The following is a 72,089-nucleotide window of genomic DNA, read 5'->3' as shown; positions in this document are numbered from 1 at the left end:
ACTGATTTAAACGCAGTGTGTTGGAAAAAGTCAGAAATAGCCTGAAGCAGTCTTGACAACAGATCAATGAGGCTCTTTGGTAATTTATCTAGTAGTGCACCAGTGTGGTAATACGATAGCATGCCTAGATAACTGAACAGTTAGCTTTGGACAATGAGCAATGTCTGAAGCATGTTCACCAAATAGCAATAGGCAGTAAAATGAAAGAAACGTTGCTTAGCTTCGTGAAGACGTCCAGAGATGAATTAAAGGTGAAATGGCCAGTTGTTTGTGGATGATTTTCTTGAATATCTTGCTTCTTCCAACGGGGAAGCAGATCTCGATCTCGTGTAATGTTGTTGGGTCAGTCATGTTAGTACAACTTTGGTTATGAATCGTGGGCAAAGTGTCTATATCAAGTGCTCGCTCAGATCACTTCCAGTCCATTGCTTGACAAACGCAGTGAATTTGCATAAGTTCATGACTTGAAATCTGGTGAGATACTCTGTGGGAATCCTGTCAAAAAATCCTGATTTTAGCGCTTTCTATGGAGATGGATTCACCGTCTGATTACTTCCTGAGTGAAGGATAGCTTTTGTGAGTAGCTTGAGCCTTGCGAGCCATTTGAGCATATTTACCGAGCAGTAGTGCCAGGTATATATGTCCCGTGTCTAATAGGAGAGAGGTGGTGATTGAAGCTATTGGACAGTAGACAGCATCAGCTGGTCACAGCCTATGCCTCCGTGGCCTGACTGAACTAACACTGTGATCGATTTAACTAGGTATTTATGAAATCATATAAATATAAAAAGCATACAGAAAGATTTTAGCCATCTACAATTTAGAATGACTCGAATTTTGACTTTTAATAGACTAATAAATCAATGTGCATGCACTCTGTGTGGTTGGTAATATTTGGTGGCTCATCGTTACAGCAACACTTACCATATTATAGCAGATGGTGCTGTATATTGTACACTCCTGAGGACTTGACTTGAGTGGGAAAGGAAATCATCCGTAGGTTGTGTGTGGCGCACTCTTGTGAGCAAAGGTGTGTTTTAGAAGTCTAATTTGCAAACGCCAGACCACTGATTCATCAAACCTGCTTTCCTGCAGTCTGTGTTCTTCTGACTATTTTGTAGTAAGTAACGAATATACTTAAGGGAAATGTATTGGAGTAAAAGTACACATTTTATTTAGGAAATGTTGGTGGAGTAAAACTAAAAGTTGCATGAAATATAACATTTCAAGTAAAGTACAGATACTACCAAAAAATACTTACGTACGGTAAAGAAGAATTTTTACTTTGTTACATTACACCATTGATTGCACAAAATATCTTGATGCACCAAGTTTGTTGTAGATTGGACGATAATTGGTCAATAATGAGGTGAAGAGTCATTTCTGCATCACTCGCCATCACCAAATAGAATTACAAACATAATATTGATGTGTCTAAACACACCCTCCATATAGACATCATACACTTACTTACTGCAAGCTATTCCAGAGTGTAGAATAGTGTCAGATCGTAAATGCCAGCAAAACTAATAAAAATGCCTCAAATTCAAGATATGAATTGCCCCTGTACGAGTTCTTGTTTTTCTTGTCTATAAGGTAATACAGTAAAGCAGTATCACTATTGAGTGCTATTTTCCCGAATTCTCAGCACGATTGCAAAAGTGATATTCATTTCCAGGAATATGAACAATCACATAACATCCCTCCATCGCACCACATGAGAAGTTGGCCATGGCTCCAGATGGAATAGTAGAAATTACAGCGCATCTACAGACAGAAAGAACATCCCTTATTGTTTCTGTTCATTCACAACCGTAGCCAATGATAAATGTCAAAAATATCCTCACATAGGGTTTGCTGTAAACGTCTGGGAAGTTCCCAGCACAAATCATTGCCCCATTTATTCAGGACACTACTTCAGAATAGCTCAGTCTGTTAGTAATGGTCACTCTGTTCACTCTGTATACTTTCACCAGATCCACTCTCCACCACAGGTCGGTCTTAGGGTTAGTGTGTAAAAACCTGTCACATTCACTGTCCACCGCATATTCGCTATACCAGGTCACATACTGGTATGTTGGTGATGCTAAAGAGCACATTGCTGCAGGATTGCTGGTCTTTGCAATAATGTCTGCTATGAAGTTTAGTTGATCATAAGACAGTACTTCCAGAATTTCAATGGTGAGCAATGTTATGAAGAATCACTGAGAATCGTCGGGATAGCAATAACAAAAGTGCCTTGTGTTAAACAAAATGAGCATGTCATATTTTAATTGAACAGCAGACATAATTACTGCATATGTGCCAAAAATTGATTAGCTATTAAACACTAAATAATAATTTACATAAGTATTCATCCATGCACTATACGTTTAGTAGATCTAACTATTGCAGATTTGTTTCAACTTCACGGGCAACATGTAGAACTATAATCCTATTCCATTGGCAATGGATTAAATTTACTGTACTCTGAACAAGGATTCCACAAAAAGAAACATGTTTCCTTTTCAAAAAGCTGGCAATTACAAGAGTTTTATGCTGATATTCTCTTCTCTTTATTACCAATAGGCAGAATCTGCTGTCTGAAACAATTTTTTTATGTTGGTAACAATGATTATTAATCTCTTAACCTTAAAGTTTGCTGGAAGGCCAAAAGTTAGACAGTACAGGTGCATCTCAGTGAATTAGAATGTTGTGGAAAAGTTCAATCATTTCAGTAATTCAACTCAAATTATGAAACATTTTTGGTGAATTGTTGGCCTTCTGGAAAGTGTGTTAATTTACTGGAGATGTACTCAATACTTGGTAGGGGCTCCTTTTGCTTTAAATACTGTCTCAATTCAGAGTGGCATTGAGGTGATAAGTTTGTGGCACTGCTGAGGTGGGGGGGGGGGGGTAATGAACCTGATTTTACCAAGTGAGACATGTTCCTGGGACAACATCTTTGTTGTCCCTGGGACAACATCTTTGTTGTCCCTGGAACAACATTGTGATTAACCAATCACATTTGAATAACCAGTTTATAGATTTTGTGAAGTTTGTGCCTAAAATCACTGTTTGGTGCATGTACGACAGTGTCATTCATCAATCATTTCCTCTGATTTTAGGGATTACTTATGGTTAAGGTTAGGTTTAGGTGTAGGGATATGTTCTAGAATATATTTTTTGGAGTAAAATCTTGTTTCAGGGTCTACAAATTATGTTGAACTAGGAACACATCTAACTTAGCAAAATCAGGACGTGCGGTAATGAACAGCTCTCTCTTCCACCCTCAATACCCATGGCTGAAGTTCCCTTGAGCAAGGGCACTGGATATATAGCTGGTGTGTGTTCACAGTGAGTTTACGTCTCACTGCTGTGTGTGTGTGTGCAGTTGGATGGGTTAAATGCAGAGCACCTATTCTGAGTATGGGTTCTTGGCAAATTCAGTTAGCAAAATGTTTTACAAACAAAAACATTCATTCAGTTTGGTTCCAGTGTTCACAATTACCTACTTTAATGATGTTAAACATTTAAACAAGCATGATTAAAAACAGTGGTGTATTGCATTACATTAATACATCCCTGTGCAAGAGACAAACATGCAGACTAGGTGTGTGGTTTAAGTGGATATGGAAATCTATACTTTGGTCTTTTGAATGTTATTTTCCAGGTAAAACATGTGTCAACACTGATGTGTCACTATCAAATATATGAACAGAGCAGCACATACTCATTAACAGTCTACGTGGAAAGATATGTAACCCTTGTTAAAAATTTAATAAACACATTGCAACTGTGTACCAAACAGCCCAATTTGTCAATATAAGCCAAGCCTAAGAAATGCATTAGCTTATATCTACAAAACCAAACAATTCACCCTCAGGTCATTACCAAACCTGTATGGCTTTCTTTTTCTTTTTGTGGAAGACAGAAGATATTTTGAAGAATGCTGGTAACCAAAACTTTCTGTTTACATTGACTTTAATTCTGTTATTTTGTTCATAAAATGAAAGTCAATGGATACAGAAACTGTTTGCTTACCAACAAATCCAGAATATCTCCTTTTATATTCTGCCAAAAGAAATAGAGTCATACAGGTTTGAATCAATATGAGGGTAAGTTAATGACATCAGTTTTCCTAGACCAATGTCTTTGTCATGCTATTTGAAGGAATGAAAGTAGGTTTTACAGAAATGTCAAAATAACAAATGTTTACTCTAAAGTGATTAATACATTTGTTTATAATTCATGCAAGTGTTTCTTATTAAAAGCACAACCTGGTGGTGTCAAGAGATGTGTGTGCAGATGTAAATGTCTTCCAGAAGGAGACTCAAAAGAATTGCCTTTTTAACATTATTATTTTCAGTACTCTTACTTATTTTAGCTGTTTAGGTAAATTAATGTGCAGAAATTGTTTTATTTTTTTTATTTGCACTATAATAACTAATAATTTAATTGCAATAATGCAACGTACTACTATTACTACTAATAAAAATAATAATTACATTTTTTAAAGTTAATTTTTTACTTTTTTTAAGTTTTACAACTTTGGGAGAAGCACGTGCAGATAATTAACGCGGCCAATTCATCATCAGGAATCACATCCATCTATTCAATCAGCACAAGAGAGAACCCCTATAAATAATCAAAGCAGTCCTACCTTATTTTTTTCTTGTCTTTCAGCACTCGGTTCACTCTGTTTGCCATCTTATCACGGACCCAATTTTCCATACAACGAAGAGATCTATACCGGGGATTTTTTTTATCAGATCTGCCGTGATTTGTTGGCCCAATAATCACTCCTACCACACCAAACATGGCTGCCGAGCACCAGGCGTAATCACAGCCACTGTGCTTCACGACCAGCCAGATGCCGTGGCCAATAGACCATGCAAAGCCCCGAGCTCACATCAATCGACATGACCATTGTCCCGCTCAAGACCCGGCTCTCCTCGAGAGCTGGATCGCAGCAAAAGCAGGCATTCAACGAATCAGGGCCGCACCCCAGATCTCACCGCAATAAAGCTTCACTCGCTTCCTGCCGCGACTTAGCCTTTCATTGTGCCTTTTCTGGTCGCAGCGCAGTTTGAGGCTGCCTCCACTAGCGGTGTAAACTGTGTGTTGCAAATTAATAAATTTTTCAGGTGAAGATGCTAAATGCAGGTTGCGCAGCTAAAGTTTCTTAAACAATGTTATTCTATGCCATTTTTAACCATGAAGCCAACAAGGCTTGAAATGTCTGAAGGCAATACATTTGCCTTACTGTGCATGCATAAACCTCACCAAGATGATACAGACATAAGTTTCATGCAATTCTTCTGGCAGGATCAATTTATGGAAATATTTCACCTTTTACTGTCACGCTCACTCAGAATTGATCTAAAACGCAACTGCCGCAGGACAGCAGTTGTGAGTCAATTTTCTGTTGTCTTTTTTAGGCCTGTAATATGGAAAATTGTGCAAAGTAAATGTCTTTAGAAACAGTGTGAAATGTAATAGCACATAACTGCAAATTAACATTACTGCTATAAACATGTCTATTGTTACAGTGTGTTACAAGACTAAACATGCTTCATCGTTTTCAAAAGCCTCTGTTTCCACAGTCCATACTACAACGTGAAAACAGCAATTTCAAATGTATTCGCTCTAGAGAGCATTTAAAAATGCTGGAAGGCCAAACCGAGAGGAAAAGATGCTTTTGCAACAGGAACGTATTAATGTGGACAAGGCTTGAGAAATTGTCAATCAGGCAACCAATCGCTAAGCCGACAACAGAGTAGACTACCCAGGCATTTTTAGCTTGCCCCGTCAAATGTTACTTTACCCTTCTACTTACAACACTGGCCCGCACATCTCAGTATTTCCATCCTGTTACTTCTAACCCCCTTTTTTCTTTTCAGTGTCTCCAGCTCCCGTAGCAGATGTTAGCAAAAGGCTGCCTCTGCTAGCAGTGCAGGCTACGCAGGTTCTTCAAGACATCACATACCCAACCCCCTTCCCACGCCCTAGCAAACGTGAGGCTTCCTTCATTTGTGAACATGCCCACAACTCATCCGCTCCCTCATTCTGCTAATAACCATTTCTCTGTTCAGTGGCTTCCAGCTGCCGTGGTAAATGCTAGCATGAAGCTGCCTCCGATAGCAGTGCAGGCTGCACACAGGGTCTTCAGGATTCCGTTAATGTGGCCTAAAGCATGTGAAGCAAGTTTGAAGCTGCTTCCACTTGCAACAAAGGCCCTCACATCTCAGACTTTCCTCCTGCTACTTCTTACCCCCTTTTTCCTTTTCAGTGGCCTGAAGAAACAAGTCTCTGCAGGCGGCTCCAGCTGTTATCTTTCCTCCTCCCTTTCATCCTCCCCCTTCCCTCCCTCTCTGCTCCCGCACCCCACCCATCCCTCCGAACACGCCTGGCGCAGGCCACGATATTCAAATAGGCCCATCCTCACTCCAGCATCCCATCAGTGTCCACTCCCGCAGTAATGTCTATCTGTATTTCCTCACTGCCGCAGCAGTGTCTGCTCCCGCCGGAGCCTTTTTTGCATTTCCCTACTGCCACAGCAGTTCTCGCTCCTGCAGGAGCCTCTATCTATATCTCTCCTCTGCCGCAGCAGTCTCTGCTCCCGCAGGAGAGTTTTATGTCTTTCCCTAGTGCCGCAGAAGTAGCTGCTCCTGTAGGAGCCTTTTCTATATTTCCCCACTGCCGCAGGAGCCTTTATATCCTTATCCCACTGCCGCAGCAGTGTCTGCTCCCGCAGAAGCCTCTATCCGTATTTCTCCACTGCTGCAGCAGTGAACGCTTCCACAGAAGCCAAATTCTCTTCCTAGATACTGCCGCAACAACTTTATACCAAAGGATGTCCAGCACCCCTCTAACATTAAGCCTTGCTTTTTGGGGGGCTGCAAATGCATGTATCTGGCTGCTGTCCTGTTCTAATTGCATTTTGGGGAGTGCTTGGGTCTGGGCTAAATGCGGAGCCCGGGCCGCTCTCCCCGGTCAGGGGTTAGTACCGTAAGATGATAATCAGAAGAAAATTTCTGAGTGGTGTTAAAGAGGCACTCACACCTGAAAATGGTGCTCATGCATGGCAGTTATTTTTGTCTCTGTATTAGCCTCAAACTGTTATATACACACACTTGTATGTGTCAAAATTCCCATCTTTGCAAATATCTTTGTAAACACAGTAAGACTTAAGTGACCGCAAACAGCTGAGAAAGAAAACACAATGTAACACCATGACACCAGGACGCAAGCGGCACAATGCAACAAAATTACTAAAGAACTTATTATTATCAGAGATGCTGTCAGCAACTAATCTCTGACAGTCAAATTATGTCTTTTTCTAATTATGATATACTGACAAAAAGTTCAAATGGTTTGCAACGGCTGCTTGTCATATCCAGTGTAAACAGCCTCAAACGCCTTTTAATACTGAATATGAAAATTTGACACAAATTACACTTTTGAATGTAAACAATTGATCCATATGGAAATACAGTTATTCCCACTAGAAACAGGCCATGCAATTAGATTTAAGCTTGGATCACGTGCCCGGATCAGCTGCTGTTGCACAAAATGGCAAGAGTGGTGGCGCTATTTTGAAAATCATTTTAGTTGGGGGGGGGGGGGTGAAATGCTCGTTTTCACTCAATATCCTGTTAATCTTGAGTACCTATAGAGTAGTACTGCATCCTTCATAACTCTAAAAAGTCTTTAGTTTTATTATATTCATAAGAGAAAGATCAATTTTTCCCGGAAAAACACGACCGGCTGGAGGGTGACGTGTGGGCGGAGCTAAAGAATCACGAGCGCCAGTAGGCTTTGCGTTGAGAGCATGTGGAAGCTGTGACATTACCGTGAGGACAAAACCATCATCCAAAACAAACCATGGCTAACAGCCAGATTCTGCGTATAGTTATGATCCAGAATCAGATCCAGAGGCTGAAATTTAACAAGAGCAGCGTCAGCAACAAAGTCTCTATGTGGTATGTACTGAAACTGTATATATTTGCTTAGCGGTTTTGGAAAATGACTAAGTTTCACTTTGTCGTCTTTTTTTTTTTTTTTTTTTTTTAAGCTGTACATGTGGATAGTGCAGTTTGATGACAACATCGCATGTTGTTTACTTGATGTGCTTACGCGCCGATAGCTAAGTTAACAACACAAATATTTGAAGCCGTTTTACTCACCGCCTGCGGTTCCAACACACGATCGTGACCCTTTTTCGTTGGGACTGCATTATCCTTAAGAAATAAAAGATATGCAAATCCGTCGTCAAACTGGGCCTTGTTTGTAAAACAAGCATCTTCGAAATGCAGGGAACAAACAAAAACACTTGCACAACTCCGTTGATGCTCTGTAAAAAAAAACTCCATCTACTGGTCCCTTAATGCTGTTTTTTTTTTTTTTTGGTAATCTGTGCAGGGTTGTCTTGCCCTGGCAACCAAAAACACAGTCCTTTTGTGGCATTTCACGACGCTCTCGCTCTGATCAGTAAAATGTCTGTGCTCAGCCTCGCTATACGGGAGCGAGCGCTCTTCCGGCAGAAGTGCCTCAGGACACATATAAGGAAATTCCGCTCCATCTAACGTCACACAGAGCCATACTCGAAAAAAACTTTCCGAAACTTGTGACAAACCGGAAAGAGTATTTTTGGAACAGAAATACTCCTTCAAACGTACAACTTAATTTTTGAAACTTTGTCCATGTTTTATGGGAATCCAACTCTTTAACGGTGTAAAAAAACTCAGTATGCATGAAATAGCATTTCACCCCCCCCCCCCCCCCCCCTTTAACTCTTAAGCTCAAATGCTATTTTGGGGATTTCCGTTTTCCATTTTCCTACCTAATTTAAAAAGCTTCCCATTCTTTCCTCCAATGGTGTAAACACCGAAATTTGGTATCATTTTAAAGGAAACCCTTTGAAATTACATAAAACACTGTTGAAATTGATAAAAATGACAATATATGCTGTCTGTGTTATAATAAATAGGGGAAAAAAACAAGGCGCTTTTTTATTTTATTTGTTTAAACTGAAGTTTGAAATAGTATAGCTCAGGCAATGAAGGGCATAGCAACTTCAGACCACTTTTATGTGTTTCCAGCAAATGTCAGCTAATAGAGGAAAGAGGAAAAACTTTCTATCCTAATCTATGCTAAAGTTATTCCATTCCAACTGAAGGAAGGAATAATACCATTTTTGTATACAATTTCAGTCTACATAAGTATGAAGTGTTCCTTTGCATACATGCAGATGGGAACCATCCATTATTTGTATATAATTTTACAGAAAACACTCAGAAGTTACATAAATAATACTATTTGTCACAAACAGCAGCTTTTTATGTTGTTTCACATATGATGAACCATCTCAATACAATGTGCTTTTTTTGTGTGTGTGTTTTCTGAACAGTTTTTGAAAGAGGATAAGTCAAACTGCAAACTAGCAAAATGCATCAAATTATGAAATATATATGGTCTATCACAATCTAAAATGGAATCCACAGCTTCATATCATTTCATTTATGTCTATTCTGTATGGTATAATGATTGGTGGATCTTACCTGTCTCAATCATCTATAATATTTAATCTTCTAGCATCGTGTCTGTGTGTTTTGACTCATTATCAGCGCTAAATCCACTCCCCTAAGCTTGTACACGTCAACAAACAAATGTATGTTCATCCACCCAGTACTGTACTGTTTACTGTACCTTTACTGAGATGCGTCAAGTACTGTACATTTATGTCAATAAACAGTTGAGCCTATTGTTAGCGGAGCTTCCACGCTTCAAAATAAAGAATCAAATATATAAAAGTAACAAACAAGTGTATAACTTCACCAGATGCGTGTCCTGTCCTTTCCACGGCGACGGTGGTCATCCATAACTTGTAGTATGATTATTATGCATTGATAATCCACGCGACGCGTCCGCTTGTAGTTTTCCCTCGCGTGCCTTTGTTTACAAGCAGCCGAGAACACATGATCCCATCGGCCAGCGCTTCGTCCGGTTCAACAGGAAATGGTCACTCACTGTCCACTTCCTCCCCACGCTGTTGCGCAGAGGTGTCAAACTCGGCACCTCTGAGTGGAGAACACGGCTCTGACTGACAGCTGAAGGGACAAATAGTGCTTCACAAAAGAGATCAGATAGATATAGCAGAAGAAAGCCGCTTAGGCACATCATATGAGTAGGAGAGCGGGTCTCTCTCACAGCCCTTTGTTCCTGTATGTGCACACTTGTACAAAACGCTTTATATCTCACCAATAGAAGCATGCAGAAACGTAAAAAAGGTCTTGTTTGAAAGAAGAGATTCTAATCTAAAAGATTATATCGAGTACCTAGGTATTTGTGGCAGTTTGCAGCTGACTGAAGCGGTGCTAAGATGAATAAATAATAATTTGCAATGAGGTGAGAAATTTTACATCGCGATTCTGTTGAAGATCATTCGATCTGTGATTGTCACACAATAAAATACGATTCCTGAGAATGAGAGCTTTCTTGTGATATATGACTTGACTGTTTTGTGAAAAATATTTTAAATACACATTCTTATGAAAAATTATTCGCAATCGTTAGACGGAAATTTGTGGGGGGGGATATATTTCTTAGCTTAATTTGACTACTTTTTGTATCATAAAAGCCCAATTAATGGTATTCTTTGTAAAGAATACACTCTAAGGTTTCAAATGAATCCATATATGGGCTGATACCATATAAGGAAGGCTTTCCCAAAGAAACAGGAACATTGTGCATGCTATTTTTGGACCCGGTACTGGGTCTGCAGAGTTGAAGAGGATTTAAAATCACCACTACTTTATTACAAGAGTACCTGACTGATCCAGGGACAATAGTTTAAAATAATAATAATTTAAAAATTGATTTGAAAATGATATAATAATGTTGTGTAGTCTTATAATACTATAGACACAGCCAGTTTTACTCATTGAAAGATTTATTAATGATAAAATAATTACTTTCTAATAGTATTAGAGTCTTACATACATGCCACTCATGCATTAATAATACAGAAGTGCACATACAGTTTCATCTACCTGTTCCTACTGATTTTCTGAGAGCAACTAAAATTACACAACAAATGTTATTATGAGATGATCAGTTCGTGGTTCTCCTGCAGGATGCATTAAAAGCATCACTCTTCTGATACCACATCTTGTGAAAGACATTTTCTTCAGAAAACATCATCCATGAGAGCTTAGCATCTTTTGTCAGCCCCTTCTCCTTCAGTATCTGTCCTAACTGAAGGACAGAAACAGACTTTTATTACTTAACCCCTTAACTGTCACTCATGTTTTTGAATATAGACTTGAATGTGCATGATACAAACCTACATTTGTATAATTCATGACTGAACACATTTTATAACATGATATTGATGTGCCACTGTTTGATTGCAATGTCTGATTTTAAAATGGGTTTTCAGTATATATCTAATTTCTGATAATTTCTAAAATGTGATAGAGAAAATGGCAAAAAAAAAGTCTGTTTTTAAAACAAAGGTCAAAACTCCTGTTATAATGTAGATTTTTGAGGGTACATTCTTGTCATAAATTAATCTATTACTTTTCCTACATAATTTTTAACAAAAAAACATTGGTAAAATACATATTTGGGAGTCTTAGACCTTTCCAACGATATATTGTTTGTCAAGATTCGATTCGATTCGATTGTAATATAGTGAAGAAAACGTAGGCGTCCTGTATTCGGGATGGGGTGACAGTTAAAGGGTTAATACTCTCTGTACATTTATAATTATTGTTAAACTGTATGTTCAGCTACATTAAACCCACCTTCGCCAAAGTCATATTCTTCACTGCAGGATCATTCACATTTTTACTTGATTTTACCTCCAGTCTCACTATCTGTATCTTTTTCTCTGTAAGATACACAAACAGGAATTTTCATTCCATTCAATAATCACTTGCAGCATCCTTATATAGCCTTTAAATTAATACATTCCACAATATTTGTATTTTAAATTTATGTATTAGAATTGTTTAATTTTTATAAACATAAACTAATAAACTTAATGTTATGCATATTTATCAGTCCTACAGAAATGGAACCGATCCGATTTCTGCAGCAGTGCTAATAAACTGAGTATTTTTTATCCAGTATTATGACAGTAATAAATATAACTTGTTTCAATCTCATATTTTAAGTAACTGAATATTGCTGGTTCCACTTCCAGTCATATTGTATGTATACTATTTAAATGAATACATTGTTTTTACAATAAAAAAAAACATGAACATTTTTAGTTCTTGCACCTCTACAAGTTACATGTAATAATTTACTATAAGCTTAAATTATATTTTAAGTAATATTTTCATATCCTCAAATGATCATAAGTCTGTTAATTGTGAAAATAATTAAATTTAAAAAAAGTAGTGTCTTAGAAGGCATTCCCATACAAGTGGGGAACTTCACTTTAAAACTCCTTGTTTTGTAAGATCTATCTTTTAGATGCGTGAATAAACTTCACTCTACATTCCCTTACAGAAATTAACCATGTTTTTAATTAAACCTCTGTTGGTATTATAAACTATGACATCCTCTATATTACTTATCAATTAGAGCGCGATTGAGACGCAGAGAATATTAATGAAGTGGATCACGCAGAACCTGTGCAAGCACGGCTCTTAATGGAATGTTTGTTTGTTGTTTTCTCATACTTTTAGAAACACTTTTGTTTGTAAATGCTACTGCTTCTGTTAGCTTTTGAAATACGTTCTTATTCTGATTAAAGCTTTAAAATAGAGCAGCAACCGTAAACATGTCCATGTATATCGCTTCTCATTGCTTTGTGAAAATAAGTTTATAAATGGCACAGTTTGTTGGAGCTGATCTGAAGATCTGAATGTGAGAGATAGAGATAGAGAGAATCTGACATAATATTAAAAGATATCCATTTGCATTGAACTTTCAGCACTGCAACCTTGCAGATATTGTTTGTGCTTAAACAGCAACATTACATACTAATGTTGAAAAATGTGAAATCGCAAACAATCACCCCTTTAAACCATGTTAACCACAGATTGACCATGTTTTGAATACACTAACCATGGTTTTATCCATGATATTTTTAGTAAAACTGCAGTTAAAAAAATAGTAATCAATACAAATAAAGATGACTCTTAACATTTTTACTACAATAAAACCATGGTTAATTTTGCAAAGGATTATGTAGACATCCAGTTATCACAAGCTTTGTGTTTTGACAGTCGGTCAGTGCCATGAAATTATGTTGTTTAAAAAGCTTGCAGACAGCCTGTTTCTTAGCATTAAGTCCGCCCTGCAGATAAATTAAACTGAAACTATAAAGTGAAATGGTTTGACGTAGTGTACTGTTACCTGCTGCTAACAACTCACCAGTGTAGCACATAAATGGTAATGTATCAGGACACTCCCAATCGTTCCAGTATCCAGTAGTACTTGTGTACACACAGTACTGGATGCCAGCAGCATTGTTTGGTTGTGAAGATTGCCACTGTCTGAACAGTGATTTACTCCTATCAGACCAGACCCAGGGAGCATAGCGGTCCGTCCGATAAAGTCCAATCCAAAAATCATCTCTGAAACCACTAGGTAAAGATTTTAACAGCTCAGTGAGGTCCGTCTGGTCATTAACAGTGGTGAGATCAGTGTGATGCTGTCTGCAATACGTCTGAGCATCTGTCCAGTTCATTTTCTTAGATACCAAGTAAAACACATAAGAGTTCACACTGGCACTCAGAGCTGTGGGAGACAAGTTAAACTGTTTATGACATGCAAGTTGTAATATTTAAATAAAGAAATTCAGAATACACTGGCTTAAAATATAAAAGTTGCCAAATTCCTTTGGAACTTTAAGCAATCAAATCTAAAACATCCCATTCAGGTTTTCCAAATGGAGGCTCAGAGGGAAATTATTTCCAGAATAAAAAATAAAAAGGTAGATTAATTGCACAACTTATCTCACAATTCAGATTTTTCTGTCTCACAGTTTACAGAATTAAAGCAGTTTTCAGGCAGAATAAAATATTGAGGGTTTGACATCAAACATTTGAAAGTAAAGAATTTAAGAATTTTCTTTTGTGTTTTGGGGGGTTTTGTCATGTAATAATTTACTTGTTTATTTACACGCAATGTAACCATTAATCATTTAGCGTTCATTTATTGAAATATTATCCTAAAATTTAAGGGGAACTTAAAATATTTTGCATCTTATGGATTTGGCTGATTAAAAGTTTGATAACCGCTGGTGTAACCCATTTATAAATATCTTAAACATCATAGTTATACATATAAGATAAATGTTCAGTGTTTTAGAGAAAGGAACATTTCCAAGAGCACTGAAACTCACCTGATAACAGCACAAAAATCAAATCAATCTTCATGATGACAACGCAAACAAATAATCATACAGAAGAACAATTATTCCAACTGCTCTTTTTCAGAGACAAGAAAGTTTGTGTGGGATCTTTACACTGCTGCTCCATCTATTCTCCATGCTTGTTGACGTGCATATTTTACATTGAAAATAACATTCAAAGAGAGTCAGCAAAGATTTCCATGATACCTTGTTTTTCAAGTAAACAGATAAGCTTATGCCTTCACTCTGCCTCTGCACGAGCAAAACCCTTCAGCCACCAAACACACATGTAGACAACTGCATAAACCTTATAAACCAGAGTTAACAGCCACGGTAACTACTGTATAACTGTTTATAACAGCATTTATAAAACTTAACTTACCGAAAGTACATGTGACGCTACAGAGGGTACTTCCAGCTTGTAAAACCTGGCGAATGTGGTGTTAGAAGACCAGCGAGCAGCAAAACATAAATACTGGATAGACATACCTCTAGACCAGGCCCATGAGGAATCATTTCTATTGCCCTCGCAGAATGAGCTCTGATGTTGAGGGGACAATCCTTCCCCTGGAATTTGTTAGCCAATGCGATAGGGTCCACAATCCAGTAAGAAAGTCTCTGTTTTGAAAGAGCACGTCCCTTATTACATCCACCAAGCACACAAACAGCTGGTCTGACTAAAAAAAGACGGTAGAGCAATCCACATACATCCGTAAAAACACTAACTGCTCAGCACATAAGGCGGGCAGGGAAACAAACTGTGATCTAAGCGGTGTATTGAGAGACTTCGGTATGTAACCCGGTCCCAGCCAGAGATGGACATTACAGTCACCAGGTCCAAAATGGATGCAATATCACCAAAACTCAAGTAAGTCTCCAATACGCTTCGCCGAGGAGAGGACAAGAAGCAAGGCAGTCTTCAGGTAAACCTCCTTAACTGCAATCGAAGCTAAGGGCTTGAACGGTGGTAGAAATAGAGCCCTCAAAACTAGAGCTAGATCCCACAGCAGCCCGGAGGGAACACAATTTCTTTGATACTCTGAGAAAACTGATTACCAAAGCGTGCTTAACGATCGATTGTCCGTCAACCGGCAATAGCGGTCACATATACCTTCAGCGTGGATGGCAAACTCCCACAATCCATACTGTGCTGTAGAAAGCACAAAACATCCAACACGGAACGTGTCCCCGGGTCAATATTAATGTCCTGGCACCATTTTGTGAAAACAGCACCCGCTAGAAGATACACGCGCCTCTGTGAGTGTGCTCAGCATTCATGAGTGCAGAGCGTCCCGCTCATTAGGGTCAACGCAGCAACCATACATGAAGGTTACGCAGCTCGGGGGTGGCAGAATCTTAACCGGAGGGAACGCATGAAGCCTGGCTTACGGCCAACATGATTTCAGAGCATCTCCCTGTAGTGGGGAGTGAGATGGCGCAGTTGCCGCGAAGATCCCTGATGGCATCAGCGCTTTCTGCCTGGAACACCTGGAGTATTGCCATGGCATGAAGAGCAGCAGCTGCCTTCCCTCAGAAGAATAGGCTTTGTCTGCCTGTGGGTTGTGAACCTGCACAGCTTGGAAGGCAGGCTGTGGTCCAAACCCAATGCAGAGGGAGATGGGCACAGGTGCGCAGTAACAGTCTCCTCGACGGGGGGGCATGCGCACATACCCGTGGGCTTCCGTCCCGTCCATGTGCGCTAATATGGCCTGCATGGCAGAGTGGGTGTGCACCGATTGGGCTGCAGCCCATGATTTCACCACGTGCTCATGCATGCCTCAATGCGGTCTGGCAGCAACTCGACTGGAGGAGCCATGAGTCTAGCTGCTTCTCACAGGCTCGTCAGGTGCATTGCAAGCGAGACCCAGCTCTGTGACGGACTTTCCCAAGACCCTGGTGCTTTGACCTGGTGTTTGTGGTTTTGTTGTTTACTTATTGGTATGTTAATTTGAAATTTGAGTGTACATCTACTCCCATTTAATAAGACCGTGTAACATCATAGCAGGGGTCTTGATTTTCTTTTGTTTTTTTTATATCAAGGTCTTCAGGATTACTAAACAGGTCAGTAGTTTTGCCTCTCTGACCAACTCCAAAATCTAGTCACTTGCATTGATTCCTCTGATCAAAACCTTTTGGTGGAGACACGGAACACGCGAGCAAGCCAAATCGCCTTGCCAGTAAAAACTAACCGATCCATGATTTATTAGAGATTTTTTTATCGAATGGTAATCCACCTAATGCAAATTTAAACAAAAGTAACAAGCCTGGTTTGTAAATGTTAGTAGAAAGTAAAGATAATTATGTAAAAATGTAAGGAGTAAAAGTAAAAAGTTGTCAGTATATAAAGTTAAGTTCTGAAACCAGAAGAATCTACTTAAGAATAGAAACAAAGTATTTGTACTTCATTACTTCCATCTCTGAACACAACACACTACTATGTTGATCTGGGTTCAATAAAATTTAATCTCAAGTGGACAGCATTTTTGCCTTATACACAAACATATTTTAACTCGCAGCATTTGCATTTGCAGTGCTGTGCTTTAAATGGAAACCAATATAGCTGTTATTCTTGGTTACTGCACACCTTTAAACCAAATGAAAATGCACTGATTTTACTCAATCATTTATTTTCAGATTCACTTGCTTTCTCTGAGCTAAGCAATTGGAGTATTCCTGCTCTGATGTTACGTTAAACTTGTTTGCATTATGCAAGGTACTTTGACTTTGAATTACAAATGAGATGACTGACTAGTCAAAGCAAGCAGTGAAGCAGATGAAGCAGGTATTTTGAAAACGAAAAAGACTAATACAAGTTCGTCTCCATATCCACTTACCAGCTTCGGGATAAAGACTGAAAATAATGGTCCAAATTCCCTGCAATTTACAGTATTTTTCTGTTTTTTTTTTTTTTTATTTTATTTTTTTGCCAAAAAATATATATATTTATAAATGTGTGTGTGTATGTGTAGAGAGAGGCCTTCAATAGTGTATGTAAACAGAATCACTTCTGAATGGAACACATTCATATAGATTATGAGTACTTATTCGGCTCCCGAGACTGAAGCCTCGAGACGTCCTTTTTGGCAAGAGAATAAATGCATATAAGCTCAATCATAAAATGGCCAGTGGGGAGAAAATAAGTTACATACATTTTGTTGTGCTTATAGAATTTCTCTCTCTCATGCATGCTCCACTTCTTCAGTCCTCATATAGATGGTTTCATCTGATGCATGCGTCTGGCCCAAAGTTAACTTCCAGTCTATGTTAATTTATCAATCTGGCTATGGCGCCATTTGTAAACGCAGTTTATGAGGTTGGGCTCAGGTGGTTGTGCTGTGGGATGTGTTTCCCATACATTTATTTGTGGTGCTCACAATATCAAAACTGACCAATTTTCCAAAAGGCATCATTGAATAAACATTAACAGATACTACATGTTAAAAAATCTAAACAAGGCGTAGGTGTTTTTATATCACTGTATTTATGGGAAGTTGTGGCCTAATGGTTAGAGGGTTGGACTCCCAGTTGAAGGGTTGTGAGTTCTAGTCTCGGGCCGGCAGGAATTGTGGGTGGGGGGAGTGCATGAACAGCTCTCTCTCCACCTTCAATATCACGACTTAGGTGCCCTTGAGCAAGGCATCGAACCCCCAACTGCTCCCCGGGCGCCGCAGCATAAATGGCTGCCCACTGCTCCGGGTGTGTGCTCACAGTGTGTGTGTGTGTGTTCACTGCTCTGTGTGTGTGCATTTCGGATGGGTTAAATGCAGAGCACAAATTCTGAGTATGGGTCACCATACTTGGCTGAATGTCACTTCACATTCACATGAAGGAAGACTATCTATAATTAGTTATTAAATTTTTGATGTTATTATTTAATCTTGCATGTTATATGCCTGATAAAGTAGTGTTTGTGAGCTCAGCACTGCTTTACAAGCAGTTACTGGAAACCTCTGTTTCTCACACTTTTAAGCACCTCCTGCTGGCAGACTATGAATTAGCAATTTAAGTAGGTCTGATTTATGCAGAAAACTTTTTTTACTTGAGATAAAAAATATTCTACTCTAGAGGAACTACTTAGCTGTTGTTACTGATTCTATTTGGAAGTCTACCGGAAGTTAGCGCCACAAAAGCTCAGTAACGTTTTTTTGTGTTGTTGCAGTTGGAACCATCTATACAGCTCTCAGACAACAAATGCAATGAGTTTGCTTCCTTCTTTTCTGAGAAGATCATCAATATCAGGAAGGCGATTGACACATCCTCAAGTAATGCACAGTTCAGACAGATTTGGCCAGTTGTTAAGCCCCTCCTGAAAAAGAGCAATCTTGATAACACCATTTTGAGCAATTTTAGACCAATATCTCATCTTCCTTTTATAGGAAAAATTATAGAAAAGGTAGTTTTTAATCAGCTGAACAAATACTTAAACTCAAATGGATACCTGGACAATTTTTCAATCTGGTTTCCGACCACATCACAGCACAGAGACAGCAGTCATTAAGATAATAAATGATATTCGCTTAAATTCTGACTCTGGCAAAATATCAGTGCTGGTATTGCTAGATCTCAGTGCTGCGTTTGACACTGTCGTCATAACATACTACTTGAGAGACTGGAAAACTGGGTTTGGCTTTCTGGGATGGTACTCATATGGTTCAGGTCATACTTAGAAGGAGAGGATATTATATGAGTCTAGGAGAGCATAAGTCTAAGTGGATGCCCATGACATGCGGAGTCCCACAAGGCTCAATTATTGCACCGCTCTTGTTTAGCCTGAATATGCTCCCACTAAGTCAAATAATGAGAAAGAACCAACTTGCCTATCACAGCTATGCTGATGATACCCAGATTTACCTAGACTTATCTCCAAATGACTACAGCCCCATTGACTCCCTCTGCCAATATATTGGTGAAATTAATAGTTGGATGTGCCAGAACTTTCTTCAGTTAAACAAGGAAAAAGCTGAAGTTATTGCATTTGGAAAAAAATATGAAGTTTTCAAGGTGAATGCATACCTTGACTCTAGGGGTCAAACAACTAAAAATCAATTCAGGAATCTTGGTGTGATTCTGGAGACAGACCTTAGTTTCAGTAGTCATGTCAAAGCAGTAACTAAATCAGCATACTATCATTTAAAAAACATCGCAAGAATTAGATGTTTTGTTTCCAGCCAAGACTTGAAGTAACTTGTTTATGCCTTTATCTCCAGCAGGGTGGACTATTGTAATGGGCTCCTCACTGGCCTTCCCAAAAAGACCATTAGACAGCTGCAGCTCATCCAGAACGCTGCTGCCAGGATTCTGACTAGAACCAGAAAATCTGAGCATATCACACCAGTCCTCAGGTCCTTACACTGGCTTCCAGTTACATTTAGGATTGATTTTAAAATACTTTTACTCGTCTATAAGTCACTCAATGACCTAGGACCGAAATATATTGCAGATATTATCACTGAATATAAACCTAAAAGATCACTCAGATCATTAGGATCGAGTCAGTTAGAAATACCAAGGGTTCACACAAAACAAGGGGAGTCCTCCTTTAGTTACTATGCTGCCCGCAGTTGGAATCAGCTTCCAGAAGAGATCAGATGTGCTAAAACACTAGTCACATTTAAATCTAGACTCAAAACCCATCTGTTTAGCTGTGCATTTATTGAATGAGCACTGTGCAATGTCCGAACTAATTGCACTGTATTTTACGTATTCATTGTATTTTACGTAAAATCATTTTCTATTTTTAACTGTTTTAAATTAATTTTAAATAAGTCAATTTTTAAATAATTTCCAAAGTTTTAAAATTGCTTGTTTTTATTTTGTATAATTTTTCTTCATGACTATTTTACTTTCTTTTATGTTAAGCACTTTGAATTATCATTGTGTACGAAATGTGTTATATAAATAAACTTGCCTTTCCTTGTCTAGTCACTCTGTGGCGGCCATAGTGAGACTACGTGAACGCGCCTTATCCGATTACAGTTCAATGAAAGGGATGCACGTTTTGAAGGCCAGGACAGTAGTCTATAGCAGCAGTTCCAAATTCCAGTTCTCGCGACCCTCAGCTCTGTACATTTTGTATGTCTATCTGTTAACTCTTTCAATCATAATACTGAGACTGCTCTCCTTAGAGTTACAAATGACCTGCTCTTTTCATCTAATCGTGGTTGTATCTCTCTATTAGTGCTATTGGATCTTAGGGCTGCGTTCGACACTATTGACAACAAAATTCTTTTAAATAGACTAGAACACTTTTTTGGCATTAATGGAAGTGCATTAGCATGGTTTAAACCGTACTTATGACTGCCATAAATTCGTAGCAGTGAATGAAGAGGTATCACATTGATCAAAAGTGCAGTATGAAGTACCTCAAGGCTCAGTACTAGGGCAGTTACTCTTCATGCTTTATATGTTACCCTTGGAAGATATCATCAGTAAACACTGTGTTAGCTTTCACTGTTATGCTGATGATACTCAGCTCTATATTTATTTACGGCCCGGCGAAACATAGCAATTTAAAAATAAATATCAGAATGCATAGTCGATTTAAAAAATAAAAAAAAAACTGGATGACGAGTAATTTCTTACTGCTAAAAAAAAAAAAAAAAAAAAAAACAGAGGTGTAATTATAAGACCTAAACTCTGCATGTAATAACCTAGAACACTGTCTAAGACTTGATGGCTGCTCTGTCAATTCTTCGTCATCAGTTAGGGACCTAGGTGTGCTACTTGATCACAATCTTTCCTTAGAAAGCCACGTTTCTAGCATTTGTAAAACTGTTTTCCATCTCAAAAAAAGATCTAAATTACCAGATGTTAATCATGCAGATCGAGGCACATTCAACAAAACACACTCACAAATATATGAAAACTGTTGAAAAATAAAACGATTAAAGAAAAAAAGGTGATCGCTAAGTTCTGCCTCCATTAGATGACAGGTGCGTAAGAGCGTGTGTCGTGGGAGAGCGCCTTTTTTACTTTTTCTTTGGTGGGTCATCTCATTCTGTCTGTGACACTGTACATAACAAAACCATGCCATTTTTTAATACCAAGATGTAGTTTGAATGGACACAAACAGTTCTGTCCCTGAGGAACTGAAACGTAAACAAAGGAACTATCATTCATATTACAAATTGCTTCGTTGGACTTAAAGTGCTCCACGAGATTTTGTTCAGTGGACACTTACCTTTCTAACTAAACCGGGATTTACAGCTGTGGATGTGTTTATGACTCGTTATTACGACAAATCTGGTATGTACTGTGTTTTTATTCTTAAAGTTTTGATGTGTACTGCTTACACAAGTCTAACAAATACATTCTTTATAAGCCTTCTATTGAAAAACAGCGATCTGTTGTCGATGCTTGAGGCTTCTTTGTAAGGATAAGAGTTTGAGTTCAGTGCTCTCATTAATGTTGACATGATAAAAGGAGCTGATCTGACCAGACAAAAACTCCATTATCTGTAGTCAGACAAAGTCCAAACCAAAACTTTCCCATTCCTGACGTTTTCACCACTGAAAATTACTGGTTCATCATACGAGTGACTGTAGGACAGACCTGTTGCAGCAGGACAGGATGAGTCAAATACTCAGTTTTCATGTTACCCAAAATAAGGGTTTCCTATGGAAGCCCGTTTCAGCCACAGCTGAGAAAAACATGATTATGTAATAATGACTTAATCCACAAAATAAAGAAGAAGAAAAAAAAAAAAGACTTACTCGACACATGTACAACACAAGAGTGATGGCACGCTAGCGTCATCAGATGGTCAAAGCCATGCAAGAACAAACTGCAAACATTACTTTTTCTGTAATCTAAAGGGTATAATGCTATAATCTGTCATTATTGTCATTACCTGGATGTAGTCTTTTGTTAACTTGTAGCACTTACAAACAAGTTACTCTGCCAGCATGATAGTTCATGGTGAAGAATATATTCCAACTAAAATCAAAAAAATATGTTATGAAGACACATATCTATGCTTCAGCGTCCCACACCGATTCTTGCAGGACATGTGAGTGTGAAAAAATGCTTAAAGTGCAATGACGAATTCAGGATACAATATTACTGATCATGCATAAAAGCAAGCATAAGAGCCCAGAACAAAAGATTACATGCAGATAATTGATCTGAAATCGTTATTTGATAACATTATATCATTATATACTTTAGATTACAGAACAAACAATATTTGCTGTGATTAATTCATTATTAAGAGAAAGTTTCTCATTATTACAAGAAACTAATTCAAAATTACAAAAAAAATCTCATTATGACTAACAGAATCATATTTTTCCTCAATTTTGACGCGAACAGGCGTCCATAGTTTCCTCTGCTGCCCTGGAATGTTTTCACCTGTAAGTCTGTAACTTTACTAGGGTTCCCTCTGGTGGCAAATGTACGAATAGCTGCTTGTAAATTGAATGTGAAATGATACTCACAGCAGCTCCGGTGTCAATTTCTATCAATAAACCCTGCTGAAGCACAGTAAAATCCGTCTGTTTCTCAGTATCACTTAACAAAGAGAACATTTCCAATTCTGCCTCTTCAGCGTACATACAGGCCATAACTTTATGCTTATTCTGTAGCTCAGCAGACTTATTCATATTTGCCTTCCCTTTTACTCTACATGCCTTTTTAATATGGCCCGTCATTCCACAATAATGGCATTTAGTACGGGTTCAAGTCAATTCATATATTTACACATGAGCTAATAAAATGACCACAGCTGATCACAGTTGGAATTCATGTTTAGGAGGGGGATCCTCTTTACAGCTCAGTGATTCAGAAATTTATTTTTATTATTGTTATTTTTGTTGGTGTTATATCGTTCCCTTTTTTTTTTTTTTTTTTTTTTTTTTTTTTTTTTTTTTGTAGTTTGTGTCCCACTGGGATGTGCTTGGAAAATCAGTACTGTCCATCAGATGGCGTCACAGGACTATCCTCTAATTCAGCATGGCCTGAAATTGTTAAAGGGATAGTTCACCCAAAAATAAAAGTCCTGTCATAAACCTGTTTAATCCCACTGATCATAATGGGGACCGTCAAGAAGGTTTTCGTTTATAAAGCTCTAAAAACCTTAATGACTGATGTTTTAGAGCATGTCCTACAAATATTTATAATAAAAAAAATTATAAAGAATCATAAGTAAATACGTGCAGTTTCACATGGTAAATACAAATTGTCACATGACCAGAGCAGTTGAATTTCTGTTCATCTGTTAACTCCCATTTACAGTAATAGTTTATACAGTTTAGTTTTTACAAAGTTTGCATTCAGTAATAACAGGTGTTGCCTTGTGATAAATTATCCTGTTTACTTTAGATAAAAGCACCTGCATGTGCATGTAAATCAGCTAAAAAAAAGGCAATTATTTAATTAATTATTTAAATATATATAATTAATTGTATTATATTTTAACTACTAAACTGCTAGTTAAGTTATGTCTTAATTTTTTTAAAGGGAAGTCTGTTCAGTGCTCTGTCTTTTGGAAAATATTCCCATCCGATCAGTTTCTATATGATATAGATCATATGATATATGATATCTATATTTAACATCTTCTGTGAAGCTATTCTCCTTCAGCATCTGTTCAGTCTGAAGAACAGAAACAGGAAAGATCTTTACTATTATTCAGTAGCCTTCTCAGAAAATGTTTGGACACTTCAGCCATTCTTAACACATTTTGTTCTCTGATGCATTAACTGTATGTGTCCATATGGGGTCACTATTTTTCCTTTAATACTCACCTTTGCTAAAATCATATTCTTCACTTCAGGATCATTGTCATTTTGAATTGATTTTACCTTCAGCCTCACTGCTGTCTCTTCCTGTCAAAGCTAATAAAGAATAACTACCGCATTTTCTTGTCTGACTTGTTTGAATTTTAACCTGTTTCTTCACTTTTGTTGTTTACATTTTAAATTACTTTCTGCAAGAAAGGGTGACATTGAATTTCCCGTCAGCTGTAGCAAATGTGGAGGCGCACGCTTCATATCACTTCACACTTATATCAAGTCAATGATATCGCTGTAGATGAAGTGACCCTAACTAAGCAAGCCAGAGGCGACAGCGGCAAGGAACCGAAACTCCATCGGTGACAGAATGGAGAAAAAAACCTTGGGAGAAACCAGGCTCAGTTGGGGGTCAGTTCTTGTCTGTCCAGACAAAACCAGTAGTTCAATTTCAGGCTGCAGCAAAGTCAGATTGTGCAGAAGAATCATCTGTTTCCTGTGGTCTTGTCCTGGTGCTCCTCTGACACAAGGTCTTTACAGGGGATCTGTATCTGGGGCTCTATTACAAGCAGAGTTTTTAGGCCCTATGATTAACACCTCTGTTTTTTCAGAATTAAGCAGTAAGAAATTACTCGTCATCAAGAAATTACAGTTTTTTTATATCCACTATGCATTCCATTAGTTTTTCAAATTGGTGTGTTTCACCATTAAATTATAATTTTTATAATTAACTAGTTCTTTGGGGTCAAGTTGTGTTTTCTGATGAGTGGCTTAATAACAGCCAGTTTGAAGGTTTTGGGGACATATCCTAATGACGATGAGGAATTAATAATAGTCAGAAGAGGATCTATGACTTCTGGAAGCACCTCTTTTAGGAGCTTAGATGGTATAGGGTCTAACATACATGTTGTTGGTTTAGATGATTTAACAAGTTTATACAATTCTTCCTCTCCTATAGTAGAGAATGAGTGGAACTGTTCCTCAGGGGGTCTATAGTGCACTGTCTGATGTGATACTGTAGCTGACGGCTGAATGGTTGCAATTGTATCTCTAATAGTATCGATTTTAGAAGTAAAGTAGTTCATAAAGTCATTACTGCTGTGGTGTTGGGAAATGTCAACAATTGTTGAGGATTTATTTTTCATTAATTTAGCCACTGTATTGAGTAAATACCTGGGGTTATGTTTGTTTTCATCTAAAAGAGAAGAAAAGTAATCAGATCTAGCAGTTTTTAATGCTTTTCTGTAGGATAGGTTACTTTCCCACCAAGCAATACGAAATACCTCTAGTTTTTTTTTCCTCCAGCTACGCTCCATTTTTCGGGCTGCTCTGTTTAGGGTGCGAGTATGCTCATTATACCATGGTGTCAAACTGTTTTCCTTAACCTTCCTTAAGCGTAAAGGAGCAACTGTATTTAAAGTGCTAGAAAAGAGAGAGTCCATAGTTTCTGTTACATCATCAAGTTGTTCTGAGGTTTTGGATATGCTAAGGAATTTGGATACATGAGGAAGATAACTTAAAAAGCAGTCTTTTGTGGTAGAAGTGATGGTTCTTCGACAAAACTTCTTGTAACAAAAAGTAGAATTTACAATTTTGGCTATATGAAGTTTACACAGAACTAAATAATGATCTGAGATATCATCACTTGGCTGCATAATTTCAACACTATCAACATCAATTCCATGTGACAGTATTAAATCTACAGTTTAATTTGGACAATGAGTAGGTCCTGAAACGTGTTGTCTAACCCAATATAGTTCAGAATGTCTATATATGCTGATCCCAATGCATCTTTTTCATTATAAACATGGATATTAAAATCACCAATTATTAAAACTATATCTACAGCACTAACTCGGATGTAAAATCACCAAACTCTATTTCCATTGAAATAACTTTTTTTTTTTTTTCCTTCAGCTTTTTCTTATCAGTTATGTACATCAGAGTTTTCCATTACAACTTATGTTGTTAAATGTTTATAGCATTATTTCAGTGCCAGTTTTTTATGATGCTTTGCACCAGTGCTGAGGTTAATGCATTACATGTAACGTGAGTTGCGTAATCAGATTTTTTTTTTTTTTTTCATAACAAACTAGGTAAGTAACGCATTACTTTTTGAGTTACTTTAAAAATAAGTATCTCCAGTTACTTTGTTTCTCATGAATTGAGTGACAGCTCTGGTCTTGCAATGTTGACAGAAATCATGAGTGTTGTGTGTTAACATGATCTCACTGTAGTTTAAGACTAAACATCCATCATCTCCTGCACCAAAACTGTTTCAGTGTTCCTCAAAATCAGTCAAAGAGCAGGGTGCCCCAGGACTGGAATTGAGAAGAACCACTGTTTTAGCGAATAACGCAATATTGTAATGCATTACTTTTAAAATGAACACTGTTCAGAGTAGCAGTGTTAATACTAGCAGAGTAGTAGTTCAGCGCAGAGCTGATCTGATGTTGATCTGAGATTGTTCAGCTGTCCATCAGCACATGATCTGAACATGGATTGGCTCTGATCGGTCCAGGAAACAGTCCCACTCGTCCTATAGAGTCCTGTCCAGTTCAATTTTCCTTCACAAGCTGCGTTCACAGTTTTTAGCAGCTCTTCATAGTACTTCTGGTCACCGATGGGGGTGAGACCAGTTTAATGCTGTTTGATCATCTCCACAGACACAAAATAAAACACAAGAGTCTGAGAAGACACTGCAATCATAGCAGAAGAAGAAAACTTATTATTATTATTATTTTTTTTTTTTTTTGTGCATGATTCGTTGAAAACGTTTGGATCTTTTCTGAAATAAACAGTTCCTCAAGTCATAAACATTACACTGTAAAAAAAAAAAAAAAGTTTCGTCAACTAAAAAAAAAACAAAGGAAAATTATTGCAAGCGCTTTTTTGAGTAAACTTAACAAATGGGGACTAAAGTCCACCCAACTTAAAATAATAACTTAATATCACAAGTTGTCACAAAATAAATAGTCATGTTAACCTAAAAAATATCAGAACAACATATTTTTTGTTTATTGAACACAAGGCCTATTATCTATAAGCATACACAATTTTAAAATGAAAAAAGTGAGAAGTGACATTCAGCCAAGTATGGTGACTTATACTCAGAATTCATGCTCTACATTTAACCCATCCAAAGTGCAAACACACAGAGCAGTGAATACACACACAGTGAAAACACACCCGGAGCAGTGTTTATCATTTATGCTGCGGAGCCCGGGGAGCAGTTGGGGGTTCGGTGTCTTGCTCAAGGGCACCTAAATCGTGGTATTGCCAGCCCGAGTATCGAACCCACAACCCTGGGGTTAGGAGTCAAACTCTCTAACCACTAGGCCACAACTTTATATTATTCAAATAATCAAAATAAATAAAAGACCATAACACGGGTCAAATTACTTTTTTATTATTGAAAGTTTGTGTCCAAAGCACAAGGACATACCAAGTCTTGTATATTAACTTCTTTACTGAATGCATTTTACACTGAACTCAACACATGGTACATAATGCATGTTAAATAAATCCAAAGTTACAAAGTTATGTGAAATGGATGTCTTTTTATGTCTTTACAGACATTGAAAAGACATCCACTGAGGAGACACATCTGTTATAGACGTTCACATATCCTCCTTACAAGGTTCTGTGACTTTATTTCTGTCAGACATCTAAAGAAGCTTTAAATGTTGATATTTGATTCGTTTGAAGTCACCATCGTGGTGATCAGTGTTTGGTTTAGTTGGGATCTTGGTCCAGATACTTATTGTGTTAGCTTGTCTCTTGTTGCTATAATGGTATTTTAAAACAATGTTTTCGTGGCGAAGAAAGACAAAATTAAGAGAGCTCAGGTGTTATCAGCTCTTTGTTGGTGATGAGAAAGTCATCACATAATAAGTATTTGAGATCATAAAATAAGTTTTATTTGATATTTTTAACAGGCACCAAGAGCAAAATACTTATTTTGAAGATGTACAAAATGAATGCGTGTGAAATAATTTGAGTAAAAGAATCAAGTACTCACACACACAGACTTCTAGATTTAGCATATGCATCATGACAATGGTGACAAAGAAAAGAGCTCCATAGCACAAACTCAAAAAAAAAATCCTTAATATCCAGCCTTTTTTGTTCTGATTGTCACCATTGGTGTGATGCATATCCGAAATCTTGATGTCTGTTTGTGACGACATGATCAGTTTTCTAAAAGTAAGTACATTATTTTTTCTACAAGGTTTCTATCCATGAAAAAATAAATCCATAGTCACAACAATACATTAACATCTTATTTTGCTATAATTTGTCACCATTACAAGCAAGATGTGAAGTGTACGCTTGATATCATCTCTCTCTGCCGCAATAAGAGTGTTTTATAACACACAGTTTCAACAGCAAGAGACAAGCTAACACAAGAAGTATCTGGACCAAGATCCCAACTAAACCAAACACTGATCACCACAATGGTGACTTCAAATGAATTGAATATCAACATTTAAACCTCTGTTAATTCTCAATGTCTGACAGAAATAAAGCCACACAACCTTGTAAGGAGGATCTGGGAACGTCTATATCAGATGTACAGAAGACATAAAAAACATTTTTAAAAAATACATCATAAAAACATTCTGTCTCCTCAGTGGACGTCTTTTCAACGTCTGCAAAGACATAAAAAGACGTCCACCGGACGTAACTTTGCCCAGTGGATTAGGTTGATGTTAAAATATGCAATATAGTAATTTTCACGTAATAGTTCCTTTAAAAACAAACAAAAATGTTAAATACATGTGACTTCATGCCACAAGACTGCTAACGTATAAAGGTATAATTAACACTGGATTTATTTAACATGCATTATGTACCATGTGTTGAGTTCAGTGTAAAATGCATTGAGTAAAGAAGTTAATATACAAGACTTGGTATGTCCTTTTGCTTTGGACACAAGCGTTCAATGATAAAAAAAAAAAAAAAAAAAAAAAAAAAAAAAAAGTCATTTGATCCGTGTTATGTTCTTTTATTTATTTAGAGTCTTTGAATAATATAAATTTGTGGGCTAGTGGTTAAAGATTTTGACTCCTAACCATAGGGTTGTGGGTTCGATACTCGGGCTGGCAATACCACGACTTAGGTGCCCTTGACCAAGACACTGAACCCCCAACTGCTCCCTGGGCGCCGCAGCATAAATGATGAACACTGCTCTATGTGTTTGCACTTTGGATAGGTTAAATGTGGAGCTTGAATTCTGAGAATAAGTCACCATACTTGGCTGAATGTCACGTCACTTTAAAATTTTGTATGCTCATAGATAATAGGCCTTGTGTTCAGTAAACAAAAAATATTTTGTTCTGATATTTTTTTAGGTTAACATGACTATTTATGTTGTGACAACTTGGGATATTAAGTTATTTTAAGTTGGGTGGACTTGTTAAGTTTGTTTAGTTTACTCAAAAAAAGCGCTTGCAATTTTGTAAAGTTGAAGCAACTTCTTTTTTTTTTTTTTTTTTTTTTTTTTTTTTTTTTTTTTTTTTACAGTGTAGATTTTTATTTTAATATAGTTGTATTGCATGTGTTTATATATACATCACATTTGATCCATTAGGCTTATGGCTCTAAATCGAGTTTTATACATCAAAGCTGAATAACTAATGTTTCCATTGATTTGTGGTTTGTTAAGAGGACAATACTGGGCTGAGATAGAAAATCATCTGTGAACTTGTTCAAATTAAGTTCTTAGCAATACATATAACTAATAAAAAATTATGTTTTGATACATTTACAGTAGGATATTTACAAAATATCTTAATGGATCTTTACTTAATATCCTAATGATTTTTGGCATAAAATAAAAATATATAATTTTGAACAATACAATGTATTGTTGCCTATTGATACAAATATACCCGAGACTCAAAACTGCTTCTGTGCTCCAGAGACACATTTACAGTGAGAACATCGAGGACAAACAGCTCAATTTTATTCAGTCTCAAACTGCACAAAAATATGCAATTAGGTGCATCATGTATGTATCTTGTGATGTAAATCAATGAGATCTTGTTAATAAAACTTCAACAGTTGATGATTCTTTTGAAATATGATGAACTAAAATAAATTCAGAAGATGTGAGATGTTCTGGAGGCTTGTGAAGATCATTCCTCCGCTGAGGAACAGTGAAAGTAAAGCTTCTGGAAGCAAATGCTCCTCAAAAGATCCTGAGGATCAGATTTGAGACTCTAAAACATGATTGATGGAGAATCGAGTAAAGCTGAGCTGCTTCAGTCCAGTAAGAGTTCATCTGGAGATATCACTAACCTTATTCTGACCTTTACTGGATCACAATCAGGAAAGATCTGATAGCAGAAATACACAAGAAGTGTTTGTACAATTACAGTAGAAGAGCTTTTAATGAATAAAACACTCTAAACTATCAATCAGAGACAGAAGACAGAAGACTGTGAAACAGGTTTAAAGCACAGTTTTGATCATTTAGAGGCCTTTGAAATAAGAAACAGTAGATAGATCTTTATAGGGTAAAAATTATAAAAAAAATATTTAAAAAAGGAAGAAAACACACCACTTTCCTTCCAAAAGAACCAGTCTTCATCATGAACAACCGCTCTTAATCGTCAATCTGCTGAAGAAAACACTTTCTTATTCCTCTCTTCTGTATCTGAATCACATTTTACATGCTTTACAAAAGCTACTGAAATTCAATCCATGACAGCAGAGATTTACATGACAAGCATTTATATAAACTCAAAGCAAATTTCTAGTCTACATATACGAAGCATAAAGCCAAAACATTAAGCTTTAAACATAATTGGCTAAAATGGGTAATCGTGTCAAATCAACGATGCAGTTCTTACTATACTATTGTTTAATAGTGGATCAATAAAACGTCTTTCTTCCGTCTGTTTTACAAGGTTCAGTCTGTTGAGTGGCATCAATCTTCTGGAAGACATTTGCATCTGGCTGAATCTTCCATGAGAGCTTTGCATAATCTTTTAATCCATTCTCCTTCAATCTCTTTCCTATCTGTAGAACACAACCAGATTTCTTAATACTCTTGTTTCTCCGTTATCATTATGCTTTCCGTATACTGTACGTGTTCTTCTATGAACCCACCTGCAGCAGAATCTCCGAATTCACAGCAGGATCATTCACATTTTGATTTGATTTGATTTCCAGTCTCACCGTCTGTTTGAGTCTCTCTTTGCAACACAAGAATACACGCAGTGATCAAACTATGATGGAATAATATATTTTGTAGTAGTATTTATTTTTAAACAAAGCATTTAAGAAACTTAATTAACAGCCAATCATGCTATTATCCAATTTATTTATACACTGAAATAACATTTAATACATAAAGCAATGAAAACAATTGAATCAATCATGGATTAAATCAAAGTGGTGAAATGTGTGTAAATACTCACCAGTATAGCAAACAGAAGGAAAGGTTCCTTCACAATTCAGATCATTAAGCCCCGCCCCCGGAGTCACTACCACGCAGTACTGACTGCCTCCCCAGTTGTTTGGCTGAGTGGGAGCCCATGGCATGAACGTGGATGGGCTCTGATCGGACCAGACCCAGGGAGCACTCTTGTCTGTCCGACTGAGTCCAGTCCACACGTCCCCATTATGAAACTGCAGTATGACTCTCATCATCTCATCCCTATCAGTTTGGTCATCGATGGTGGCCAGATCAATGTAATTCCGTCTGCAGTGTATCTGCGCATCTGACCATCTCATCAATTTCGGCACAAAGTAAAACATACGAGTCTGTGGGAATGTCACAGGCATCAGAGCTGAAGATAAAATAAACTGAATTAGTTAAACTGCACTGTATTTTATGAATTGCACTGTGTCTTGTGCAACCAGAAATTATTGCATTGCACTGCCTACAATTGATTTTAAATCAACTTTTAAATCATTTTCAAATGTTTTAAATTCCTTGCTTTATTTTTATTTATGATTATTTTACTTTCTTTTATGGTAAGCACTTTGAATTAACATTGTGATATATAAATAAACTTGCCTTGAATTAAATGGGTATTGAAATGGGTTGAAATGAACTAAAACTTTAAAATCAATGTTTGACAGGTTACATTAACCTTTTTTTAAAATGTAGAAATAATGAAAAATGAACTAACCTCCAAGAAAAACCAAGAGCAAAACCCTCTTCATCATGAATCACCTACAAGAAAATTAAACTAAGCCATTAAAAAAATAATAATAATTCTGGTTTATCCTTTAAACTAACCAAGGTACTAAAACATTAATGCATTAAAAATGCTTCCTTTACCAATAAATGAGTAGTTGATATGATATATATATATATATATATATATATATATATATATATATATATATATATATATATATATATATATATATAAAACAGTTCTCAAAGTAATGAGTGGATAAATGGCAAAGAGATAAATCAATGCAATTACTGCAAACTCAACCCTTATTAGTCTAGTTAAATTAGAGTTATTAAAGGTCAATACACATTACTTATCAAAGACTGCTTCACTTTAGGCCTTTGAAAGTCATAAACTCTTCTGGAAGTTCAAATAATGACTTCTTACCAGTGGTGTGCCTCAGGGTTCGGTGCGCAGCCCAGTTCTCTTCTGAATTTACACCACCTTACTGCGAGACAGAGGACATGCAGCTTTATCTGTCTCCTCATTCTCAAAACCACACCTCTCAGCTCATATCTCAGCCTGTCCTTTTGACCTATCAACCTGGATTAACACAAACTCCCAATCATCACACTCAGTCCATCAGTTAACGGCGTAACTAATACCAAACAGACATAAATTAATAATAAATGAAACAGTTTAAATCTAATAAAAAAAATAAAATAAAAAAAAGTCACTGGACCTGAGCCCAACTGAGATGATTTAGGGGTGAGCTGGACCGCAGACAGAAGGCAAAAGGGCCAACAAGTGCTAAGCATCTCTTGGGGAACTCCTTCAAGACTGTTGGAAGACCATTTCAGGTGACTACCTCTTGAAGCTCATCAAGCGAATGCCAAGAGTGTGCAAAGCAGTAATCAAAGCAAAAGGTGGCTACTTCGAAGAACCTAGAATATGACTTGATTATGATTTTCTTGAATAAGATTTTCAGTTGTTTCACACTTTTTTGGTATGTATATAATTCCATATATAATTCCACATGTGTTAATTTATAGTTTTGATGCCTTCAGTGTGAATCTACAATTTTCATAGTCATGAAAATAAACAAAACTCTTTGAATGAGAAGGTGTGTCCAAACTTTTGGTCTGTACTGTATATATATTTAAAATATAACAGATTACAAATAGCCATTCACATCACTAATGTCAGTAGCTGATAAAAATTATAAAAATATAATACATAAAAAGATGTAAAGATACAATAAATAAAATGCTAAAACTCTAAACCAATAAACAAACTACATTTAACAAGAAAATATAAATCAATACATATATATATATATAAAAAATACATGCAACTCAACCTACTAACTCCTTTTGTTAATATTGTTATGTAATTACACTTATTTGGTGTTGTCCTGGTCTAAAAGTGTTTTCTTCATTTGTAAGTTGCTTTGGATAAACCATATGGATAAACGAACAGATGTAAATGTAGTGAAACCATCAGGCGCATTAGAGTCTGGAAGTCTGTTCTTACTGATTACTGACCACTAATCCAGTTCATTTGCATCAAAGCCCTGTAGTACTTATTTAATAAAATGTTGGAGCTGGTACTCAGCTTGTCTTAGAGTAGACATTAGTGCACAATATTTCTATCTGGTTTTCCAATTAAAATGTAGAAACTTGCTCCACCGTGTGCTAATTAGACTTTACTTGTACAGTCTATGGTCATGAACTCATTTCACATGTTTTTAAGTGTAACTGATGGAGGTCAAGCTCTGATTTATTGTGCTCAAGGCTGTGGTTATACTGCACAGTCATGCAAACAGAGCTGGTTTGAATGAAGATTTGAATGTTGAGATGGCGTGAGACAACCTGCGTCTAAAAAAAAAAAATTAAACATTATTTACAGTCATGTACACAAACATAAGCACAGAAATCACTGGACTGAGAGGGAGGAAAATGTATACATTTCACCATTCTCCATTCCATTTCTCGATTCTGTCATCGATGGGGTTTCGATTCCCTGCCGCTGTCGCCTCTGGAAAAAAAAAAAAAAGTAGTACATTTGTTGCTCCACAAAAAAAAAATATATATTTAAAAAATAATTTAAAAAAAGAAAGAAATCAAAGTATATCAAGAAAAATATTTCCACTGCTTATATTGTTTCTCCCGAAACTATCTTCTCACCAGCATTATCAACATATATAAACTGTGTCTGTGTATATATAGATCTATGTATATATATATATATATATATATATATATATATATATATATAAGATATTGCTTTAAACTAAAAACACATTAACTTAAATGGACAAACTTTATTATTACAGTAATATTTCAGCTAGTTTCCCTTCTCATCATTTAAAAGATAAAATAATTAAAAAAAAAAAAAATAAAGATGCATATTGTGTAAAAATAAAAATATTGTGACATAAAAACCCTAATAAAAATAATGAAAACAAATCTAAAACATATAATTCAATATATATATATATATATATATATATATATATATATATATATATATAGTAATACATTTATGATTAATTGATACTTAACCCCTGTGCATTGTTCAAGTTTACTACCCTTTCGTTATGCTCGGTACGAAAACCTTTTTGATCTCTCTCGGCAGGTGAGTGTATGCTGGCACTCTTGCTGCCACTATTCATCAGTAACTTGTAACGTTCTATGAGTTCCCTTTGCCTGTATATGGTCCCCAATTTTTATAGAAATTGTAATCAGTGTAAATCGAGATTTTGCTATCTTTTTCTGCCTTTGAGAAAATGGAAGCTCAAACGGTCTGATCTTGAATCTCCTCCTTGTGACGTTTTAAGGAGAAATGTTACCTCCCCTTTCTCTGCTTTGCCCGCCCAGAGAAATATTTCCCGCCCATGAGAAAATAAGCTAAGCAAGTAGGATCGCGCACGCGATTTTAGTTTTTCCACGAGACGAGAGATATCATGGCTTTGGAGCGAGTGTCACAGGTCGGAGCGGACCACAGATGTCGTGAGTCTCGCCCCTCCCTAGTTTCCACCTCGAGGAGGTCCCAAGAACACCCCAATGACCAGACACACGAGAGAGAGGGAGTATGATTAAAACAACTTTATTTAAAATGTGTGAAGGGAAGGGAAGGGAAAAGGGAATCTAAAATCCACTCTCGGGGCCAGAGAGTATAGGTCCGAGTCGCTTCTGACTCTGTCACGGGGACTCTCAGGTAAGCCTGTAGGTACTTTGTGTCCTTTCCTTCACGTGACTCAACATGGTTTTTCTCAGTAGTGCCTTCGTGTTTCTCCTGCAGGAGAACCATCGGTGGGGTCCTTCCAATCCCTGCAAGCAGAGTAAAGAAGGTAAGTAATTCTGATGAATTGGGTGGGGTGCGTACCTGACACCGTTCGCCACGAGATTCTGGGTCCGCGGTTGGAAACACCTAAAAAGTCCACAGGTAAGTATGCAGGTGAATATATTGGGGTCTTGGCCCTCGGTGTATAGTTAAATATGCAAGAAAGATACACAATCCTTAACTTCGATTTTTGTCCAGGTAAACCCTACGGATGGAGTTTGCAGGTGAGTATGCAAGGGTGATGCACTGGTATTTCACTCGGGGCGTACAGGTAAGTATGCAGAAGGACAACTGGGTCTTTACTTTGGACGTACAGGTGAGTATACAAGGGCAACTAGAGCCTGACTCTGGGCATACAAGGGCACACGCTGGCTCTTAGCTTGAGGCGTACAGATGGGCTTACAGGGGCAACTGGAGCTTTGCTCTGGGCATGCAGGTGGGTATACAATGACAATACTGAATGGATACAACTCACAGACCCTCGAAAAGATGGACGTGAGGCTTTAGCCCTTTTCAGCTCGGGAGTCTAGAGAAGGTGTATATGTCACGACAACTGTGGTCTTCTTCACCGGGGCAGACTTCCCAGACCAACACTCAACACGGTCACCTCCAACCGTGGAAACTCTCCCACGACGACTCAGAGCCTCAAGATCAGACCTGTAGGACTGGTAACAGACAGACAGAGTTCCTTCACAAATTTACTTAGCTTCAGTGAATATATGGAGAAAGACGCACCACCTCTCGAATTTGACCAAGAGTGGATAGGAGTACAGATTGAAGTTGCTGCACGTTGGGCCTTCCACGGCCTCAGCTGGTGCCACCACGCTGGGGGACTTCAGGTAGGTTTGTGCCACCGGGTATGTACCTCAGGAATGACTCAAACGCTTCCCTCTCCTCTCTTCCAGACAACGGACCAGAGATCTAGACAGGGGCGAACCTCTGAAAGCACTCCACAAACAGGTATTCATACACAAGGGCTACACAGCTGGATGTTCATATAGCAGCCAACACTTCTCTCAGTCGTCGTCCCCCACAATATGCACACTGTTCCTTACTTGCTATTGTTGACACGTCACCACTCGGCGGAGTAGGGGTCCAAAGCCACGATCGGGCATGTATATAAAAGGTCGTCTCGCAACACCGGTGCACGTTCTTCTCCACAGGGTTTTCTCTCCCAGCCTAGAGGGTGATTACTGACGACATGACACAGCACGACACTGCAGACTTCAAGTGTACACACAGCAAAGAAAAGGACTCACCCACTGCACTCCACACACTCTTGTTGATCTTTCCACTTCTCTTCCAGATAACCGACATCCGACACAACTGGCAGCACGATCTCCTTCCTGCAATCCTAGCAGATATTCAATGGGTGTTAACTTCACATCACACAATGCATCTGAACACAATGCTCCAATAAAGATATTCGTATACTCAGCCCTGTGTGTGTATCTCTCTTTGCCCAAGCTCCACAGTACTCCATACACTCTCTCTTCAACTCTCCCCTCTGCTCCGTTGCACCCACAATAACTACTGGGAATCACCAACCATTTCCTGTGTTTCTGATGCCCTATTTATGTGTCTCCTCTTCACCAAATTGCCCAATCAGTGATCGCCACGCTCAACAAGACACCTGTTCTCAATAACACGCCAAATTTGGGTTCGCCGGCGTTCCCGGAAGCGGCGTTCCCAGAAGCGGCGTTCCCAGAAGCGGCGTTGTTTGCGATATATGGTCCGGGCAGAACTAATCTTCCTCATTTGTGGTTCCGCCCCGTCACAGTCACTCCGTGACACGAGCAAAGTATAATAATTGCTCAATAATTGGAGGTAGAAATGAACGCTGCAGCCTTTTTTTTAGTTCCTTCATCCAAGCCCCAGAAGAACCAGTGGATTAATTTCATTTTCTTTGGAAATGTGCCAACACAAACACAAAAGCCAATCTAGCTAGATCAGCTATTACTACTCGTGCACACAACTCCAGCTCTGTCAAATTCGGTCTACTTAACATCCGCTAACTTACGAGCAAGGGTCATCTCATCCAGGATCTCCTTAACGACCAACAAGTTTGACTTTCTGTGTTTAACTGAAACTTGGCAACAGCCCTGCGACTTTTCACAACTTAACGATTCTACTCCACCTGGGTTTGTTTATATCTGCCAACCCCGTTGATCTGGTTGTGGTGGAGTTCTTGCAATAATTTTCAGCGAGAAGTGGAAAGTCATCCCAGTGTCTGTGCCTACTTCCAGCTCATTTGAGATTACAGTTTGTAAACTGCATGGACCTATTCCCACAATCATTGCTTCTGTTTACCATACCCTTAAACCTAACAATGATTTTCTCAACAACTTTGTTATTAAAAGACATACTTTGGACTTAATCTATTGTTCTGGTCTTAACCCCGCCACCTGCATTGCTGATGAACTTTCTCTATCAGATAATCATCTCCTTTCATTCACTGCCACACTCTGTCTTTCTATAATCAAGTCACTCCATCTCATCTCATTTTGGAATAGTAAAGACATTAACATTGATACTCTCATTTCCTATACTGTTAAAATTATGTAACTGCACTGTTCTATTTGTATTGTTGTATAGGGTCTTTTTAATATTTCTCACTTGTAAAGTGACCTTGAGTTTTGTGAAAGGCGCTTAAAAAAAACATTATTAGTATGAAAACCTCCACTAAACTAAACTGCTGTAAAAATGCATCAGATAAATATATATTTTATTTTTTGCATACATTTATCAAACTCTGTCCTGATCAAAACTACCAAATGTTTAAAAATAATCCAATATTTTAACTCCTTAATTGCCAAGTTCATAAATGAGGTCACTGATTTGGGAGAAAAAAAAACATACAAAAAGACTTAATTTTAATGTCTTATTGTTTAATGATTTATTGTTTAATGATTTATTGTTTAATGATTTATTGTTTGTGGCTGTTTTTGCCCCATTGACTTACATTATAACAACATTTTTTGGTTGCGAAGCCTTGACACCATAGAATCATGCATTCTTGGTGGTTTTCCCTGTTGGCAAGAGGTAAAATGCTTTTTATGGTTGATCACTAGGTGGGACCATTAACCCTTTAGATAGGCCAGTCCCAAAAAATAAATAAATTAATTAATTAAAAAAAGCTTTGTTTCTGGCTTTTATATGGCGCTATATGAAGCATAACAGCATATATATATTAAAAATAAATTATTTTGCAAATTTTTTTTTTCTTACATTTGGTAGTTTTGATCCAGATTGAGGATGATTAAAAGAATTAAGCAAAAGTAAAAAAATAAAAAAAGGAACTTTTTGACTTTGTTTTTGATATGACGTGTTCCTTTGATGAGATACCCAGATACACAGCGTCGCCGACTTTGTACTGTGTGTGACAAGCGTTTTTGTTATATTGTCTTTTTGCACGTGTGACCGACTCACCAAGGGCTTTTTGGGTGATGTTGTGGGCCAGTTCCAACCGCTCACGCATTTGTTGCACATACTCGGGTTCTGAAGGTGCATGGTCAGAGTCCGCGGGCAAACCAGCCACAAGGTCCACTGGCTCACTTATTTCACGGCCGAACATCATGAAGTTTGGGGTGAAACCAGTAACGCTTTGCTTGGTCGCTCTGTAGGCCATAACTGCATATGGGATCATCAGGTTCCAATCCCAGTGACAGTGTTCTGCAGTAGAGGCCAGGATCTTTTGGAGTGTGGCGTTGAAACGTTCAACTTGGCCATCGGACTGTGGTCTGAATGGTGTAGTGTGGTTTTTGTCGATGCCAAACAAACTGCAAATTTCTTGGAACACCTCTGATTCAAAATTGCATCCTTGATCGCTGTGCAGAGAGTGAGGCATTCCAAAGTGACACACCCATTCAGTTGCAACAACGTTTGCCACTGTCACAGCCTTTTCGTCAGGGATTGCGAATGCTTCAGTCCATTTTGTGAAATACTCCGGTATTACGAGTATATAACTGTTTTTAAGTTCTTTCTTATTGAATGGGCCCATAATGTCCAGTGCAATGTGCTCCATGGGGGCTCCAACTCTGACAGTTCCCATGGGTGCTTGTGGAGTCTTGTGGGGTCTGGCTCTGCATGCGCAGTTTGTACAAGTCCGGCACCAGAGGGCCACATCTTCTATCATGTGGTACCAGTAGTATCTGGTTTGAAGTCTGGCCACATTCCTTTCAATACCAAAATGTCCACCTACTGGCCCTTCATGCATTTGGAGCATCACATCGGGTTGCATTTTGTGGGGAAGAACAATTTGAGGATAGAATTGTGTGTCGTCTAAACAGTAAAATCCTGCTTCCGGCTTTGCTACCGTTCGGATGTTCTAGCTTAATGCTCTGCGCTTTGCTTCTTATTTCTGTACTTTTCTCAGATTTTTCTCAGATTTTTACTTCAGCAGATCAGCACAGTGCTCAAACAACAGATTTTTGGCGCAAACGCTAAAACTAAAAACACTGGGACTGGAATAATACTACAAAAAGAAGACTTCGTCTCCCACTGCGAACAGTTTACATTCCGGAGACGGGAAAACAACTGCCTACCAAACAGAAGAGAGAGAAAATGCCTCCTGTTGGATCTACTTGTTGCATGAACTGCTGCAAACTTCTACAAAGGATTGTGATTCTTGAAACAAAGTTACTTTCTGGATTACCAAAACAGACGGAACACTTAGCAGACCGTCGTCATGGACCCCCTCAGCAAACAGCCGGTGAGTCCCATGAATCTTCTGAATCTCAACAGTTTATACCAAGTGTAGAGGAACAAGCCAAAACTGATCACCACACTAATCGTTGGCACAAACAGGGAGCAAGACCCAAAGGAACACGAGACATCAGATTGTCACGAGTTTCTCGTATTGCTGCCATAGCTTCCTCTACCCCAGATTCGACTATGACGAGGCTTGTAAATACTGGTATTCTACCACCCCCTATACATCTGGAGAACAGATTTCAAGCATTAATAAATGTGGGTGAGGAATCCCCAAATGTATTTAAATATGGATCTGATCAGCCAGCAGCAAACACCACTACTAACAGGCGCTCAAGGACGAGCAGACAGTGGCTTTTTAGCTCAGAGCGCAGCCGAGCCAAGGACTCTGATAGTTGGTGACTCTGTTATCAGAAACATCCATAGCAGGACTACAACAACATGCTGCCTTCCTTAAGCAACGGTCTCTGATGTGAACAAGGAACTTCAGAACATTCTGATGAAGCACAAGACTGCAAATCGAATCATCATCCATGTGGGGAAGAATGATATTCGGAAAGAGCAGTCAGAACTCCTTAAGAAGGACTTCATTGAACTCTTTGAAACACTTCAAAGACTCAAAGTTCAGTCGTTCATCAGTGGACCACTCCCAGCAAGGGGAACAAATATGTTTTCACGGTTGCTTGGGCTGAACACATGGCTACAAAGATCTTGTAATATAAAAGGAGTAAATTTAATCGACAACTTCAATCTTTTCTGGGGCCATAGACAATTGTTTAAACTGGATGGCCTCCACCCAAACAAACTTGGTGCAAGAGTGTTTAAGGACAATATTTTCTTCTCCCTTCGTCATCCTTCAGCAGAGTGTGTCAATCCATTCAGCACACACACACCGGGTCCGAGTCATCATGTGGTTGACATATCCCACAAGGACACTGATAACACCACGCAGCCAAAACAAGCACTGCTGATAGACACTATCCCTGCTGAGCCCTGCCAACAGAGCTCCTCACAGACAGACTGTGATGTATCAAAACAGCTACAAGATTCACCACCCAAGTACGACTTTCTGGAAAACAGCCAGGGAAGCCAGGACAACACATCACAGCCACCGGAAACACCAGAGACACAGCCCATCTCACCAGACACATTATCCCTCTCTCCAGCATCTCCACTTCTGTGCTTCTCACAGAAAATGGAGGAATTGGTGTATGTTGGGACTAAACTCTCCCACTCATTCGCTGCTAGCCCGCAGATATCAACTAAAAAATGGAGGGCCCCCCAACCACCAAAGCCTGTGGGCCCTGTTCCTATGAGAGCTCCCCGACCGCTGCCACAACGCCAGGGCCCAAACCCTCTATCTGCTGAAGGTGAACCAAAAACAACTGATAGCAGCTCTCAGAGATATGTTTCGGGTCCCCGCTATAATAGCAGCAACATTGACAAATACCTACTGAACAAGCGGGAACCCAGTGTGCCTGTAGCTTTCTCTATTTCAGTTGTATCACGTGATAGCAAGTCTAAGGCCTTCTCAAGCCGAAGGGCAAACTCATCTAATCTGCGGCCTATTATGCATCAAACTAAGATTGATGTAAAGACACAAAGCACTGCCATCAAGCTAGACTTTTAAACATTCGCTCACTAAAAAATAAATAATTTCTAATCAATGACTTTATAACCACAAACAATCTGGATTTTATGTTTCTAAATGAAACATGGCTAGAAGACAGCTGCAGTGCAACAATCCTAAATGAAGCAGCCCCTCCTAACTTCACTTACATGAGTGTTTGCAGGACTGTTAGGAGAGGGGTGTAGCTGCTATATTTAAAGATGTCTATCAATGCAAGCAAGTGTCATTTGGTCAGTACTTGTCTTTCGAATATCTAGGGATTGTGCTGAAAGGTGCTCCACGCATTCTGTTTATTATTATTTACAGGCCTCCAAAATACTCTCCAGCCTTTGTTGAAGAGGTCACATAAATGTTATCAATAATTTCCTCAGAGTTTGACTGTTTTGTAATTGCAGGGGATTTTAATATTCACATAGATAATGCAGAAAACAAAACTACAAAAGAAATGATAACTGTTCTAAACACCTTTGACCTGATTCAGCATGTGCATGGACCCACACACAAAGGTGGACACACTCTGGATCTAATCATCAGTAGGGGTCTAAACATTTCATCCATTGTTATTAAGGACATAGCACTATCTGATCACTTCTGTATTTTCTTTGATATATTGATTTCTGCTACCACTGAATCTAGATCTGTCTCTGTTAGAAGGAGATGCATAAATGAGAGCACAAGTGTACTATTTATGGAGGCTATATCTTTAACACCAAGCATTTCTGCAGACTCTGTTGATATTCTCCTTGATTCCTTCAACTCAAAAGTTGAGAAAGTTATTGATGATATTGCACCAATAATAGTCAGTAAGAAAACAAAGTTTGGAGAAGATCAACAGCAGTTCAGACTATGAAAAGACAATGCAGAAAAGCCGAGCGGATGTGGAGGAAGACGAAACTTGAAATTCACTATAGCATCTATAAAGACATCCTTCATGCTTTTAATGTGAAACTAGCCACAGCTAGAGAGAACTTCTTCTCAAACCTTATAAACAGTAACTTAAATAACACTCCTACTCTTTTTGCCACTGTTGAGAGTCTGACAAACCCCGCAAGTTGGATTCCCAGTGAAATGCTCTCAGACAGCAAATGCAATGAGTTTGCTTCTTTCTTTTCTGAGAAGATCATAAATATCAGGAAGGCGATTAGCACATCCTCAAGTGATGCAGAGGTCAGACAGATTCTGCCAAAATATCAAAAAGATACTATGTCTATTTTTGAAAAAATTGATTGCAAAATTCTGGAAGACATAGTGCAGCAACTAAAATCATCAACCTGTTGTCTTGACACACTTCCCACATCTTTTTTCAAAAGTGTGCTTGACTGCTTAAAAGCAGATCTCTTAGAAGTGGTGAATGCCTCACTTCTTTCTGGGACATTTCCAAACTCCCTAAAAACTGCATCTTGATAACACTATTTTGAGCAATTTTAGACCAATATCTAATTTTCCTTTTATAGGCAAAATTACAGAAAATTTAGTTTTTAATCAGCTGAACAAATACTTAAACTCAAATGGATACCTAGACAATTTTCAATCTGGTTTCCGACCACATCACAGCACAGAGACAGCACTCATTAAGATAATAAATGATATTCGCTTAAATTGTGACTCTGGCAAAATATCGGTGCTGGTATTGCTAGATCTCAGTGCTGCGTTTGACACTGTCGATCATAACATACTACTAGAGAGACTGGAAAACTGGGTCGGGCTTTCTGGGATGGTACTCAAATGGTTCAGATCATACTTAGAAGGGAGAGGCTATTATGTGAGTCTAAGAGAGCATAAGTCTAAGTGGACGTCCATGACATGCGGAGTCCCACAAGGGTAAGTTCTTGCACCGCTCTTGTTTAGCCTGTATATGCTTCCACTAAGTCAAATAATGAGAAAGAACCAAATTGCCTATCACAGCTATGCTGATGATACCCAGATTTACCTAGCCTTATCTCCAAATGACTACAGCCCCATTGACTCCCTCTGCCAATGCATTGATGAAATTAATAGTTGGATGTGCCAGAACTTTCTTCAGTTAAACAAGGAAAAAAATGAAGTCATTGCATTTGGAAACAAAGATGAAGTGTTCAAGGTGAATGCATACCTTGACTCTAGGGGTCAAACAACTAAAAATCAAGTCAGGAATCTTGGTGTGATTCTGGAGACAGACCTTAGTTTCAGTAGTCATGTCAAAGCAGTAACTAAATCAGCATACTATCATTTAAAAAACATCGCAAGAATTAGATGTTTTGTTACCAGTCAAGACTTGGAGAAACTTGTTTATGCCTTTATCACCAGCAGGGTGGACTATTTTAATGGGCTCCTCACTGGCCTTCCCAAAAAGACCATTAGACAGCTGCAGCTCATCCAGAACGCTGCTGCCAGGGTCTGACTAGAACCAGAAAATCTGAGCATATCACACCAGTCCTCAGGTCCTTACACTGGCTTCCAGTTACATTTAGGATTGATTTTAAAGTACTTTTACTCGTATATAAGTCACTAAATGACCTAGGACCGAAATTTATTGCAGATATGTTCACTTAACAGAGCACTCGGATCATTAGGATCAAGTCAGTTAGAAATACCAAGGGTTCACACAAAACAAGGGGAGTCTGCCTTTAGTTACTATGCTGCCCGCAGTTGGAATCAGCTTCCAGAAGAGATCAGATGTGCTAAAACACTAGTAACATTTAAATCTAGACTCAAAACGCATCTTTTTAGCTGTGCATTTTTTGAATGAGCACTCTGCAATGTCCGAACTGATTGCACTATATTTTCACTGTTTTATGTTTTATTATTGTTTTATTATTATTATTTTTATGGAAAATCATTTTCTAACTGTTTTTAAATGTTTTAATCATTTTAAAAGTTTTAAAATTACTTGTTTTATTTTTGTTATTATTTTTCTTTATGATTATTTTACTTTCTTTTATGTAAAGCACTTTGAATTACCATTGTGTACGAAATGTGCTATATAAATAAACTTGCCTTGCCTTGCCTTAAAAGCGGCGGACCAGTACTCCATCTCTGAAGTACAGTCTTCTCCATTGACTCCAGTACGTTTTGGTGGCTGGGCTGCATGGGGAGACTGTGACCCACGGGGGCCGCTCACTACTGACCTCTAACCAAGTAACCTGAAGCAAAATCCAAAGTGCTGAACCATTTGGCGGTGGCGAGAGTGTCCAGCGTGTCTTGGATGCGGGGAAGCGGGTATGCGTCAGTGATGGTGTGGTTGTTGAGCGCCCTGTAGTCTATACAAAGGCGATAAGTCCCATCCTTTTTACGCACCATAACGATCGGTGAGGCCTAACTGCTGTGGCTGCGTGTGGCGATGCCGCTCTGGAGGCCCTCACTAATCTGCCGTTCTGCGCTTCGCTGCTTCTCCCCAGCCATATGAATAGGAGGCTGCTTCACTGGAGGTCCTTGCCGGGTTATGATGTCATGCTGCACAAGACTGGTCCGGCCCAGATCACCAGGCCCCCTGGAAAAGACACTTTCAGAGGCACACAACAGGTTAGATAGTTCAAGTTTTTCATTGTCATTAAAGTCAGTGGAACTCTGGGCGTAGTGCTCCTGGAGGTGCTCTGGAACTGCAGAGGGGCTGGCTGGAAAGTCTGCTGCTGTGGAGACACTGGAAGAGGGCAGAGCTTCAGTGGGCTGGAGGAGGCCTGCAATGGCACCTTCTTTAATAGTCACAGCCTTGTTGCCAGGGTTAAAGAGGCATAATATAACGATGTTGGTGGGCTGTGCGTTGACTAGGGCTCTGGCAATGAGTACTTTGTGCTTTTCAAAGAAGCCTTTTGTGTGGCTAAGCATCATGTCTCCCTGAGCTTTCCTGCAAAAGTGCACATTGCCCTTGACTAGGTACTCCTGTCCTGCTTCAACCACAACAGTTCTGGCTACTCTTACAGCGTGTGACTTTGGAACAGTTTCTGGGTGAAAGTAGGGCACTTCTTCACCAAACAGAATTATGCGGTGCATACCGAAATCAAGACGGGCCTCAGCTTGGGTTAGGAAAGGATGGCCAAGCAGCACCTCATTGCCCTCTATATCCGCTACAAGGAAGTCCACTTCAACTTGACAGTTGTTGATACTGACCGGTATACTGGCCTCACCGAGCACTGGCACGTCTCCTGGTCCCACCCCGAGCAAAGTCTCTACGGTGGATGACTGAAGCAGTGGTCTCACATCTTGGTGCATGGCGTTGTATTGGTGAAGGGGCAGCACGCTCCTCCGCACTCCGCTGTCCAGGATTGCACATACCTCCAGCTCAGATATGCGCATGTGAATGTTCATTTCACGATTCTGGCTTTTAAGGTTGAACCCAGTGGCCGGCGGGCTTTCTTTGGCAGTGCTTGCAAGGAAAGTCTTTGTATTTCTTTGAGGGGATGAGCACTGGCTCTGTTTGTGACCCCAACCATTACAGTTATAGCAGCGAATGTCACCCCTTTTAAAGTTCTTGTGCTGCTTTATTGTTTTAGAGGATGTGCGTGGGACAAAGTGATTGGGTGATGGGCTAACTGCAGAGGTAGTGGGAGTCATAGTCTCATTTTTGTCTCTTTCTCTGACAACAGCGGCCCGGGGCCTGCGTTCAGTGAGGTTGCGGGCCCCTGGCTGCATGATGCTGGTGACATAGGAAGCAGCTCTCTTGGTAGTGTCATGACGGTGGGCTATCTCGTAAGCTTTAGCTAGTGTAGCTGGACGTTTCTCTTACAGTCTTTGAACTAGCGCTGCATCACCCAGGCCGTTTGTGAAATCTTCAACAGCTATGGCATCTTGCTCAGCCTCTGACCAATCACCATAAGCTAAAGCTACTTTTCCATAAATGTCATCTCTAAACACATGAAGCACCTCACCACATTTACGCACTCTTTGCCTCAGCTCTACTGCTACAGCCGCTGCATGATCTGAAGAAGGGCCATAAGCAGTCTCGAGTTCCTCCAGCAGGCGGCGGTAGTTCCATTTGGATGAACGAGGGTTTCTGTGGACAATGGCGCCTGCAGCTCAGGTGAGGCAGAATTTCAGCTGAATGGCCATTGTATTGACTGACCAGTGATTTGCTTCTGCGCAGCTCTCAAACCTTGTCATAAACTCTCTCCATGGTGTGCTGCCATCGTACTGGCCGGGACGTAGAGTGGGGACTCTCTCTTTGGGGTTATAGTCCTCATCACTGTCCGACAGAGGAGGCTGACGGGACGAAGAGAGGCTCTTACGTGTTGGAGATGAGGGACAGGTCTGACGCAATGGGAATTGTCCATTTTTTACAGTCATATCAGGATTAATAAAAGAACAGGGCATGAGAAGTGCACTGGCTTCAGGTTTGGATATAGCTGGTGTGCTTTGTACAAAACTTCCAATGTGAGCATTGGCAAAGGGATTTGTGACTTCATAGTTCCCCTTAAATGGCGTGTCTGGAGCGGGATATGTGAAAATGTGACTGTCTGGCCTTCCCACAGAGCCATGGCTTTGACTGTTGCCTCTGCTAAAGGGATTTGTGGGTGAAAAATGGGCGGGGCTGTCAAACGGCTCGAACAGATCTTCTCCATTAGCAAGTGTGTTAGTGCAACTTTCATCACACAGGAATGGGTTAAAATGTTTGTGTTTTCTCTCCGCCTTGCATTCATACGCTTTCACAGTACCTTGACTGTGGTCCTCTACATTGGTTAGCGACATGAACGGGTTTGAGTAGTTTGTTTCCCGTCCGTAAACATCGGAGGGATAACGACCGGCCGCCATGTTGTTTTATCTTAGCCGTGCAGCTATTACTTGTATTACAGTTACTCGGCTATACTTTTTATTGCCCTTTTATTTTCAATGCTCACCAGTCTTTTAACAACGTGAATGTCCCTTCGTGGTCACCAGTGTTAACCTTTCCTGTTTCTGTTTCCTAACCTTGGTTGGGAGACACAGGGGAGATCTGTCTTCTCCAGGGCAGGAAGTTCTCCTCCCGGGGTTAACTCCATAAACTTCACGCTGCTTAGTGCGATGGTAGCATATACAAACAAAGAGGCCGTCTTGCTGAAGAGTTTAGGTGCTTTATTTTGCTGGCTGCAACTACCTGCACCGGTCACCGTATCACTCTCACACACACTCATCCGCTGCTTGGCGGGGATCAGACAGGAGGTAGGGGCGCACCTCGGACACGCGCACTCACTTTCATTCACACAAACACACTGAGCTGTCCTAAAATAAACACATTGAAGACATCCCACAACAGTTTACTTGCTACATAAAGCAAATATGAAAAAAGGGATCTCAGGTAAATATGTGTAGTGTCACGTGGTAAATGAAAATTGTCACATGACCAGAGCAGTTGAATTTCTGTTAGAATTTTATTTTCGTTGTAGCATTAAGCCACATGCAAAAGAATAATCCAGGGCTCTGTACTTCTGTAATATGGTGACAAACAGACAAATGATGATTAGAAACTAAGGCATTTGCATTTATGCATTTAGCAGACACTTTTATCCAAAGCGACTTACAATGCATTTAGGCTATACATTTTTTTTTTTACCAGTATTGTTTTACTATAACTCCCATTTACTTATTTTTTGGTTTACCAGTTTAGTTTTTACAAAGCTTGTATTGTGTAATAATAGGTGTTATCTTGTGATACATTGTCCCGTTCCTCATGTGTAAGTCACTTGGGATAAAAGCACCTGCATGTACATGTAAATCAGCTTAAAAAAAAAAAAAGCAATAACTTATTTGGTTAAGATAATAAAGTTCTATTATATTTTTACTACTGAACAGCTTCACTTTTCAAAGGAAAGTCTGTTCAGTGCTGTCTTTTGGAAAAAATTCCCATCCGATTGGTTTCTATATGACAGTTTAACATCTTCTGTGAAGCCATTCTCCTTCAGCATCTGGTCAGTCTGAAGAACAGAAACAGGAAAGGACCTTTCCTATTATTCAGTACTAAGAAAGTGTTTGGACACTTCAGCCATTCTTAACACATTTTGTTCTCCGAGGCATTACTTGCATGTGTCCATATGGGGTCACTATTGTTCCTTTAATACTCACCTTTGCTAAAATTATATTCTTACTTCAGGATCATTGCCATTTTGACTTGATTTTTAACTTCAGTCTCACCGTTGTCTCTTCGTTTCTGTGTGACACGCATAAAAAAACACCCGAAAGTGCTCAATAAAGAATGACCACCGCATTTTCTTGCCTGAATTTTAACCTGTTTCTTCACTTTTGTTGGTTACATTTTAAGTACTATATGCAACAATGGGTGAAATTGAATTCCCTGTCAGCTTTTCAGTGGCATGTCTTCTGACTTGTTGAAAAAAAAAAAAAAGTTACCTACATATAATCTTAAGGAAATTTTCAGTTTTGACAATAATGTTCAAAAGCAAATTGTGGTCAGATGATAACGCGATTTGATGCCAATGAAATTACAGACCTGCAGTAACTTTAGCAATTTCATGAGTTGGCAAAGTTACTGCAGGTCCGTAATTTCACTGGCATCAAATCACGTTATGTTCTGATGAATATAATACAACTGTAACAATCTTGGGTAGGCCGAGAGACCTATTTATTTAATATCTTTGGGAAATCGTATCGAGGTCATTGCAAGTTGGTAATGTAACTAATTTTGCCACCGCTAGGGGCCACTGGTAATGCGGACTAACACCTATTCTGCCACCACCTTTAATTTCAACCTGGTCTGTCCGGGAGGAACACTCAAAACACTTAAGACCAAGAATTATCAAAGAATACACTTTTTATTAACAATAGCAGCAATTTGGCCTTGTCTCACTTAAATGTCCTGATCACATACACTGGTCATTCATTATTTCATTAAACCGTGACACACATTTAAAAGAGAACCCAAGTACTCATTCCAAATTCACAGCAAACAATAAATTAGGTGAAATCTCATACACAGCACACTTAATTAGAAACTCCAAACCTAAATCACATGCCCTACGTGTAATAACCAGCACAGGCGATCAGCATAATTCAGGAGGACAGTAATCACAAATGACAACAACAACCCACACAACTCTGTAATAATAAAATAACTTCGGACTTCCCTGTCCACGTCCGACGACACCCGGCCATCACTGTGAGGACTCAACCTTCCCCTCCGTGGAAATGCCGAGAAGGTTTCTTTCAAACAGCCTGCCAAGTCCACCTACACTCGCTTCCCTATCTATCTAAGTCCCCCCCCCTCCCCCCTCTGTCTACCTCTGGGCCAATAAGTGGGACCACGGTTTTCTTCACGCTGGTGGTGCTAGCCAACCACGATCGCAATGGATCCCTTGCTTTTGTAAACCCGGCAGGCTTAACAAACACAGCGTCTCAGTCTCTTTCACAGTTCATTATTAGGCATCAGTGTGTCCTCACCTTTCCCCGCCCCCGTATTTAAAAGCCTCCCAAAATTGTTCATTGTCCACAGGTGTACTCACAGACATCGTTCCTTCAGTGTTTGTCCAACACAGTCTCACCCCTATTTGTCCTTAGCAGTGATGTCACACCATCAATAGAATCGTAATCATTACACTACTTCCCCTCTTGAAAAAATAGGACTCGTCCTCAAGTCCTTAAACGGATCCATCGTAATCCTTGAACCACACAGGAGGGTTACGTGTTCGTAGGGGACGGCCCCGCTCTGTAGCAGATATAGCTGACGTAGGCAAATCACTCTTGCCAGCCCCCTCAGTAAATGTATATCCAGCAGTTAAGGGAGGTTCTCTCACTATGACCGGAGACACCAGGGGGCAACCACTGTCCACAACTGGAACTTCCACTGAATCCAAAGACACCTCAGCCTCAACAGAAAGCTGCGATGTTTGAGAGTCGCTGGTAGCAGTCGGCAGCTAATGTGAAACCGGTATTCCAGCAGCAGGTGGCCTAAGCGACTGAAACCCCTCGGTGACACTGGTAGAAGCTGATGAATGGACACCCCCCACCAGCAACAGGCAAATCAAGTGGCCTTGATCGTCCAAACACCCAGCTAGACCCTAAGCTTGGACCCCTTTCTTTCTTCCCCCTAATTGGGGCAGATGTAGTCTTATGGTCAGCTTTGGCTGTTGTATGGCCACCCGTAGACTCTGCAACCATAGAAGAGACATAAGGTTTCAGTTGATTAAAATGCACCACCTGATCTATACCTCCAGCCTCTGGCTGTATCTGATACAACACTTCAGAAACCCTTTCCAAAACCCTATATTGGCCCTTAAACAGTTTCTGCAAGTTTGGACTCACTCCTTTCTTCCTGGCCTTATTCTTTAACCATACCAATTCCCCCACTGAATAATACTGAAACTTACAGTCAAAATACCACTTTTGATGTTCTGAGGCTCTACCTGATGACTTTTCACTGCCCCCACTACTGTGGCAAGACTTTCATCTACCCCCTTCACATAATCATTCAGAGTTGCAAATCGCTCTTGTCCATCTACATCCATCATGATGTCAATCGGTAAAACCATCTCCTGACCAAACAAAACTTTATATGGGGTAAAGCCAGTACTGGAATGAAGGCTACTTCTATATGCCATCATCAAATAAGGCAAAAGGACATCCCAATTCTGTTGTCATCAATATAAAAAGACAACATAGACAAAAATGTTCAATTAAACATCTCAATCATTCCATCTGACTGAGGTTGATATGGAGTTGTCCTGGTCTTATTAATGTCTAGCAACCGACACAATTCACCAAACAAATTTGATTCAAAGTTTCGACCTTGGTCGGAATGCAGGCTTCTAGGGGTTCCATAACGACACACCCACTCTTCTACCAGAACTCTAGCTACGGTCTTTGCCTCTTGATTTGGGAGGGGGTACGCTTCTTTCCATTTTGAAAAATAGTCCCCCACCACCAATACATATTTATTTCTGAGGAGGGTCTCAGGAAGAGGCCCTAATATGTCGAGTGCCACTCGTTCATAAGGACGAGATGTTACAGAAGGAATAAGTTGGGCCCGAGGAACCGGACCGATTTCCTTCTGAACCGTGCATCCAGGACATTCCTGACACCATTGTTTCACATCCTTATACCATCCCGGCCAATAAAAACGATCCCTCACCTTTTCTTGTAGCTTTTGCACTCCCAAATGGGCTCCAGTTGTAATATTATGCAATAACCTCCCACATTTCTGGTACCATAAACCGTGGAACAATAACTTGAGTCTTTGCACTCAATTTTTGGAGGCAAAACCCTCACCAACCTCTGCCCCTGAACCTCTATCTGCTCCCAGACCAAGGCATACTTCTTAAGGGATGGGTAGGCATTCACTATCTCCTGTCTATTGCCTTTCTTGCTCTTCAATTTTAGTATCAAACTCAACTCTGGGTCACAGTGCTGGGCTCTGGTCAACTTATTCGGTCCTCCTTCCACCTCCCCTATTTCATAATTCAATATCTCTCCCTGTTCCATAACACCACCCTGAGGTGCATGTTCTACTTCTACATAGCTAACAGAGCTAGCCACAACCTCCCCAGAATAAACAGGTATTCTTGATAGCGCATCAGCATTAATGTGCTCTTTACCTGGTCGGTAAACAATTTTATATTGGAAAACAGCTAGATGTTCCAACCACCGGGCCAACTGGCCTTCCAGGCCCTGGAAATTATGCAACCAACGAAAAGAATTATGGTCCGTTCGCAGCAAAAACTCTTTCCCTAGCAGGAAATGTTTGAAATACTTGGTAAAAGTAACCAGACTAAGAAGTTCTTTCTTAGTGGTGTATTTACATTCTTGTTTACTCAGGGTTCTAATTGCATATGCCACCACTTGTTCTAAACCATCAACTCCCTGTGACAAAACAGCCCTAATCCCCACGTCACTGGCATCTGTATCCAGAATAAATTGAACGCTGCGGGTCTGGATAGGCTAAAACTGGAGCAGTAGTAAGACATGCTTTCAACTTCTCAAAAGCAACCTGGCAACCATCATCCCACTGAAATCGCCTCCCGTTTTCTGTAAACCGATGCAATGGTCTAGCCAACTCAGCAAAACCCCTTACAAATTGCCTATAATATGAGGCTAAGCCCAAAAAGCTTTGGACCTCAGTCTGATTTTAAGGGATTGGCCATGATTGTACACTTTACTGGGATCGGCCATAACCCCCTCAGCTGAAATAACATGACCAAGGTATTGCACTTTGGTAGCAAACAGATTGCACTTAGATGGTTTCACTTTAAGATTGGCAGCCTGCAATTTGGACAATACTTGACCTAACCGCTGAAGATGTTCCCTAAAATCTTTCCCGAAAACTATAATGTCATCCAGGTAGACTAAACACGTGGGCCACTGCAAATCTGCCAAAATCAAGTCCATAGGTCTTTGGAATGTACTTGGACTATTGGACAGTCCAAAAGGAAGAACATTAAATTCAAAAAGCCCAGTCTTGTTATAAAGGCTGTTTTATGGCGATCTATAGGGTCCACTTCGACCTGCCAGTAGCCACTAGCTAAATCTAAAGTAGAAAACCACTGTGCATGAGTTAGGCTATCTAATGCATCGTCAATACCTGGGAGAGGATATGAATCCTTTCTAATAACATCATTTAACTTCCGATAATCCTCATTTAAAAACAGTAATTAGGTAGTTATGAACAGAGTATGAAAGAACCAAAAAGCTACCAATAAATGATAACTGGAATGTGATAGTATCTTAGCTGAGTTACAGTGATGATCAGCGCATCAGAACAAAAGAAACATACAGTCTGAAACATAACCTTTGCATCAAATGACAATTTTCATTTTTCTAAAATAAATGTTAAATGTTTATATAGACATTATATTTGATTGATCCGGTTTATGGCTCATACAATCTGATAAGGTAAAATTGAGATTTATACATCAAAGCTCAATAACTAATGTTTACATTGATGTATGGTTTGTTAGGAGGACAATATTGGGCTGAGATACGATTTAAAAATCTAAATATTGAGAAAAACATCTTTAGAGTTCTTAGCAATGCAAATTACTAATCAAAAAATTAAGTTTTGATACATTCACAGGATATTTACAAAATATGTTCATGGAACATGTGTCAGGGTTTGGTAGGGAGGAACTCAAGTGCAGACAGGGAATCACAAAACAAGGGGTTTATTCACAAAAAAGGGGAAAACAAAAACCCACGAGGGGGAAAACAAGGGCTAGGGTAAACACTAAATAATTCTACAAAACACAATAAACAAGGTAAACAAAGACTGAACACTAACTACTAACAAACACTCACTGCAGGACAAAAGACTTCGAGGAGTTTCAAGGACAAGGTATGATGATACGAATGATGAACACATATGAGGTACACAAATCACAATGAACCGACGCAAGACAGAGCACACTAGGAGATCTAAATAGGGGGAACAATCAAGACACGACAGGTGGCACAGATGGGACAATCAAGACACGACTAGGTTAACAAGGGGGGCGGGGCAAGGGAACAAGACAACACAAGCACATGGCCCAAAGACAAGGCCATGTGCTTGTACACAAAACACGGGTCTGCCATGATCCTGCCTCAAGACTAGGAAAAATCAAGGACACGAGGGCAGAATCATGACAACATGATCTTTACATAACATCCTAATAATTTTTGTCATAAAAGAGAAATGTATAATTGTGATCCATACAATGTATCATTGTCTATTTATACAGATAAACCTGTGATACTGATGACTGCTTCTGTGCTGCAGGGTTATATTTACAGTGAGAACATCGAGGACAAACAGCTCAATTTTATTCAGCCTCAAACTGCACAAAAATATGCAATTAGGTGCATCATGTATGTATCTTGTGATGTAAATCAATGAAATCTTGTTAATAAAACTTCAACAGTTGATGATTCTTTTGAAATATGATGAACAAAAATAAATTCAGAAGATGTGAGATGTTCTGGAGGCTTGTGAAGATCTTTCCTCCGCTGAGGAACAGTGAAAGTAAAGCTTCTGGAAGCAAACGCGCCTCAAAAGATCCTGAGGATCAGATTTGAGACTCTAAAACATGATTGATGGAGAATCAAGTAAAGCTGAGCTGCTTCAGTCCAGTAAGAGTTCATCTGGAGATATTACTGACATTATTCTGACCTTTACTGGATCACAATCAGGAAAGATCTGACAGCAGAAATACACAAGAAGTGTTTGTACTGTTACACTAGAAGAGCTTTTAATGAATAAAACACTCTAAACTATCAATCAGAGACAGAAGACAGAAGACTGTGAAACAGGTTTAAAGCACAGTTTTGATATCATTTAGAGGCCTTTGAAATAAGAAACAGTAGATAGATCTTTATAGAGTAAAAATGATAAAAATTAATTAAAAAAGGAAGAAAACACACCACTTTCCTTCCAAAAGAACCAGTCTTCATCATGAACAACTGCTCTTAATCGTCAATCTGCTGCAGAAAACACTTTCTTATTCCATCTCTGACAGTCTGTGTAATGAGTTTCCTGTCCTCTCTTCTGTATCTGAATGACTTTTTACATACTTTACAAAAAAGCTACTGAAATTCAATCCATGACAGCAGAGATTTACATGACAAGCATTTATATAAACCCAAAGCTAATTTCTAGTCTACAACCTGCTGAACATATACAAAGCATAAAGCCAAAACATTAAGATTGCATATGAAGCATAAATATTGTTCTCATTACAGTACCTTTGATGCATAATCTGTGTAAAAATAAATAAATAAAACGATTTTTTTTTTTCCTTTGATTGACATTCAGTTTTAGTACAAAAGTCGATCTGTGACATAAATGAAGCAGATGCAAATTCAGCATCACTGGCTGCTTTAATATGATTGTGTCTGCTGGCTGTTAGTTCTCTAACATCGACAATACATTCGATCAGAGGGAAGAATGTTCACTTCAGTAGAAATGCTATACAACTTAACGGTTTTTTTTTTTTTATGTTCAAATAAATAATATATAAACTATCAAAAACAGTATTTATCTCTAAAATGAAATGGCCACATAAACTGGAAACTCCTTATTTTTGTCCCCCCATAGAAATGAATAAACAATTAAAATAATTAGGTTTTGTTTCACCAACATAAAGAGCTAGTTTTATACATAATCGGCTAAAATGGGTAATTATGTGTCAAATCAAAGATGCAGTTCTCACTATACTATTGTTTAATAGTGGATCAATAAAACGTCTTTCTTCCGTCTGTTTTACAAGGTTCAGTCTGTTGAGTGGCATCAGTCTTCTGGAAGACATTTGCATCTGGCTGAATCTTCCATGAGAGCTTTGCATAATCTTTTAATCCATTCTCCTTCAATCTCTTCCCTATCTGTAGAACACAACCAGATTTCTTAATACTCTTGTTTCTCCGTTATCATTATGCTTTCCGTATACTGTACGTGTTCTTCTATGAACCCACCTGCAGCAGAATCTCCGAATTCACAGCAGGATCATTCACATTTTGATTTGATTTGATTTCCAGTCTCACCGTCTGTTTGAGTCTCTCTTTGCAACACAAGAATACACGCAGTGATCAAACTATGATGGAATAATATATTTTTCAGTAGTATTTAGTTTTAAACAAAGCATTTAAGAAACTTAATTAACAACCAATCATGCTATTATCCAATTTTAATTATTCACTGAAAAAACATTTGAAAAATACATAAAGCAATGAAATCAATTGAATCGGTCATGGATTAAATCAAAGTGGTGAAATGTGTGCAAATACTCACCAGTATAGCAAACAGAAGGAAGGGTTCCTTCACAATTCAGATCATTAAGCTCCGCCCCCTGAGTCATTGCCACACAGTACTGATTGCCATGACAGTTGTTTGGCTGAGTGGGAGCCCATGGCATGAACGTGGATGGGCTCTGATCGGACCAGACCCAGGGAGTGCTCTTGTCTGTCCGACTGAGTCCAGTCCACACGTCCCCATTATGAAACTGCCGTATGACTCTTATCATCTCATCCCTATCAGTCTGGTCATCGATGGTGGCCAGATCAATGTAATTCCGTCTGCAGTGTATCTGCGCATCTGACCATCTCATCAATTTCGGCACAAAGTAAAACATACGAGTCTGTGGGAATGTCACAGGCATCAGAGCTGAAGATAAAATAAACTGAATTAGTTAAATTGCACTGTATTTTATGAATTGCACTTGTGTCTTGTGCAACCAGAAATTATTGCATTGCACTGCCTACAATTCATTTTAAATCAACTTTTAAATCATTTTCAAAGGTTTTAAATTCCTTGTTTTATTTTTATTTATGATTATTTTACTTTATTTTATGGTAAGCACTTTGAATTACCAATGTGATATATAAATAAACTTGCCTTGCCTTAAATGGGTATGAACTACAGCTATGTTGTTGGCATTTTGAAATGGGTTTAAATGAACTAAAACTTTAAAATCAATGTTTGACAGGTGACACTATCCTTGTTTAAAAATGCAGAAATAATGAAAAATGAACTAACCTCCAAGAAAAACCAAGAGCAAAACCCTCTTCATCATGAATCACCTACAAAAAAAATGAAACGAAGCCATTACAAAAAAAATACAATTCTGGTTTATCCTTCAAATTAACCAAGGTACTAAAACATAAACACATTATCAAAATACTTCCTTTACCAATAAACGAGTAGTTATATATATATATATATAGTAATGAGTGAATGAAAGGCAAAGAGATAAATCACTGCGATTAATGCTAACTCAACCCTTCCAAGTCTAGTTAAATTAGAGCGAATAAAGGTCAATACACATTACTTATCAAAGACTGCTTCACATTAGGCATTTGAAAGTCATAAACTCTTCTGGAAGTTCAAATAATGACTTCTTACCAGTGGTGTGCCTCAGGGTTCGGTGCGCAGCCCGCTGCTCTTCTGGATTTACACCACCTTACTGCAAGACAGAGGTCATGCAGCTCTATCTATCTCTTCATTCTCAAAACCACACCTCCTCTCAGATCATATCTCAGCCTATCCTTCTTACTTATCAACCTGGATTAACAAACACCACCTGAAATCTGTGAGGACACAAACTCTCGATCATCACACTCAGTCCATCTGTTAACCAAGTAACTTATACCAAACAGATGTAAATTAATAATAAATGAAACAATTTAAATATAATTTTGAATAAACAAAAATGTTATACATATATATATATATATATATATATATATATATATATATATATATATATATATATATATATATATATATATATATAATAGTCATTCACATCACTAATGTCAGTGGCTGATAAAAATTATAAAAATATAATACATAAAAAGATGTAAAGATACAATAAATAAAATGCAAAAACTCTAAACCAATAAACAAACTACATTTAACAAGTAAATATAAATCAATACACACACACACACACACACACACACACATATATATATATATATATATATATATGTGTTAACCAACCTACTAACTCCTTTTCTTGATGTTGTGTAATTACACTTATTTGGTGTTGTCCTGGTCTAAAAGTGTTTTCTTAATTTGTAAGTTGCTTTGGATAAACCATATGGTAAATTAACAGATGTAAATATAGTGAAACCATCAGGCGCATCAGAGTATGGAAGTCTTCTTACTGATCACTGACCACTAATCCAGTTCATTTGCATCAAAGCCCTGCAGTACTTATTTAATAAAATGATGGAGTTGGTACTCAGCTTGTCTAAGAGTAGACATTAGTGCACAATATTTCAATTATAAACCCTAGAGGTAAACAGGTGGACTGGTGAACAGAGATGTTTTGCTTTGGAAACTGTAAAAAAAAGTGGTTTATAAAAGCAGCAACAAAAGCATCCACTCTGTCTTCATTACAAACAGCCATCATATGATCAGTCTTGAGAAAAAGTATGGCCAGCAAGCAGTTAGCCTCTCTTTCAGTTCTCAAATTAGACCGAATTAATCAGTGCTCATTCAAAAAAATAAATAAAAATAAATAATGGATAACTTAATACTAGTTTAAGCAATTCATGCAACTAGTGCCTGTTATTTTTGTTTATTTATTTTTTTTAAATGCAAGAGAAAAATGACAGTGTATTTCGATTTGGTTTTTAAATTAAAATGTAGAAACTTGCTCATTAGATCCACCATGTGCTAATTAGACTTTGCTTGAACAGTCTTGGTCTTTAAATGGTCTTAAACTCATTTCATGTGTTTTTAAGTGTAACTGACGGAGGTCAATCTCTGATTTATTGTGCTCAAGGCTGTGGTTATACTGCACAGTCATGCAAACAGAGCTGGTTTGAATGAAGATTTGAATGTTGAGATGGCTTGAGACGACCTGCGTCTAAAACAAAATGCAGCACTTACAGTCATGTGCACAAACTGAGACGGCGGATAATTTACACAGTTGACCACCTCCTTAACTGCAATCCAATGACATTCCTAAAACTTCAGTGAGAAAGCAGTTTATGGATTCAAAGGAACCATATTTTGCATCTGGGTGCTGTGATCATCTTACCTGGGTTACACTGATGAAACAGAAGACAGTTTATTCACCTAAAAATGAATATTGTTATCATTTACTCTCCCTAAAGCTTATAAACAAGTGTGTATAAATCAACTTAAGCCCATTTTATACATCTTAATCATATTGGTCTAAAAGTACCAAAAAAAAAAAAAAAAAAAAAAAAAAGTCAATCTGGTGCTCCACAAAAAATAAAATAATAATAACAAAAAAATATATACATATATATCAGGAAAAATATTTCCGCTGCTAATATGGTTTGCCCCAAAACTATCTTCTCAACAGGATTATCAACTTAAATGTAAAATAATAATAATAATACAAAAATTAATAAATAAAATAAAAAGAACAGACGTTAAAAAACCCTACTAAAAGAAATAACGAAAACAAATATAAAACATTTAATTTAAAAAGCCTGTAATCCATTAATGATTAAACAATACTTAAAGGGGGGTGAAATGCTATTTCATGCATACTGAGTTTTTTACACTGTTAAAGAGTTGGATTCCCATGCTAAACATGGACAAAGTTTCAAAAATTAAGTTGTACGTTTGAAGGAGTATTTCTGTTCCAAAAATACTCTTTCCGGTTTGTCACAAGTTTCAGAAAGTTTTTTTCGAGTATGGCTCTGTGTGACGTTAGATGGAGCGGAATTTCCTTATATGGGTCCTGAGGCACTTCTGCTGGAAGAGCGCGCTCCCGTATAGCAGAGCACTGAGAGCACAACAGACTTCACTGATCAGAGCGAGAGCGTCGCCAAATGTCACAAAAGGAGTGAGTTTTTGCACATCATTTATTTATTAAGTATAATGCAGTCCCAACGAAAAAGGGGCACGATCGTGTGTTGGAACCGCAGGCGGTGGGTAAAACTGCTTAAAATATCTCTGCCTCCTTGTTAGTGAGTCCCCTCCCATGCCGGAGACCCGGGTTCGAGCCCCACTTGGTGTGAGTCGTTGCTGCTGCCGCTCTCGTTCAGTTTCAGCTTCGGGATCTGATTCTGAATCATAAATAAACGTCTGAATCTGACTGTTAGCCATGGTTTATTTTGGATGATGGTTTTCCCCTCACGGTAATGTCACAGCTTCCAAACGCTCTCAAAGCAAAAGCCTACTGACGCTCGTGATTCTTTAGCTCCGCCCACACGTCACGCCTCTAGGCGCTCGTGTTTTTCCGGGAAAAATCGGTACAGACTATCTTTCTCTTATGAAAATAATAAAACTAAAGACTTTTTGGATTCATGAAGGATGCAGTACTACTCTATATGTGCTCAAGATTAACAGGATATTGAGTGAAAACGAGCATTTCACCCCCCCTTTAAAAGAACAACAGTGTCCAGGTTTGGAAACATATGGACAGAAGAAAACAGATTAATCTTGATCAAATCTCCAAGAGAATAGAAAGATGAAGTTCTACTGGGCTCATTACAGTTAGAGCAGCAAACGTCACACACCTCCACTGACGTCCAGTTTCACAATGAACAACACCACACCCCTTGACCCCAAAAACAAGGCTTGAATAAGAAACACATTTTTAAATTTCACTTAACTTTTATTAAAAAAAGAAAAAAAAATTTTTTTTTTTGAATGAACAATACAAGACTACCAATCCAGAATGAGCAAAAAACACTAAATGGAGAAAAGAAAATGGTTTACAATGTGTGTTTGTCCCCTCGCATTAGAAAAAAAACAACCAAAAGCACAAAGTGAATCATTATGTACTAACGTAAAAAGCAGATCGCAGTGAAACGCTGCATGTCTATTCATAAACGAACAGATGCAGCACGTGAGAGAGAGAGAGAGAGAGATGAGCCGGAAGAGTGTCATGTTACGCTCATAAAACACCAACACTACATCACAGCTGCTGCTTCACACACACACACACACCTGAGAGAAGCCTTTCAAATGAACGGAGGAAAATCCAAAGGAAATGCAGATGAGTCAGGGTCCATCCATCCGCTGATATGAAAACCACTATTCTACACACACACCAGCGCTGGCCGACCCCATTTACACCAAACACAGTGTGTGTGTGTGTGTGTGTGTGTGTGTGTGTGTGTGTGGGGGGCAGTCATTGAGGACTGTGGGAGACTGATTTGGCAGTGTGTAAGTGTGTGTTATCTAATGTCTTCTCTTCTTCTTGCTGCTGGGGGGCGGAGCTGATGAACGGCCTTTCCTCTTCCTGTTTGAGGTCTCCTCTGTATCCTCATACTGACTCTCACGATCAGCTGATGAGGAAATAAAAGACCATTACTAACAGACCAATCACTGCACTGTGTAGTACACACACACACTTTCAGAACACACACACACACACACACACACACATAGACTGAAGTTATAATACACTATTGGAGTGTGTACATCTCAATGGATCTTTAAATGCAGTTTTCTCAATTAATTTTGTTCTTACTTCAGCAGGACTTTAGACACCAAAGCTAGCAGCTTTATCTTCTGAAGGTTTTTACTGAGGGGGTTGTTCATATATAATACACTGTATCTTGGCGTCTGTAGATTTCAGTTACAGATCGATGTGTGTTTGTCTCTCACCTTTCCTGGCTTCCTCCTCCAGTTCATCCCAGTCTTTACCGCTCTCCTCCTCGCTGCCCAGAGAGGCGCTGTAATCTGTGATCAAGAAGCAGACATCAGGTGATCTAGTACACACACACACAGCTAAACAAGAACCCAATCAAAGAGGCTGAGGAGCTCAACGAACGAAGCAAACCAACAATCATTTCACAAAGTGGATGCACTATAGTAATATGCGAGCACCAAAGTTACCCGAGTCCTCTGTCTCTGAGGAGTAATCTTCATCGCTGTCCTCCTCTTCCGCCTCCTCTTCATCAGCCGAGGGGTTAAACGTCTCGTCCTCCATCTCAGACCCAGAGTCGTCCTCTGCGCCGCTTCCCTGAGACGCAGAAACACTCCCAACCTTAGCGTCCAAATCATTCGCTGCTCAGGTGAATGTGTTCAAGTAAAAACAAACCTCTTACCTCACTCTCCGGATCGAGGAAGGACCAGCCGCCCTGCTCGAAAAAGCCCTCGGGATCGTCCACAATAGTCTTCATGATCTTGGTCCAGTTCAGAGACTGGACGCCCTCCGTGTATTTGATATCACAGGAGCTGCACAGAGACAACACGTTCACACACACTGCACACGAGAGCGACACGGGCGACACACGAGAGCCTTACTTCAGCCACTCTTTGATGGGGTCCAGAGAGTTGACGGGCACAGCGTTGATCATCGTCACCTTCTTGTTGTAGTCTTTATAAACGATGACCACGTCGAAGTTCTTCAGGTGGAACTGGACTCGCTCGAAATGAACCAGCTCCACCTCGTCGAGCGTCACCACGAACGGAGGCTGAGGAGAGACGGGTCATTAGGACTAGAGTCAGGAATCAAAACCAACTCCAGAACCAGATACTGAAGGTGAGGAACCAGATGTGTGTTTCAAGTAGGGCTGTCGCGGTTAAGAAATTCCCCTGCGGTTATTATGGATGGCTTAATAGCGCGGTATTACCGCAGTTTTTTTTTTTTTACATACCTAATTTATCCTGATTTTGCTGCATACAAAGCTCTATCGTTGTGTTATGTAGCATATATTGTTGCAGATGAGCCCTGAATATGAATGAAGTCGTTTAATAACCCGTTAAAGCCTTATGGTAGTGGTTTTCAACCTGTGGTCCGCGGTGGTATTGCAGGTGGGCCGCCAATTATTTTCTGTTCATTTCCAGTCCATTCTAGGGCTGTGCGATTAAAATAAATCATCATAAAATCACGATTTCTAAAAATCGATTTTCCGCGGCCCTGACCTCCCGTAGTATGCTCTCCTATCCAATCAGAATGCAGCGCCTCAAGCTCGAGAACAGAACACACTGGGCATACGCCTAACTCCAGGTAAACACCGTCTGTGATGCGCCTTTTTCTGAGCCCATGTTAACAGATCAGAGTGTTCACACTGCATGCGGTAAAAGGCTAGAAATAAAAACGTGCGAAAAGAATTAAATCTCTTACGCATGAGCATATAGAAAATTATGAGTGCACAGGACGCAGTTTAAGTGAGAGGAGACACGTTTTAACTTTATTAATATGATGTTTAGTGAGTTTGGTCTGTTAATATCACTGTATTAGTACATTAAACCACGTTACATGTCCCGATGACCTCAAATTAGATTTATTGCCGCGTCACAGGAACCTTTTTGCAGCACATTTTACATATCGGCTCATCTATATTCACCGGCTCGCCCTCTTCATTGGTTTGAAAGCTACAATGTTCCCAATCTAGCGATGTGACATTAGGTTTTGGGACGAGATCGAGCGCCTCACATTGTTTCAGCAGGCTTATTCAAAACAAACGAAGCACCATAAAGCTAATAAAATAGTCGTAACCATATTTTATCATTAATTTAACATTGAATGCAGAGTGACAAATAAATAAAAATAAAAAAAACAAGGTCACAGTCTCATAAAAGAAAAAAAAAAAAACCTGAATACTGCGGTTGCTATCTTTCTTCTGCGGTTTGCTTGTCAATAGCGCGGTATTACAATATTGCGGTTATCGCGACAGCCCTAGTTTCAAGATTAAAGGCTGAATTCTCCACATCAAATCCCATCTTGTTTTTTTTTTTGTTTTTTTTAAGGTGGTGAAAAAAGGGCTGTTAAAATATATACTTTGTCTTTGAATCATTCAAGTGATTCATTCAGAAACACTGATTCATCCAGTAATGAATCTTGAGTGAGTCACAGATTCAGAAATTCCTGGAGATTGTTTAGTTGCCTAATTTAATTGTTTTTACTTCAGAATTGTGAGAACTAAAACCTCTTACAAAAATGATAAAATGCGATTTATTTCATTAAGAATCGTGCAGCTCAATCTTGCACACAAACAGCTACTAATCGAGTCCAGTTTTTTATGTAGCAGGGCCATTTTTTTTCATGGTATTCAGCAGCAATGAATGGTTTTCCAGAAAGAGATTTGATCTGCAGACACTCACCCACTCGGTGACGTTACAGAGGGAGCTGGAGGTGGGCTGCAGCAGACAGGTGCTCCTGTAGGGGGCGCCCTGGAACCTGAAACACAAACACCATCACACCGTGATTACACTATTACTCACAGAGCGTTTGGGGTAAAGCCACCGGGGCTCACTAGTGGTGAATTACAGTTTCAGTACTTCTCACGAAAACGTTCTGGTTAACTCACCACGACATGACTTTATTCCTAATCTGGCCCCAATATTAATGTATGTAAAGTAAAAAGTTCCTGTGCGGTTATTGTACGAGCCTCACGACACTCACCCGAGATCTCTGAAAGGAACCTCAAACTCCAGCTCCTCCTTGGTGAGCGACTCCACCTTCTCGATGAAGTTCTTGAAGGCAGATTTGAGTTTGTGTCGCATCTCTCGCTCCATCTGTTCGGCGTAGAGGTCGTCTCGGTCGTGCATGTGCTGGTGTTTGCCCAGGTCTGTGGTGATCTCGCCCACCTCTGTGTAGAACTGCACGTCTGTGTGACGCTTCTTACCGAACATGATGGCGTTCTGCCACAGACACACAGAGAACATGGTTAGATTCGGTCAGCGAGACACAGGACACGCGTGTGTAGTTTGTGGCACACCTTCAGATGGAAGTGCAGCACGATGATCATCTCTCCGTCGCACGGCTGGAATACGGCGTGTTTGATGTTGTTGTACAGGATGTCGACTTTATCGCCGCGCACCGACGTGAAACGGAAACCTGGAGATACCAAGAGAGTCAGTTGTGATCTGGGAGAGATGCGTCATCTCTAAATAGATATCGGAGTTAGGGAACGAAGCTGTGCAAACGCTTTAAGACACTCTAGAAGGGTTAATGGCTTTATGATTTTGTTAGGAGGCAGTAATAATTGACATATCCTCTGGACTGGTCATCTAATGTCTCTCACCGTTGGTGTGTGCCTCCAGCGAGCCCTGCATCCTCTTCTGAGCGATGTTGGGCCGGATGTAAAGGTCTTTGAGTTTGGGGTTGCTGCGGTTGAGGTTGATGACGAGCGAGTCCTGCTTCACGATGCCCTCCTTCTCCTTCTCCTCCGCCTCGCGGGTCTTGTAGCGCTTCTGCACCTCCTTGATGATGCGGAAGGCGTTCTGCAGGTTTGTGGAGGGAACGGAGTGATCGCCGGGAGACTTCAGGTTCGACGCTCGGTACGTGCTGAGAGAGAGAGAGAGGCTTAGAGTGACTGTTTGTGTAGTTTGTGTGATGCACTAATCAAAGAGTGTCTCTCCGAGCCCAGTAACAGATCTGGAGATCATAAAGGCTTACATCTCTTTGACAAACGTGGCCTCGGGGTTTGGGAAGATGTTTCCGTCGTGGCGTCCCAGCGAGCTGCCCGGCACGAAGAAGTTTATTCTCAGATAGGTGTAGTCTCCTTCCACAGACATACTGATGTTCTGCAAACACAGGTCAGAGTCTCAGAGCGAGGAGTGGAGCGCGCTCAGTGTGAGGGATGTGTGGTGCTTTACCTTGATGGTGGCGATGTGGAACGGCGTGGCGATGCCGAACACAGGCATGACCACCGTCTCGTACTTCTTATCGATGAAGATCTTCATGTCTCGGATGTCCTTCTCGCGGGGCATCTGGGAGATGTTCTTATACGACACGTTCGACTTCCTGGCTCTGAGCGGGAAACACGACAAGAGAAGAAGAGCGTGGGTCAGACTAGAGATGAAATGTGACCCTGTACCATTGAGAACGAAATAAAGAGATTATAGATCTGAAAGTGTGTCTGGTTTGTTAGGATGACAATATCTGTCTGAGATACAACTATTTGGTGTAAAAGTGTTGGTCCTCGTACTTCTGTATCTGCGTTCCTCCCTTCTGCTCCGTCAGACGCCGCTTGGCCTCCTCGTTCACCTGATTGGCCAGTTCCTTCTGATGGGCCCGCCTCTTCTCCTCGGCCGTCATCTCGTTCTGACCAATCAGACGAGAGAATGAGAAGCGGTGGATGAGACGTGTGAGTGATGAGGATCAGTGAACAGGAAGGAGGCACATACCCTGGTTCTGTCGGCCAGCAGGGCGGCGCTGCGAGCTCCTTTCCCCAGCAGCTCCTCCGCGTTATCATCGTCCTCCTCCTCGTCCTCTTCATCGTCGTTCTGGAACACACAGTAAAACAACCTTCTTCCATCATTTATAGATACATTTATAAACCTCTACAGATATACAGGTGCTTCTCAATGAATTGAAAGTTCCTGTAATTCTGCAGCTCTACTCGAGACAGAGTGTGATTACCTTGAGGAAAATGCCAACGTTTTTGATCTTCTTCTTGACGGGTGTGAGGACGGTGGCTGGATCCTCCTGCGATCACAAACACGAGCAGAGGATTACTGAAGAGTGTTTCAGAGAGAGAGCGTTCCCAGCCCACGGGGCGTTACGCACCTCATTGATCTGTATGGTGTCTCCGATGAAGAGCGCGTACTTCTTCTGCTCGTCTTTCTTGGCCTCGGTGTTGATCATGTCAGCCAACCCCAGACTGATGCTGAACACCATCCCTGCACAAACACAGCAGCACAGTCATCACAAGTGTTGCATGCTCAGACTTTACACACAACACACTTTTCAAACAGGATCACGAATCTTCATTTTAAAAGGTAAACAGTTTAAACACAGGAACAACATACTGTTCAACAAACCCTGTTTTATATGCACACGCTCACCTCTCTTGAGCTTGAACTGGTTTTTGGCGTTCAGTACGAGTGATCCTTCCCTGAACTCAATGCCCATAGCAAACCTAAAACACACACACACACACACACACACACACACGTAGATGTCACGCACGGCTCATTTTACACACTTCACATATCTGGAGAACGAAACGCTTCAGACACAAACCCGAGGTTTTTCGTCAGTTTGCTGACCAGATCTGGTTTCTCTTTCTTCACGAACTCCAAGACGGTGTTATAAACATCACATAGCTTCACTCCTGTACAACACACACACACACACTAATTATTAAACTATTCCACAACACACACACAAAAACAAACAGAAAATACACACACACACACTCTCCCTCTCACTCACACACTCTCTCTCACTCACACATACACACACACACACACACAGTCTCTGTGGGCTCACCGTGCTTCATCTCCTTCAGCAGCTCGTCCTCCACCTGCAGCAGGAAGTTGTAGTTGTCCTGCATGTCCTGTGGGGGATCCACCATGAGCGTGCGCACCAGGTTGGAGCAGTAGGACTTGTAGCGAATGCCCATGGCGCAGGTAATGGCTCCGAAGTGCATGTGGTTCTTATCGCTGGAGAGAGAGGGGACAGGTTTAGTGTCTGAGCATCTGCTACAGAGGAAGTGTGTGTTTCTGCTCTCACCTGACCACGCTGAACTTCAGGCTGTAGCTGCCGCCGCTCTGAATGATGGGAGGGTAGCACATCTCCACCGTCGACGGGTCCACGCCGCCCAGGAACTTCCTGTCCTCGATGGCCTTCTCCACAGACTCGGCCAGACGACTGTGCTTCACTTTCTGAGGAGCAGACGTCAGCAGACGCTCACATTAGCCACAGAATCTCCAATGCAGTAAATAATAACAGGAATATGAAATTAATTATGCATTTAAGATCATTTAACACATTCAACGGCAAGTTTAAAATGCTCAAAACATGCTTTACTCAATATCTTCACGAGTAACAAGTTAATTTAGAAATATGAGTGATTGGAAGTGATTCAGTATAAGAGAAAAGACCGAATAAACTAATGAACAATTATGTGATGTTATTAAATAGAGGCACACACTAATACAGCAAACATGTCTGCAGCGAGGAAGCATTTAAAACGGAGAAAGACACAAATCATGAGAGACTGTTTAGTGATGTCTCCGATGAGGAGAGGGTGCTGCTGGTTACTGTGTGAAGACTGAGATCACACGATGCCTCAAACAATGAAGAAATGAACTGCAGAAGGTTTTGTAATTCACACACAAACTGCATGTGTTCAGACAGCGCTGCATGAACTCATTAGCCAGCGTTCAGAGTGCAAAACGGCAGGAAAACCTGCGCTAAAAGTTTCATTCGTCAGTTGTTTGGTAACATTTTTATAAAAAAAATAAATAAATGTAATGTGATGCGTGCAAAAAACAAAATTTATAAATCTGCTCGTCAACAAAAAGCAGCACTAAGGTCTGGGTTTCTGCCAATATAAAAGCGGAGAAAGACTCCATCAACATTGATAAATGATATTATTGTAATTTTTTGATCTGTCAAATAAAATAGACAATAATAATGATAATAATTACAGCAGCTCTGTTAATACATTACATCCACACAGTGTTCAGATCGGGATCTCTAATATTCTAAATCAAGTCTTTCTGCTCAGCAAGGCTGCATTTATTAATACAGCAAAGAAATACAAGAAGCGGGTCTCAAATGGCCCAAAAATATTTTATTTTACTAACTTATTTAAATTATTACATTGTGCTACGTTGATATAAAGTCTGCTAGAATGTTGTTTTTTTTATGTTCATTTAATAATTGTTTGAAGAAAAAAAAAAAAAAAAAAAAAAAACAGTAAAATTACAGCCATTTATTTTATGCAATGGTGTAAAAAAAAAAAAAAAAAAAAAAAAGACCTGTCTAAAGTCACATATAAATCATGTTCGGTGTTGGACCTTCGGCCCAGTGTTTGATCGACTGCTATCACACAGTGTCCAGCTGTGAACGGCTCTGAAAGCGTGAGTCTGCAGAAGTGTGTGTCGTGTGAAGGTGTGTGTGAATGAACCTCGTCTGCGTCCACGATCTCCATCACTCGCTCCTTGAAGAACTTGGTGAAGACGTCGCTGGTGACGGCAGCCGCCTTCTTCATGAGCGCCAGCTCTCCGTCCTCCTTCACTGCCATCGTGTAGGCCACCACCGTGCTGACGTCCACCTGACACACACACACACACACACTCAGCCTGTGTCACGCTTCAGTACGCTCTGTGAGTGACCGTCAGAGAACAGACCCGCTCCAGGCCCTCGGCCGTCATCATGTCGCTCCAGCTCTTCATGTACTCTCCGGGGAACTTGTCCTTCATGAACACGCCCACCGTCTTCCCCTCTTTACTTCCTCGGATGGCCTCGATCATCTTCTCGAAGTTCACCTTGTTGCTCTCGCTCTGTCACACAGTCAGATGTTAACCCCGGCGCTGTGTGAAAGCGTCAGAAGTGTGGAGCGTGCGGTACCTTTTCTCGGACGAGCAGCGTGATCGGAGGAACCCCGTTGGCGTTCTCGTTTCCTTTGGTGACGGCCACCTGCTTCAGGAACTCCACCTTCTTCTTACTGGCCAGAAAAATGATCTTGGTCTCGCAGAAGACCATGATGGTGTCGGTGAGCTCGTACCCGAACAGCCACGTCTGTGGACGGAGCATAAACACACATGTAAGCAGCGCTCTGATGGTATTAATATTTCATAAGCGGTGTTTGGTTGCACCTGAAGGGCTGTAGATTTTGCGTAGACGATCTCCTCATCGACTCCGACAGAAACCACGATGGCGTCCACCTTCCCGAACTCATCTTCACCTTTCTGTGACGGAAGAACAGGGTCACGATGCAGAATCATATCATTATGAGTTAAGACACTGACTGTATAATATCTAATATCTCATTCAAAAACCAATAACACTATTATATAATAACACAGTTATATCTGCAACCATACAACAACTGTCAGATTTTAGGATAAATTACATGTATATATAAATATAAAAACATTTTTATCAAACACACACACATATTAGAATTTTTTTAAAATTTATCTAAAATGTAAATATCTATCATTATAATTACTATATATTATAATTCCATAATTTTATAATAGTCATACTTTACACTTAACTAAATTTTACTACATCATTTTAGAATGTTTAAGGCAATGGAAGACTATTAAAATAAATCTAAAACAACATCAAGCTATTCTAAATAAAATTGCATTACATTATATAATATTACATTTTATAAAATATCAAATTACACACCAAATAACTACACAATGTCTAGATCAAATATTTATTTAGCAATTAAATGATGCAGCAGGAATAAAAAATAAATAAAAAAATCAGCTTTTGAAAACTTTTTTGTAATCTTCTTTGTCGTAAATAAAATCGCTCACGTTAGTAAAAGATAATAGAATAATTAGCTTTCCCACCTGAAGCATGTCTCAATATGAGCTAGCTCACAGCTAATGCTACATCTGACTGAACTGCGTCCACACAAAGCGTTTATCTGACAAATATTTACCCAAACATCACTGAAGCAGAGGCCGCGGGATTATTTTACATCTGCGTGATCAACACTAATAACAACCGAGCGGAAACGGCGTATAGATACATGCTAACAAGCTAACATATTAGCCGCTGCGCTAACGTTACTCGTGCTAAAAAGAAAAAAAGAAACACACATAACGCTAGCAAACTTCAGCGACTGCGTAACGAGCAGAAATAATTCACCGTTCAGACACACAGAGAGAAACACGGCGTCTGCGTGTGTTTATATAACAGTTATATGGAAATGAGGCCTGAGAATATGTGTGTGAGAGAGAGAGATGATTTCCAACATTATTCTGTGCATCACACAGGCACATTAACACATAAAAAATGAATAATGGCTGTCAGAATACGATTCTTCTGATGAGTTAGTGCTGTTTCTGAGCTCTCCGTACCTTCCAGTTCCCGTAGAGTCGCTTGATGCGGCGATAAAACGCGTCTTTATCCAGATTCACCGCCATAATATCACATCAACACACATACACACACACACAGAGAGAGAGAGAGAGAGAGAAAGAGAGAGAGAGAAGTACAGCAGCGGAGAGCGGACACACACACACTCCGGTGAACTACACTCTTTCTGCTGACAAAATAATCACAGCACATGCATAAACGAACGAAAACAAGGAAAATAAATTCTATCTATTTAAAAAGACCGTTATTCTTTTTTAAAATTCGTCGGTTAAGTGCTGTCGGGCTGTGCACGCGCTGATGATGTGAATATATCTGATACAACACGCGTGTGCGCGCCACTGAGCTTTAGCTCCGCCCCTTTCTGCGCTTCACGAATGTATTATTTAACATTTATTAAAATATATATATTTGTATGACGTGATAGTTTTTTGTTGTTGATATTTTTATTAATGTAAATGAACAGTATTGATTTCTTTGTTAGAGGTAATTATTTTCTTATTTATTTATTTATGCTGCCATTTTGTGTCTGATTAGAAGATGTTTATTATTATAAACTAAGTACTATTGTTATTATTATAAACTAAATACGTTCGTGTTTCACGAAAGCATGGTATGTTTAAAATATATATATATTAACTATACTTTCGCTATTAAAGGGTAACGGGTTGTTTATCGCGGCTTCTGTTTTCCTGCGTTTCCCTCCCTCGCAAAAACTCCCGCCCTGACGCTCACGTCATCCGACTTGGGCCCAATAACATCCCGATCTGATGGCCATGTGGTGCGGTGCTCTCCGCCCCTGATGCGCACGTCACCGCGTTCCGGCCGTCCGCGAGTACGGCTTTTTCCCGCCATCTAGTGTCATTCGAAAGAGCGCGAACTCCAGCGGAGCACGTGGGCTCGCAGCGCGCTGATAGTAAGTTTAAAAAAAAAGATAATGTACTGATCATTTGATGAGCTAACTGATGTGTTCAGAGCTAATAGACTGCACTATGACAGCTCAAGCTGAAACAAGAAGCATATTTTTCTTTCGAACATCAGTATGTTTTAAAGCAGGCTTCTTAATTTATTTTTCTACTTCGAGGC

General features: G+C 39.4%; 3 protein-coding genes across 3 annotated transcripts; all 3 read right to left on the bottom strand.

Annotated features, from left to right (window-relative positions):
• Positions 1-30,399: 30,399 nt before the first annotated feature.
• Positions 30,400-32,805, bottom strand: LOC113105472 (C-type lectin BfL-1-like). The gene is made up of 5 exons (XM_026266553.1): positions 32,664-32,805; positions 32,226-32,269; positions 31,509-31,880; positions 31,198-31,283; positions 30,400-31,107 (listed from the first exon to the last, which is right to left on the bottom strand). The coding sequence occupies exons 2-5, from the start codon at positions 32,260-32,262 to the stop codon at positions 30,961-30,963; spliced, it is 642 nt and encodes a 213-aa protein (XP_026122338.1). The 5' UTR covers positions 32,263-32,269; positions 32,664-32,805; the 3' UTR covers positions 30,400-30,960.
• A 22,202-nt stretch (positions 32,806-55,007) lies between these two features.
• LOC113105471 (C-type lectin BfL-1) lies at positions 55,008-57,828 on the bottom strand. The gene is made up of 5 exons (XM_026266552.1): positions 57,665-57,828; positions 57,299-57,342; positions 56,555-56,926; positions 56,239-56,324; positions 55,008-56,148 (listed from the first exon to the last, which is right to left on the bottom strand). Exons 2-5 carry the CDS (start codon positions 57,333-57,335, stop codon positions 56,002-56,004), a joined length of 642 nt encoding a protein of 213 aa, XP_026122337.1. The 5' UTR covers positions 57,336-57,342; positions 57,665-57,828; the 3' UTR covers positions 55,008-56,001.
• A 3,029-nt stretch (positions 57,829-60,857) lies between these two features.
• Positions 60,858-71,327, bottom strand: LOC113105413 (FACT complex subunit SPT16-like). Its single transcript, XM_026266466.1, has 24 exons — positions 70,988-71,327; positions 69,761-69,853; positions 69,513-69,683; positions 69,293-69,445; positions 69,070-69,216; positions 67,668-67,819; positions 67,425-67,597; positions 67,176-67,266; positions 66,998-67,071; positions 66,720-66,832; positions 66,573-66,638; positions 66,338-66,436; positions 66,139-66,254; positions 65,807-65,960; positions 65,607-65,734; positions 65,233-65,495; positions 64,927-65,045; positions 64,611-64,849; positions 64,310-64,385; positions 62,507-62,676; positions 62,308-62,437; positions 62,096-62,222; positions 61,865-61,939; positions 60,858-61,542 (listed from the first exon to the last, which is right to left on the bottom strand). Exons 1-24 carry the CDS (start codon positions 71,051-71,053, stop codon positions 61,436-61,438), a joined length of 3,102 nt encoding a protein of 1,033 aa, XP_026122251.1. The 5' UTR covers positions 71,054-71,327; the 3' UTR covers positions 60,858-61,435.
• Positions 71,328-72,089: the final 762 nt, after the last annotated feature.

The sequence above is a fragment of the Carassius auratus genome, chromosome 7, assembly GCF_003368295.1.
Source record: "Carassius auratus strain Wakin chromosome 7, ASM336829v1, whole genome shotgun sequence".
Classification (NCBI taxonomy): domain Eukaryota; kingdom Metazoa; phylum Chordata; class Actinopteri; order Cypriniformes; family Cyprinidae; genus Carassius; species Carassius auratus.
This window is presented reverse-complemented; position numbering and strand designations above follow the sequence as displayed.

Bases quoted from the DNA above. Each gene is read 5' to 3' on its own strand.
- LOC113105471 (XM_026266552.1), bottom strand. From the start codon at position 57,335: ATGATGAAGAGGGTTTTGCTCTTGGTTTTTCTTGGAG. The intron at 56,927-57,298 runs GTTAGTTCATTT...TTTTATCTTCAG, and splicing joins GCTCTTGGTTTTTCTTGGAG to CTCTGATGCCTGTGACATTC. The intron at 56,149-56,238 runs GTGGGTTCATAG...TGTGTTCTACAG, and splicing joins ATTCGGAGATTCTGCTGCAG to ATAGGGAAGAGATTGAAGGA.
- LOC113105472 (XM_026266553.1), bottom strand. From the start codon at position 32,262: ATGATGAAGAGGGTTTTGCTCTTGGTTTTTCTTGGAG. The intron at 31,881-32,225 runs GTTAGTTCATTT...TTTTATCTTCAG, and splicing joins GCTCTTGGTTTTTCTTGGAG to CTCTGATGCCTGTGACATTC. The intron at 31,284-31,508 runs GTGAGTATTTAC...TGTGTTGCAAAG, and splicing joins TCCTTCTGTTTGCTATACTG to AGAGACTCAAACAGACGGTG.
- LOC113105413 (XM_026266466.1), bottom strand. From the start codon at position 71,053: ATGGCGGTGAATCTGGATAAAGACGCGTTTTATCGCCGCATCAAGCGA. The intron at 67,267-67,424 runs GTGAGCCCACAG...TGTGTTGTACAG, and splicing joins GCTGAAGGAGATGAAGCACG to GAGTGAAGCTATGTGATGTT. The intron at 65,496-65,606 runs GTAAGCCTTTAT...TCTCTCTCTCAG, and splicing joins GCCACGTTTGTCAAAGAGAT to CACGTACCGAGCGTCGAACC.